At 41.9% G+C, this 72,089-nt stretch overlaps 2 protein-coding genes and 1 long non-coding RNA gene across 3 annotated transcripts; all 3 read left to right on the top strand.

The window, feature by feature from the left end:
• Positions 1 to 27,030: 27,030 nt before the first annotated feature.
• On the top strand, positions 27,031 to 33,306 carry LOC308293407. The gene is made up of 5 exons (XR_013962461.1): positions 27,031 to 27,122; positions 27,211 to 27,310; positions 27,485 to 27,619; positions 30,182 to 30,250; positions 33,153 to 33,306. It is a non-coding gene; the product is annotated as an uncharacterized lncRNA (long non-coding RNA).
• Positions 33,307 to 39,559: 6,253 nt separating this feature from the next.
• Positions 39,560 to 47,555, top strand: LOC308292801 (protein NLRC3-like; the record flags this gene model as incomplete). The annotated part of the gene is made up of 3 exons (XM_080735228.1): positions 39,560 to 41,277; positions 42,771 to 42,947; positions 47,537 to 47,555. Coding segments are annotated over 3 exons (1,914 nt in total), but the record flags the coding sequence as incomplete, so codon positions are not given.
• Positions 47,556 to 48,977: 1,422 nt separating this feature from the next.
• Positions 48,978 to 51,912, top strand: LOC308292800 (stonustoxin subunit beta-like; the record flags this gene model as incomplete). The annotated part of the gene is made up of 2 exons (XM_080735227.1): positions 48,978 to 48,990; positions 51,365 to 51,912. 2 exons carry the CDS (start codon positions 48,978 to 48,980, stop codon positions 51,910 to 51,912), a joined length of 561 nt encoding a protein of 186 aa, XP_080591353.1.
• Positions 51,913 to 72,089: the final 20,177 nt, after the last annotated feature.

Here is a 72,089-nt window from a genome sequence, read left to right as displayed (position 1 = left end):
GGTCAGGTTCTGTGTACAGAGGGTCTGACTGGACGCTGTTACTGGGAGGTAGAGTGCAGTGGAGATGTTAGGATAGCAGTGACTTATAGAGGAATCAGCAGGAAAGGAGGTGGTGATGACTGTAGGCTTGGAGACAATAACATGTCCTGGAGTCTGCACTGTTATGGTCACAGTGGTAACAGTTACAGTGTCAGACACAATAGTAAGCAGACTGTCCTCCCTGTCAGGGCCTCTAGGGGGGGCTCCAACAGAGTAGCAGTGTTTGTGGACTGTCCTGCTGGGACTCTGTCCTTCTACACAGTGTCATCTGACTCACTAGCACACCTGTACACCGTCCAAACCACATTCACTGAACCTCTCTATGCTGGGTTCTGGTTATACCACCCCCCCTCCTCAGTGTGTCTGTGTGAGCAGAGATAGAGTCTCTATGTGAGGGTGACATCAGATCGCCATGGTTACTCAACATGTTTGAGTGAGTGCAGGTTGTCATGGTTACCACGTCATGGACTCCATATTTGGGCATGAGTGACTCGTGGTGACATCACTGTGACATCATCATGATGATGTAATCAGCAGCACAGTGACATCACACATTACAGCTCCTGTAGTTTCAGTGTTTCTCTGACGTTGTCATGACAACACCCCATGTGTTTGACCTTTGACCCCGGACCCCCATGAGACAAGATTTGTGTCCAAAATGTTACAAATTATATAAAAGAAACCCAAACATTTTCCCTAAAATAGCAGATCTATACAAGCTCGCAGCGTGGCACTGAGTGCCGCGCTGCGAGCTTGTAGATCTGTTATTTTTTTTAAATCGTGAACATTTGTGCAGGTCTTTGAATGTTTTTTTTTACCAGATTCTATTCCAAACCGTTCTTTTAAATCAGTGGCCTAAAAACTTTATCATGTCAAGGACCCCCAAAATTACATGTAATTGGTCGCGGACCCCCATCTCAAAATGTGTTGTTCCAGGGACCCCCAGAAGCAAAGTTTGCTTTTAAAAATATACATTCAAAGGTTTGCACAAATGTTCATGGTTTAAAAAAAATCTACAAAGAGCTACAAACTCATAGCACGTATTTTGGTCGTTTCGTGCCAGAGTGGTGTTCGGTGACCTCCATGCGTCTGGGGACCCCACAAGGGTTGTGGACTGCGTACCAGGGGGTCCCCAGGAAAAGTAGTTAACATAGCATCACAATCATTTGAAACACTTTATTCATTTGTATTTTGGCTATTCAAAAACAGCAGATCTACAAGCAAAAAAAAAGTTAAACTTTCTTTTAAATATACAAATGTTGTTTAGGGGTCCCTGGTACAAATATGTTCAGATGGGGGTCCCTGGTACAAATATGTTCAAATGGTGGTCCCTGGTCAAATCCATATTAATGTCAAACTCTATGGTATAAAATGAGTCATCACCACAGGGAGCTTTAGATCTTAGATTAGATCAGATAGAAGAGCACAAACCTCCACTCCACACATTTATAAATATGTATCATAAATACTGTCCATCAATGATGATGATGTAAATATCAGTGTTATACTTGTGTCTCTTATGTAGATACAAACTCATATTTTATGTATATTTTATTTTTGATATTTGTATACAATAGACAGAAATAAACTGTATATTTGATCATGTAATTGTCACAGTATCAATAATGTTTCTTGTATATAAACCTTTATACTGCATGAACCACTTGAACCCCATATACTTTATTGACTGGGGTTCCCCAGGGTTCTGTAATTGGTCCCCTGCTTTTCCCCCACCTCTACACCAGATCTCTTGTGGGTGAAAATAGCAGATCTACAAGCCATTAGGGCTGTAATCTAGCCCTGTTTTAGGGATTCGAACTTCGGGGGGATTTTCCGAACGGACCATCGAACCTTAGATGGTTCGTTCAATTGAATAAAAACCGAACGTTCGAACGTTCGAACCATCGAACGTACTGTACCTTTAACCAGCTAAAACAGTGTAGGAAATGTTTTAAATGCGCTTTTATCCATTGAAAACGCGTGGATGCGTGGCCGCATTAACACCTAGGCTAACACTTGGAAAATCCAACCCAATCGGAGAAAATGTTGCGCAGTTTGTTGACGAACAGGCTCAATGTATAGCGGAGTTGCACGGATGATGATTAGACTTGGTGACTGCGTCGGAGCGCGCCGCGTTCGGGCTAAACTGGTCTCGATGTAACAACCCCAGAAATCGCATTATAGATCCTTTAGGGGGTTGCAATGAAATCCATCTTTGCTCATGCTTAGGAGAAAGGCTGTTTAATCTTTGGGTGCGTGGATGGCTGGGTGTTCGCTGTTCAGAGCACACACACGTCTGTCTCTGCCCAGCTCAGCTGCTCTCACTCTACTCAGTCTACTGTCAACAAGCGTGTGTCAGCGAGGCGCTGTAATGGTTCGCGGCCCCAAACAGGAGCGGAATTGGAGCGGAGGACGGTCCTTGATCGCTCCAAGCTGTTCTGGTGCATTTTATAACTACTATAACGGTCACTAACTGTTAGTGTTTACCGGTAGGCCTAAATTATTTCGTATTTGGCTATCTCTACTACTGTGATATTCTGAATAGGCCTATCACATTCTGATAATTATTTTTCGTGTAAAAAAAAAGAAGAAAAAAGAAAGAAAAAAACCTGAACCCATTAATTTCGAACTTCGATTGCCAACGTAACGAACGAACGTTCGAATCCCCGAAGGTTCGCTTGCAGCCCTACAAGCCATATAATAGCTAAGATCTACGTCACAAAGTGACACATTGTGAGCAGTGTTCATTTTGAGAGCAAATTATTGTGTCATATTTTAATCATACTGTTTTTCTTATTATTTGTTTTTGTCTAGTTTAAGTTGACTAAATGTCATTGCATTTTAGTTGACTAAATGTCATTGCATTTTAGTTGACTAAATGTCATAGCATTTTAGTTGACTAAATGTCATTGCATTTTAGTTGACTAAATGTCATAGCATTTTAGTTGACTAAATGTCATAGCATTTTAGTTGACTAAATGTCATAGCATTTTAGTTGACTAAATGTCATAGCATTTTAGTTGACCAGATCAACCGTTTATTTAGTCGACTAAAATGAAAATGTAAATTCTTGGAGGGCTGTGATGGCATCTTAATGCCTGATTTATACTTACTGTAGCTCTGTGCCAAAAAAATGTTGATCTACAAGCTCACAGCATGTCTGTGACACGTTGTGAACTTGTAGATCAGCTATTTTCAGAGAGAGCTACACCCGAGTGCAACCAAACATAAAATGACTTGTCTTTTAGTTCTACTTGATCTCTTCTCCACTTGTCCCTCCCTGACATTTTAGTCTAGTTTTTATTTGTTAAGGTCATTGTTAATATATTTTGTCAGAATTTTGTTAATCACTCTGTATTCAAACATCTACTGAATGTGTTGTTAATGAACTCAAATCAATCATTGTTTATTCATTGATTCATTATCAGATCATTATTTCCTCACTCATTCCATTATTGTGCTTTCATTGAATATTAATGTGATGCTGTTCTCATTGTTCACATGTTATTTTGTGATCATGTGTAGAAGTAATAATTGTTTAATAAATTGATCGTTGACAGTCTGTCGTTGTTCCTGCGTATTGATATGCATAGTGTTGTCATGACAACATGGCCACAGCTCATTGGTCATGTATAATAACTAGGTTGGATCTCATTGGTCATGTATAATAACTAGGTTGGATCTCATTGGTCATGTATAATAACTAGGTTGGATTTCATTGGTCATGTATAATAACTAGGTTGGATCAAAGGTTATTTTATTTTTACATTTCATGAAAAGACAACACTGCTGATGACCTGCATTACACCTGCACTATCCTACTAGGGAGGAAGTGGACTCATATTGAATGAAGCAGCACACAGAGGAAAACTCAGTGGCGCCGCCCTGTAGGCGGGCCAAGAATGAGGTGAAAAAACATCTGAAAGCCCAAATGAGACACAACTTTATTTTATATCCATCTACCATCTGTACTGACACCTATGAGTAGCTATTCATGTACCTTTATGTACATGGTACCTATCTACCATCTGACACCTATGAGTAGCTATTCATGTACCTTTATGTACATGGTACCTATCTATACCATCTGACACCTATGTGTAGCTATTCATGTACCTTTATGTACATGGTACCTATCTACCATCTGACACCTATGAGTAGCTATTCATGTACCTTTATGTACATGGTACCTATCTATACCTTCTGACACCTATGAGTAGCTATTCATGTACCTTTATGTACATGGCACCCATCTACCATCTGACACCTATGAGTAGCTATTCATGTACCTTTATGTACATGGTACCAATCTACCATCTGACACCTATGAGTAGCTATTCATGTACCTTTATGTACATGGTACCAATCTACCATCTGACACCTATGAGTAGCTATTCATGTACCTTTATGTACATGGTACTGCAGTAGATTAGAGTTTATCATGATTGATTATGTATGACGTTATAGAGTAGATCATGTATTCATTGATTATATTAATATCTAGGTCTGTACAGTATGATGATACTAATACTTGATAGTTAGGAGTCGAGAGGTCTTCAGAAGGCCTCAGTAACTATTGTTTTGATAAAGCCTATCTTGTTATGGTACAGCTTGTTCCAGAGGCCTTGAAGCCACAGTATAACTCTAGTGTTTGACCATTCTTCTGGGCAGAACTCTTTTACCACTGTCCAGAGTGATAATTGTACTTCTGTCCATGATATCATGTTATATATAAACTTGACCACACACCACCTAATATAATTGTCTTGTCTCCTCATTTTCTCATGATTATTGATTGATCTGAATTCCACCACAGTACCTATCTACCATCTGACACCTATGAGTAGCTATTCATGTACCTTTATGTACATGGTACCTATCTACCATCTACACCTATGTGTAGCTATTCATGTACCTTTATGTACATGGTACCTATCTACCATCTACACCTATGAGTAGCTATTCATGTACCTTTATATACATGGTACCTATCCACCATCTACACCTATGAGTAGCTATTCATGTACCTTTATATACATGGTACCTATCTACCATCTACACCTATGAGTAGCTATTCATGTACCTTTATGTACATGGTACCTATCTACCAGCTGACACCTATGTGTAGCTATTCATGTACCTATAGAGCATCGCAGCAGAAGTGGTTTACTGGTGTCACTTAAAATCTCCCATTCATTTTCCCCATAGACTTTTACAAAAATATTTATAACAATTATGTTAAGCCTAGAACCAAGCCATCCAGGATGGCAGTGAATCATGACCATACGAACTTTGATCCTATGTGAAAACATGTTTTAATATTACATTATTTGATATACTACATTTAATAAATAGCCTTTGTTTAGCGATTTTCAAAACATTCTTTTCATAGAAACAAAGGTGTCATGTTCATGATTCACTGCCATCCTGGATGGCTTGGTTCGAGGCTTAACATAATTGTTATAAAATCTTTTGTAAAAGTCTATGGGGAAAATGAATGACGATTTTTATGTGGCACCAGTAAACCACTTCCGCTGCGATGCTCTATATGTACATGGTACGTAACGAATACCAGTAGAGTCGCCGAAATGAAGGTCGCCCGGAATGGTCGCCGACAAGTGTCGCCGACGTGTTTGGAATAGTCGCCTGGCGTTATAGAAAACTCATCCAGGCAGTGAGAAATCTCATCGAGAATGGTCGCCGACGTGTTTGGAATAGTCGCCTATATTTATAAACCATTATAGACAACAAAGGTATAAAGGGAGTGAGTGAGTGAGTGAGTGAGTGAGTGGGGTATATATTTATAAACCATTATAGCCTACTTAGCATTTAAAACTCTGATGCCCAAAATAGACAACAAAGGGAGCGAGTGTAGGCTACCCTACCCATATGTCACCCATTCACACGTTACAGTAGTATACTACTACATGTTTTGTACCGGTGCTATTTAGAGAAACTATAGGGTCTAAGCTTTATAACTGTACAAGCTGGCTGCTGGCAACTTTGTCTCTGACCAACGACTACAACGTATTGGATGCACAGATCGCTTCGTTGGGATTAAAACCGCTCGTAGTCCTACCATAGTGGTGCGGTGGTACGTGGCTTTGGAAATAAACGTCATGAAACTTTACCTTTTTCTATGCAAACTTCTAATAAAGTCTTCAATCAATCCATTTCATCCTCCATGACACAAACTACTTTAACCGAGCCTATGCTCGCGCCTCCGACCAAGACGACACGAGGAAAACAGTGTGCATGCACTAGTCCGTGCAGCTGTCAGTGTGTGCCAGGGACGTGCAGAGAATGTTAGAGAGGCAGGGGCTGACACTTCTAAAAGAGGTCAATTCTTTCAACATACTTGCATTCAAGTTCAGGAGCTGCATTCAGGTATATGGCACGGAAAAGGGCGTTTGCATTTCTTTCACCATAGTAAAAAAAACGCATTCATGGTCTAGACTGGAGAGCAGTAATGGCGAGTGCCAATGTGCGGCCGGAGGGCACTTTTTACCAGTGGATAAAAGGGCAGGGGCTCAAGCCCCTTTGATGTCTAATGTGTGCACGTGCCACTATGTGCTGAGTCGCGGCTCGCAACATGATGCTGTCAGACAGTAAAATAAAACTTTGTGGATATAGTTTGATATAATTAGGCCTACATTTCTGTTGATGTTTCAACCAAGGGACGAGTTTATTTTATTTGTGATTCCCCCAAAACACTCATGATAGCTGATACAACAGAAGTAAATGACATTTCACAGAAGATCTTTTTAATTAAAATGGTCGGATATTTTCACTACTTCATAATTATATTTTTTTATTTATGGAATTTCTTGTGATGTGTTTGCTTGACTGAAAATAATAATAGGCCTACATAATCAAGCGGTCGATCGGTGAACTGATGCACAGAGGAGGCATATAGCCTACACACTGGACCCATTGTACTATAGGCCTAGCTATAGCCTAGCTTTTGTCTTGAAATAAAAGATAATTTGACAGACAACAGCCTGCATACTGACCATAATGGAATGTTATTGCAGTCGGGGTTAGGCTATATTTCTTGCAAAAGATTTTAAGACAACGGGTGTGTCCGCATAACCTTATATAACGAAGTTGCTTTCATACTAGCTTTTTATTAGTGAACTAAAACAATATTTGACAGATATGACTAGCTTATACATTTTAGTTATGAATTGGAATGTTATATTATAGCAATTGATGCAACAATGATGTGTGGAACACTAATGGAGAGACATGGCACGCATTACGCGTCGTGCGTAATGCCATCCAGCCCATTTAATTGCGTTTTGCCATTGCCATATGGACAGAGAGATTTCTCACACGGGGCCATGTAGAAGTAATCAAAGCCATCAGCTGTAGCCTGTAAATGATCAGTCAATCAATTAAAAGGGTACCCACGTCCGTTTAGTTTGGCAGGTCCTGTGCAGGGCTGCAGGCTGAGTTTCAATTGTTTTTTACCGTCATATCAGACAGCGATTTATCTCCGACACAAATTGCCTATTATAGGCCTATTGTAATAGCCTACAATAATTGGCTGGGATGTAGGCCTAATATTACAATTAGTGTGATGATGTGAACTCTAAACGTTCCCCTAATCCCTAACTCTTGACGCAAAGCTATAAGATTCATGTGATATCCTACTCTATAATGTCAGGTCTAAGTTGTGGCATTTAGTACATTATTTCTATTTGATACCAGTGACATGCAGTGACATGCATTCTGAGACTCTCTCAGAATGCATTGATTTAATCAAATCTTAGAAAAAAGAAAGAAAAAAATTCTGCGCCTATTCTCATTTAATACTATTTCATACTGGCCTGGGATTGTTTTCATAGTGGCATCGTTTGTGTCATGGAGGATGAAATGGATTGATTGAAGACTTTATAGTTTGCATAGAAAAAGGTAAAGTGTCATGACGTTTATTTCCAAAGCCACGTCGTTGCGAGCCGCGACTCAGCACATAGTGGCATCGTTTGTGTCATGGAGGATGAAATGGATTGATTGAAGACTTTATAGTTTGCATAGAAAAAGGTAAAGTGTCATGACGTTTATTTCCAAAGCCACGTCGTTGCGAGCCGCGACTCAGCACATAGTGGCATCGTTTGTGTCATGGAGGATGAAATGGATTGATTGAAGACTTTATAGTTTGCATAGAAAAAGGTAAAGTGTCATGACGTTTATTTCCAAAGCCACGTCCTACCACCGCACCACTGTGGTAGGACTACGAGCGGTTTTAATCCCAACGAAGCGATCTGTGCAGTCAGACGTGCTGCTATTAAATCTGCAGATCCAATACGTTTGTTTCTCTCGCAAATGACAATCTGGCAACACCACTGGCTGGCTGCTGCTGCGTCTCTGATTTCCTCTATCCCAACATAACCGCAATTTAGCTCATGTGTTTAAAGCAACAGTTGAGGGGCCAGGATGTTTAACAGAAGACAGGTACAGCTACAGTTATAAGCTTATGTAACGTGTGAATGGGTGACATATGAACACTCACTTGAATACTGGGCATCAGAGTTTTAAATGCTAAGTAGGCTACACTCACTTGAATACCCCTCACTCACTCACTCACTCACTCACTCACTCACTCCCTTCCTTTATACCTTGTTGTCTATAATGGTATAAATATAGGCGACTAAGTAGGCTACACTCACTTGAATACCCCTCACTCACTCACTCACTCACTCACTCACTCCCTTTATACCTTGTTGTCTATAATGGTATAAAAATAGGCGACTATTCCAAAAACGTCGGCGACACTGTCGGCGACATGTAAAAGCTGTCGGCGACAATTCCAAATCAGGCAGGCGAGAATTCCACCGAAATTGGTGAGCCTTCCTCGGCGACTCTTCCACGTTTTCCGGCGACCTTCATTTCGGCGAGATTACCTGTTACCTACGTAACATACCTATAGTAGGCTACTGCAGGGGTCTTCAACGTTTCAGGCCAAGGACCCCTTATCTGGGACAGAGAGAAAGCAGGGACCCCCACTACGTATTGTATAAAACTGTGTTGCAGATTAAACATGTTCATAGATTTCGGAGACAGCTTAGACTTGTTTGACAGCAATATCATCAGTGTAGGTTGTTGGTTTAATGTGTATTTTTAGACATTGAATCGACTTGAACGACTTGAACCGTCAATACTTAATCTGCTTTTCTTTTCACTCTACACCAAACTTCTTTGCGAAGAATAGCCGATCTACAAGCTCACAACGCCTCGCAGCGTTGTGAGCTTGTAGATCGGCTATTCTTGGCTAATGTTCCACACAGAATAGGGATACTAGGGTTCAAGTGGTTAGTGTAGAGTAGACAAAATAAAGTTCTTGTCACACAAAGATTTGGAGGACCCCCTGTAGTAACTATGAGGACCCCCTAGGGGTCCCGGACCCCCTGTTGAAGACCCCTGGGCTACTGTATCTACAGTAGCCTGGGTCATAGCAGGTCACAGGTCACTCGATACAAAGCTTACTACCAACTGTAAAGTGGTCAAACTCTTAACTTATCCACTGATGGATACAGAAGCACACATAGATAAGAGTTGTCTAAGTGGTGACTTATATTCAGAAATCCTTACTCTGTGCTGTTTAGAATAGATGCCTCATTAAAATGATACGCTGTGCACAATGATCAGAAAACATGTTTTTCTGCTCAGAATCATTCAAAGATATTATGTTTATTCATAAACTAAAGCCAGCTCTCATTCCACGTCAGTGCATTCTATGGAACCAGACCAATGTCATAATGGTAAGATATTTTATATTCATGTCATATCCCATCATCATCCTTACTTACCATGTAGAAGTTAACCACGCCCCCTGTACTGTATCCCACTGCTACACTGCAGTTCTCCTCTCACAGACCCACAGCCCAATTCCCCCAACATTTCACCCACAGCTCTGTCATTACTGTCACTTTAGCGTCATCGATATCTCATTGATCCATATTCATTCTTTTTGGTTGTTTGTCCCCATTGCTGCCTCAGCTGTGAACGCTGCTACGTCACAAATCCTTCTTCCTGAGACGTCACTAACTTGTCCTTTTTACACGTCTCCTTCTTCCCAGTCGCTCTGGATTAAGAGCGTCTGTCAAATTGTAAGGTATAAAATAAACTTGACATTTAAGTTATTCTTATTCTTATTATTTATTGAGTTATTCAGTATTTTATATTTTCACATACATTTTTTTGTATTTATTTCTTGTCTGGTATGGAGTTAGTATGATTTAGGAGTGGGATGATAAGTGATATTATCGTTTATCGTGATAAAAATCACTCATGATAATCGTATCGTGAAGATCTAGTTTGCATATCCGGTACCACTTAAACCCTCTATAATTGGTAAAAGGTACGAGTACTTATAATATACGTACTTGATACAGTCTTTTTTTTCAATCAATTGTCTTATGCGGCGCGTTGTGAGCTTGTAGATCTGCTATTTTTGGCAAATGTTCTGCCCCAGGATAATGGATTTTGATTATCGCGATAATAACGTAAATCATGATTTATTTTGTCACAATAATCGTGATATGAAATGTTCATATCGTCCCATCCCTAGTATGATTACAGGCATAGCATTTCAGTCATTAATAATTTATGTGCCCTGATGAAGACCATGTGGTCAAAACATGTCAGATTTTAACTATTTTGCAATGCAATAAAGTTTTTACACCCGTCCTCCTCTGCTGCCTCCTTTGAGCTCCTAGTTTGCCTTTGTTATCATTTCAGTCAATTTGTGTTGCAGCTTCAGTGCTTTTATTTTGAAGGTGTTGGGCATACAGGTTGTAACGCTCTTTTAGATCAGTGGTTCTCAACATACAGACCCCCCCCCCCCCCCCCCACACACACACACACACACACACACACACCACCACCATGATGAGCACTAAGAGTTGAGACATTACATTTTGTGTAACAAATATTGTGAAAATAGCAGATCTACTGCGAGGCGTTGTGAGCATGTAGATCGGCTATTTTCACAATTTCTGCCTCTAATATTTGACAATTTGGCCAAAGTTTAATTTGTCATTTTAGAGGTATTAAAAAAGGGGAGCGTGTTCATATTGTGACATAGCATCTGTTGGACGGTTCATTCTTTCGACACAAGTGAAGGTTAACCTGGTGAAATGCTAACCTGCCGCAGGTGAGTAGCTACCCTGCTGACGTGGGTGAATGTTAACCTCTATGCCTAAACCTAAACCTAACCCAAACCCTAACCTCAGTAACCGTGACACGAGTGAGTAGCTAACCTGCTGATGTTCATAGTCGAAAGAGTGACTTGTTGAAAGAGCGAGATTTCCCCTTAAATGCCCATATATGGAGATCCCTGATGTCATCAATATTAAGCCCATATCTGTGAATATCTATGGGTACCAGGGGTCTCCATATATGGGTAACTGGTCCGATATACATCACTGGCCAGATGGCCAAGACATGGTGCTTTTCACCCTTAGGCGTCTTACGGTTACAAGTAGTTGTTTTTACTTTGAGGATATACTTGAGGAATTTAAGATGTAATTCTACTGTATATGTTTTCAAACCTACAGACTTTATACCAGAGAGCATCCCTCCAGAGCAGACTGTATCAAATGCCTCGATGTAATCTATAAAGGAACACAATAATCTCCTCAGCAGAACAATTCAACAATATGTTTCAGGACAACAATATGGTGGTCACTATAGTAGAATAATCCTTCTAAATCTGCACTGTCAACTGGCTGCTGTTATACAGATGCCTAGGCCTACTTTTCAAACAGACTGGTTAATTGGTCTTATTTTGTTTTAACTTTAAGGAGTGCATTTCTACTTGTGTGACACTCAACACAGGATTTAAGAATCCCAGGGCTAAATTATTAGTGCCACAACCAATAATAATTATAATAATGTTGGTATAAGAGCAGCAAAAACACTGTCATATCTGGACTGTCGCTGGAGTAGCGGGAACGCCGCCGCCGCCGCCGCCTCCTGCAATGTTGTGGCCCTCGGCTTGGTACCCTAGACATAATTCTGCCCTTGGGGAAAACTAATTGGGGAAACCTGCTCTACAGTAGGTGTATATAGAGGTGCAAAAAGCTTTCTCAACCACTGTCTTTCTCTTGCAAACAGCACATTATGTGGACCATCACATGGCAGAGTTGATTCAAAAGGTTCCCACGGCTATAGTGGACAGTATATGTTCCATGTATAATAAGGTCCATGATGAGATCTATGCAGAGATTCATGTGGAGAAGAAAAGCATGGAACAAATGAGGATACTGTATTCAAACGTGCTACGACCAGGTGGACCAGCCATCAAAGCAGCATTTTACCATGCACTTAAACAACACCAACCCCACCTGTTGGAGACACCTGGTAAGTTCAGATGTACAGTAGGCCTACTTCTCATTTATATATTTTTCCCATCCTAATTGTTCTAGAGGCTCACATCTAGGGGTGGGCAACTTTGATGATGGAGAGGCCACTACATTTTCACACTCACTCCTCCAGAGGGCCACATTGCATATACAGTTAAACATAGCGAAAATAGCCAATCTACAAGCTCAAAACGCGTCACAGTGCGACGCATTTTGAGCTTGTAGGTCTGCTATTTTTAATTGGAATCTTGAATAGTTTTGAGCTATTTTAATAATATAAATAAAATATTTTTTTTCCGAACTTTTTTTTCGATATCGATATTTTTCTATATTAATAAATTGTATGAATATCGAATTTGATAATCGCCCGTTTTGATAATCAGTCTATCCCTAGTTTAATTCATCAGCATAATACCACAAAGTCATACAACATTATACTGCATCATCACATTTAAAGAAATGTACATCATGAAACACATGTTCATTAACAGCCAGTGGAAGTGGAGCTGCTGCAGGTCCTTCATCATCTACTGATGATGTTAGTGAGAACCAGAGACAAGGTGAGTTCATAAGATGATGTTTAAAACGGTGTAAACATAGCCTCTCACAGAGTTTAAAGCTATAGGGACTGTCGGTTATGACATCACCGCAAGATTCGGGGCTTAACTCCGCCCACTTTGGCGGCCATTGCCATTGCTAGGTCTTGGATGCATCAAGATCAGTCTGTACTAGTTCTACTTGTTGAGCAAGCAACGATACTTTTACTTCAATTGCTCTAGGCTTTGATTGCATTTCAATAAAACCATATTTGATCAACATAACGATCACACACATTTTACTGTTTATAGGGAATGTTATATTATTATAAACCGATCTTTATTTCCAAAGCAATAGATGAATGTGATGGCTGTTCTGATCTGCTTGTGCTCTTTCTGCGCTCATGCATGGACAGCCGAAGTCGTGATTTTAGCGTGATATCTTTTTATTGGGAGACAATAATGAGCACCAGCAAATGAAAGCAGACATTCCAGTGAATATGGACACGTTTAAATTTAATTTTTTTGATGAAAATTGACCGAGTAATGGCCGGGTCAAATTGCAAGTGGTCTTGGCAGTGGCCCAATAACTGGCTTTAGGCACGCTATGTGGTGTAAAGTAATTAAGTATATTTACTTAAGTACTGTACTTAAGTACACTTTTGAGTTATATGTACTTTGCCAATATTTTTACTTCTTCTCCACTACATCTCTGATCCAAACATTGTAACATTTTAGGCCTACTGTTTATAGGGAATGTTATATTATTATAAACCGATCTTTATTTCCAAAGCAATGGATGAATGTGATGGCTGTTCTGATCTGCTTGTGCTCTTTCTGCGCTCATGCATGGACAGATTTTAGCGTGATATCTTTTTATTGGGAGACAATAATGAGCACCAGCAAATGAAAGCAGACATTCCAGTGAATATGGACACGTTTAAATTTAATTTTTTTGAAAAATTGACCGAGTAATGGCCGAGTCAAATTGCAAGTGGTCTTGGCAGTGGCCCAATAACTGGCTGTAGGCACGCTATGTGGTGTAAAGTAATTAAGTATATTTACTTAAGTACTGTACTTAAGTAGGCCTACACTTTTGAGTTATATGTACTATCCCAATATTTTTACTTCTTCTCCACTACATCTCTGATCCAAATATTGTAGGCCTGCTTTTACTCCACTCCATTTATTTAAAAACTTTAGTTAGTAATGCTAGGCCTACTATACTTTTGATTATTATTACAAAACATCATTAACCACTTCAGTATTACATATATTTTGACCATTTGAAAATAGCCGATCTACAAGCTTACAATGTTAGATCCATGCTATTTTCAAAAGATGTTTTGATAACTTGAAAGGGACATTCTGCACAATGAGTAGGCCTACTTTTACTGTTGGTACTTTAAGTACATTTTGATACCATTACCAATACTTTTATACTTTTACTCATGTAAATTTTGAATAGGCCTACTGGACTTCGACTTGTAATAGAGTACACTTGCATTGACCAGTCCATCTTATCTACAACCAGCGAACTGTCAATGCTGTTCTCCGGTCATTGCTTCCTTTTATCCAAGAGTCTTACAAGAAAGATAGCAACGAACATGGCGGGCGGAAGTGGCCGATTTTTGCAAGGCCCCGCCCAGTCCTCACCCCCTATACTGTGTAAGATGCCCAACTAGTGGTCATTAGCCCTATAGCAAACCGCGGTCGCGTCCGCGTCTTTCGGCCGTTTTTCGTACCTTCAGACCCCCGCGTCTGCCTCCACCTCGCTGAGATCTATCTTTAGAGGGGTCCCTTGTTCCTGTGCGTTCAGTAATTCCAGAGATACGGACTCCTTCACCCTGCCTGGTAGGCGAAATTACCTAGAGACGGGATGGTACAAACGGGTGACAACAAATATGGCAGCCATAGCGACCCCACTTCAAGATGCGCTGTGATTGGCCGGCAGTTGTATAACCCTCGCTGTGATTGGCCGGTAGTGTGATGACGCAATTTTGGCGCGAGATCCGGTCCCCGGCAAGGATCACAGTTTACATAGAGAAGGCTTTACAGGCTGAAATTCACGGCGCGGATCTTCTAAAACTTTTGTGATTTAATAGTTAGGAGAATTTTAAGATTTGTTTTATAAAAAAGTTACATAGTACAACTTTAAATGTGCTACAGTAAAGTTCTTTCTACTGATGATGTTAGTGAGAACCAGAGACAAGGTGAGTTCATAAGATGATGTTTAAAACGGTGTAAACATAGCCTCTCACAGAGTTTAAATGTGCTACAGTAAAGTTCTTTTCAGACATTTAGGTTAAAAACCTCTTTTACAAGTGAGACCTGGCCAGAACCCTATATAACCACTGCAGATTATGTTTAGAACATCAGACACTACTGATAAGAGCTATCTGGCCTCACCAGTTGTCAGACTTTCTGGTCACTATGGATGTTGAGTCTCTCTATACGAATATAGATCATAATGATGTCCTCCATGCCTTAATACAGGGGTCTCTAACAGGGGGTCCGGGACCCCTAGGGGGTCCTCAGAGTTACTACAGGGGGGCCTCCAAATCTTTGTGTGATAGAATCTTTTGTTTCTCCTTTTTTATATTAACCACTTGAACCCTAGCATCCATATTCTGAGGACTTTAGCCAAAAATAGCAGATCTACAAGCTCACAACGCAAAGAGGTTTGGTAAGAGGGGAAAAAGAGCAGACTAAGTACAGAGTGAAAGGTCAGGATTATTATGTTTTGACGGTTCAAGTGGTTAAATATCTGAAAACACAAATTGAATCCAAAATATGCTTATGATTGTGCCGTCAAACGATGAAACTATATATCTATGGGTTGTGGGGGTCCCTGCTTCATCTCTCCTTCGACTAAGGGGTCCTTGGCCTGAAAACGTTGAAGAACCCTGCCTTAACACATTTCCTTTCTTATAGACGCTTCACCTTCCACTGACCTTATTATTTATTTAACTGGTCATAACAACGTGTTCATGTTTACAGATGAAATGTATAAACAACAGATTGGCATACTCATGGGCTCGTGTTTTCCCCTAACTATACTTGCCTGCCTCTATTTGGGCTACTGGGAAAGGATCTTTGTTTTTAATCCTTGGTATCACTGGATCACTATCTTTGGCAGGTATATTGACTTGTTGCTGCCATTCAGTTGTTCGGAGACTCAACTTCTTCAGTTCCACAGGTAGGCTACTTAAACTCTCTAAATGATATTAAATTATTCCCAGGACTTAACGATGTTTAAAGATGAATCGGGTATTCTCCACACGACATCGTAGGAAGGAAACCTTGAGAAAAGCTGCCGACATGACAAGTAGATTTAGTGAGAGAGACGACAAGCCGGGTAATGTGGCACAGGTGTGCAATAGAGCACTGGACATTAATCACCCAGATTTGCTAAACTAAAAAGAAACAGAGGCCTGCGCTAATACTTCTCAATCCCGGCCCTTTTTTGTCAGTCAATAAAGTACTATGGCTTCACATTCCACACATGTCCAACACATCATCAATATGATCCTGCCCTCAGAAGAGTGTTTCCTGAACCTCCCATGTTCTCCTTCAGAATAGATCCCACATAAAGGATAATGAATGGAGCATTTTGTGCAAGATGTAATTTGCTATAAATTAACTGACCACGTTTAAAAATATATATTTGTTTTTAAAATAAAAATCCTCTTTCACATTTCTGCCTGTGTGCTGGTGATCAGCCTCCCCTGTGCCAATGTTGGCACCGTGCCTAAGGTTGCCCACCCCTGGATTAGAGAATAATGGAATACAGTTCAGAGTTTGGTTATTGTGCCAGAACGTTCTAGTTAACAGGAAAGAAAACTGTACTGTACTGGGTCAGGTTGACCTCAAATGGAGTAACTTATCATGAGATTTCCTGTGCCAAGATGTAGGGCCACAAGAAGTATAAAAACACGCCCACAATCCTAATTCATCAGTCCTGTCTGCAGTTACGTTGATATATTAACGTGTGTTAACACTTAAAACACATTGAGTAAATGAAGAGCTACGGAGGCCTCTGTTGACAGGATCAGTATGAATATCCATAATATTTCTGCTTTTCAATCCACCTCCCTACCAACATACAGGTGTTTCATTTGATCCTCCCAGGGAGCTGTTTTATAGTAGAATGTTGGTTTCCCTTGGTGTGAATAAACCGCTTTATTTTTAAATGACTACAACTGGAACTGAAACTCTACACTGCAAAGTTTTTTTCTCCTCCAGTGTGCCTTCAGACTACTTGACACACTGAAACACTTGTTACACTGGTGTGTGAACTTTGTTTGAATCGTTTCAAGTGCTGCGTGGATTGGATATTCGTTAAACCCCCCCCCGTGCTCATTGGAGGAGCCGCAATTTTGGTTTGCTAAACTGCCGATTCATTTACTCAGCTCCAGACCAGAGAAACAGTCCACTCTGAGAGTAGAACTTTTAACTAACCACAGCAAACGTGGTGGAACTCACTGAAGTGTGGCTGATCTTCAGGTTCCTCCTGTTTAATAGAAACGGCCCTGGCTGAGTCTGGAGAGTTCATCTTCACCTGCAGTCTGGACTCCACACACTGCTCTGAAATGAAGCAATTCAACAAGGACTTTAATGACTTCACACCTAGAGGGGTCAAGAATATACAAATGACGATCTAAAGTGAATGAGGTTTGTGTAAATAAATGTACCCAGTTGCCATGTGGTGTTAAGAAACCTTGTGTATAGATGTATGTGCAGGTTACCACACTCTGTGAACAGTATCATTGTAAACCTTATGTATAGATGTATGTACAGGTTAACACACTCTGTGAACAGTATCATTGTAAACCTTATGTATGTGCAGGTTAACACACTCTGTGAACAGTATCATTGTAAACCTTATGTATAGATGTATGTGCAGGTTAACACACTCTGTGAACAGTATCATTGTAAACCTTATGTATAGATGTATGTGCAGGTTAACACACTCTGTGAACAGTATCATTGTAAACCTTATGTATAGATGTATGTACAGGTTAACACACTCTGTGAACAGTATCATTGTAAACCTTATGTATAGATGTATGTGCAGGTTAACACACTCTGTGAACAGTATCATTGTAAACCTTATGTATAGATGTATGTGCAGGTTAACACACTCTGTGAACAGTATCACTGAAGCACTTTCTAATCCTGCTAGGAGCTCTGGTAGGCTGTCATCTAAGCCAGGGGTTTTCAAAGTGGGTGACGGGGCACCCTGGGGTGCCGTGACGGCAGTCCAGGGCGACGCAAGATAATTTGATAATATTTGGAATTTATTTGGACACTTGAAAATATATTTAGTATCATTTTAAACACAAAGTTATTTTCAGTCAGTTCTAACCAAAATGGCTATTATCTTAACGTTTTCCTCGCAACATAATCACTAAAATATCGTCACTGTCGGGCAGAAACCTTGTATCTCCATGTTTCAAATGTGTATGTCTTTTGGTAAAGCAAAGCCCTGCTTCATCATACAAGACTGTCGCACAAAACTAGTGAAAACAGCCGATCTACAAGCACACAACGCCTCGCAATGCGAGGCGTTGTGTGCTTGTAGATCTGCTGTTTTAACTAGTTTAGTACATTTTATAGATGATAAATACAAAGCGAACGGTGTTGAACATACAAGGTTTCCACCCGACAACGACGATATGCTATAAATTTAAGGTGCTGGGAGTGAAAATTATAATGTAGGGGTGCCTCGGATTAAAAAAGATATTTATGGGGTGCCCTGAGACCAAAAGGTTTGGGAACCCCTGATCTAAGCTATGGAGCCACTGGAGCTCTAGCCTGTATGTGCAGAGACAAGGATGAATGTCCTGCCTTTTATGTCCTCCTTGTTTGTTCATGCTTTGTTTATTTGGTGTGTTTTTTCTTCTTTTTTTGCTTCTATGAATTATGAATGACCCCATATGAGTGTCTTGAATAAAGTTTGAATTGAAAGTGAATAAGGTGAAAGTAGCCAATCTGCTTTTAATGTTTCTACAAACATGCTTCCTTCTATGCCAACCTCACCTCACCAACAATTATATTATACTCCCCACCCTTTACTATAGACAGTACTTTGATGTGTCATGTGTTTTACAAAGGGTTTAATGTAAAACAGAGGAAGCATAGGATACAACCAATTGTAGTTCAAAAACTGGGCTGTGATCCAAAATATATCCCCAAACTAACAAGTGGGTATGAGAGATGGTATTTGGTTCATTAGTCCGAATCTGTTAAGAATACTATGCCTAACCATAACCCCAACCCTAACCCTAACCTCATTAACCCTAACTAAATGAATCTGTTAAGAATACTATGCCTAACCATAACCCCAACCCTAACCCTAACCTCATTAACCCTAACTACATGAATCTGTTAAGAATACTATGCCTAACCATAACCCCAACCCTAACCCTAACCTCATTAACCCTAACTAAATTCGGACTAATGAACCTTCGGACTTATGGGCAGTCCCCTGTAAGCAGCCTTTGGTGATCTGTGTTGTGAGCTTGTAGATCAGTTATTTGAGCAATTTAAAAATGTTTTTTTTTTTTTTCTTTTTTTTTTTCAAAATTGTAAAACTAAAAAAAGTCAAAGAATTTTAGGCCCTGTATCTCCTCTGTTCTCCTCTACCATTTTCTACAGACATGCTATATTCAACAGCCCATGGTGAATAGTACAAGCAACATAGGGCTTAGTTGGCACCGCTTGAGTCAACACCACGCCATATTTAACTCTCCCCACGCTTTGAACGATAACGCTCGCCCCATTTTTTACAGAACGTCGATGCCAATACGGCGCTCGTTCGGTTCGTTCGTCTGATGACTGTAAGCTGATGAGGGGTCGCGCGGCCGTTTACTGTAAACACATTTTCCGCTGTGATGGTGTAAAAAATCCATTATGCGTTAGATCAACGGAGAACAATTCACTTCCTTGTTGATTTCCTCTGGCCAAGAGGCTCTGTAGCCAGTGACTGCTCTGAATGTACGGCAACACATAGCAGGACAATTCACATTCATTCTCGCATGACGCCGCCCTCTGCTGCCTGGCAGACCAAAGTGCACTATTGCACAACCAAAAAAAATAAAAATAAATAAATAAATGTCTGGCTGTCTATCTACTATAACGTCGCAAAGGTAAGCCGCTTTTTGATGGCGCCAGACCCAATAAATAAATAAATAATCTGGCAGTAGGAGAGTTAAGAATGATTTTTAAACTAAATACAAGTAATGTTGTTACACAGTCTCAATGGGTTCACTTCATCATGAAGTTATGAAACAATATTAAAAACATAATACTCAACAAGTTGTGAGCTTGTAGATGGACTACTTTCAGCACATGTTCCCCCTGCATAGCGATGCTAGGGTTCAAGTGGTTAAACTTACTGAAGTGTGGCTGATCTTCAGGTTCCTCCTGTTTAATAGAAACGGCCCTGGCTGAGTCTGGAGAGTTCATCTTCACCTGCAGTCTGGACTCCACACACTGCTCTGAAATGAAGCAATTCAACAAGGACTTTAATTACTTCACACCTAGTGGTGTCAAGAATATGGAAATAATGTGAATAAGGTGAAAGTAGCCAATCTGCTTTTAATGTTTTTGCAACCAAGCTTCCTAATTAGCCTACCTCACCTCACCAACAATTATATTATAACCCCCACCCTTTACTGTAGGGCCGTACAGACTTTGATGTGTCATGTGTTAACAAAATCACCAAACTAACAAGTGTGGATGAGAGATGGTATTTGATCACATACTGTAAGCAGCCTTTGTTGACCTTGGTGAGGGGAGTGGTCAAAGTAGGGCTGAAAAGATAATTATTTTACATAAAAAAACTAAAAAGCCAAACTCAATCTCAGTCAGACTGTGAGATGTTTAGTTCTGATCTGAGCCAAGATGATGGAAAGAGAGCCTTTTGGTCGACAAGAAAGATATAAAACCACTCCATGTGTTTGTTAACACTTTGGTTTCAAGGAGTAAATATATTGACCAATTTTAATTGTGTCTTTTTTTGCCATAATCAAGCAGCTCTTCATTATTTTCACCTGATGGTGGCGCTAGAGGATCAAGGTCATTGGAACACTTGGTTATGGTTAATAGGGTTAATCTCCCAGGAAGCATGAATGCACTGATCAAGTTCCATGACAATCTGTCCATTACATTTTGACACATCTTGTGTCCAAGTGGAGAGTTTGGCCAAAATATGGCGCCAGCATAAAGGCCATTTAATCTAGGATTAATCTCTTAAAGTATTTTGTATTAATATCTCTCTAATCAGATATCAATTGCCTTGATGTCTGACATCTTCCTCCAGAAACACATTGCTACAGGAAGGAAAAGGACCATATAAGGTTGTGTTTGCTGTTACTTAATTAGTTCCCAGTGTGAGTGGGGTTGTTTTTAAGGACAGGATGGTCCCCAGACTCTGCCTGGGTTTTGGGCTGGTGTCGCCTGGGACACTGGGACAGTGACCACACTCTGTTAGTGTGGTTGTTGTCCTGGGACAGTCCTGGGACAGTGACCACGCTCTGTTAGTGTGGTTGTTGTCCTGGGACAGTGACCACACTCTGTTAGTGTGGTTGTTGTCCTGGGACAGTGACCACACTCTGTTAGTGTGGTTGTTGTCCTGGGACAGTGACCACACTCTGTTAGTGTGGTTGTTGTCCTGGGACAGTGACCACACTCTGTTAGTGTGGTTGTTGTCCTGGGACAGTGACCACACCCTGTTAGTGTGGTCGCTTTGACCACACTCTGTTAGTGTGGTTGTTGTCCTGGGACAGTGACCACACTCTGTTAGTGTGGTTGTTGTCCTGTGGTTGTTGTCCTGGGACAGTGACCACACCCTGTTAGTGTGGTCGCTTTGACCACACTCTGTTAGTGTGGTTGCTGTCCTGGGACAGTGACCACACTCTGTTAGTGTGTAGAGAAATTAGACGCTTGCCCGTAGCCGGTGTTATAGTTTAGCTCGAGACCAGTTTAACTTGAGAAAGCATACTTTATTTATTTATTTATTAACATAGCCCATGGACGGCCGGTGAGGCCGTTTGATCCCCTTACTGCTCCAAAACATGCACAAATGCAAAATATAAGGTGCTCCATTCTTGCTCCAAAAGTGTAATATATCCACCAGGAAGCTCTTCGAAATGTCTAAGTACATATTTTTGAGAGGTGGCACGGTCTCCTTAGCTTGTTACCAGGACGCCGACTGACGCCGTCTCGAGTTAAACTGGTCTCGAGATAATCCCAAAATAGTGAAAATAGCCGATCTACAAGCTCACAAAGTTGCAAGAAGCATGGCCTAGTGACATTCATAACGTTGATTGATTGATGAAAGACTTCATTAGAAGTTTGCATAAGAAAAGGTACAGTTTCATGACAGTACAGTACACTGGTACAAGCTCAACTAAAAGGATACACCTTTTAAAAAGCCTATGGCTTGTTTCAATTAGGATCCTTTTCTTTTTAAACTCATATTAGCCTAGAAAGGTTTGTGGAGGTAAAGATAGGCTTTGTCTTCATTCAGCAGTTTCGAGCAGCAGCCTCCTCTAAGTGTCTTTTCAGTGCTGATATAATATTATATTGTCAGTGCATAATTATACGACAACAACAAAAAGGAAAATAAAACAACAAAAACAACATTACCTTCTCCCAGAATGTCTCCGGGTAGAAAACACACTTTCACTCTCTTTCCACAGACTATTGTGCAACGACTCTCTCTCCTCCACAAAGCTTTGTGAGTGAAAAGCTCTATTATTGTATTTATAACACAGTGAAAAGCTCTATTATTGTATTTATAACACAGTGAAAAGCTCTATTATTGTATTTATAACACAGTGAAAAGCTCTATTATTGTATTTATAACGCAGTGAAAAGCTCTATTATTGTATTTATAACGCAGTGTTCGTTCACTCTCTGCTCTGTTTAAGCTGTGTTGCCACCCGGACGAGAGAGAGGGACGGAAACGCTTCCCGTCCTCCCCTCTATCTTGTCCGGGTTGAAACACACTGCCCCGGAGTTCCCCGCAGAAGTAGACCTAGCAGAAATGCTGCTTTAGATCATAAACAAACTGGAAACATTATTTTAACCAAACAAAAACAAACTCCCAATGAATTATAATATAGTAGACGTAGACCTGAATATCACACTGTATGTAAACTAATATACAGTGAATTATAATGTAGTAGACCTGCTACCTGTATGAATATCACACTTTATGTAAACTAATAGCCTTGGATCAAGAAAGGCTATGATTGATTGATTGATTGATTGATTGATTGATTGATTGGTTGATTGAGGAATTTATTAGAAGTTTGCAAAAAAGTACAGTTTCATAACAGCACAAACCACTGGTACAAGGTCAACTAAAAGGAGATCCTGGTAAGCTTTACGGCTTATTTACACAGGAACCACTTTTTTGTATCTCATATAACATCGAGTGTCTAATGGACCCTTACAGGTCCTTGAGGGTCCTCTCAACAAAATTAAATGGTTTTAATATTGTATTAATAATTAATTTAAATGATTATTTTACTGTCTTTAAGTCAATGGTTCTCACACAGGACCCCCACCTGAACGTACGTAGGCCTACTGTACAGGACCTGTAGTGACTGTCAATAATACCCTGTAAAAGTTCATTTTCTTCTGTAATTAATCATAATATTCCTGGAAACGTAAAGAAAGGATCGGTTTCCTTTTTAGTAAACCTATGGAAAGAGCTCAGATTGAGCTCAAACTGGGGTCCAGCCCTCCGGGGATCCCCAGGGTTCCTCCAGTGGGTTCTAAATGGACCCTTACAGGTCCATGTGTTTCCATTTATTCATTCTCCAGAACCAACCGGCTCAGTTCAGTCAGTGTGTTGGTGTTTGCATGACTTTTATTATTGACATATTATCATTGTGGTCACTTAAGTGCAGTTACCAAACTTGACCAACAGGTGGCATCTCAGTGCAACATCACGTGGCAAGAGGCATATTTAGATAGATAGATACCTTTATTATCCCAAGGGGGAAATTTAGTTGTCCAGTAGTAGCACAGCAGTATACAGTTATTTACAAAGTTACAGAGACGTAAGAAAGATAGATAAGAGGGAAAAAAACAAAACAAAGACAAGAGCAGTACAGTACCAATAAGGAGAAGGTGCATCAATAGAGGGGGCGAATAATATATAAGTATATATACATAAAGTGTCTTGCAAAAGAGACCATAGCAGTCAATGCTAGTTAGTGCAAACAAGTATCTCACTGTCATTGTTAAACAAAGCAAAAATACTCAGAAACTACCAACACTAACAACCTAATAGTGCAGTGTCAAAAAATCAGTGCGAAAAAAGAAGAAACTAGGAAGCGTGTCACCGCAAGGCGCACATGAGCACTCTTCCTGGAAGGTCCTTAGAGGTCAAAGTCAATACAGCAATTGTTCCTTAGAGGTCAAAGTCAATACAGCAATGGTTCCGTAAGTCTAAGTTAGGAAGGGAGACCTTTTCAAGCGTCCGTTATGTGTCTCGTTGTACAGCTTAAGGGCAGCCGGTACAAAAGATTTTCCTAATCTCTCACATCTCCGTACTGGGTAGGTAAAGCGGTCGTTTCCTCTCTTACTCCAGTAACGGGTGATCTCTAGATGGAGGGGGTGGGAGGAGTTCTCCAAGATGGAATCTAGCTTCTTCGCAGTGCGCACCCTGGTTACTTCCTCCACCCCCTGCAGAGAGGACCCAACGACAGAGCCTGCTTTCTTCACCAGTCTGTTTAGGTTAAACGTGTCACCTGCTCTGTTGTTGCCACCCCAGCATGTTATGCCAAAAAAGAGGACACTTGCCATGACAGACTGATAGAACATCTGTAGCATCCTATTGCACACCCCAAACGATCTCAGTCTTCTCAGGAGGAACAGCCTGCTTTTCCCCTTGCTGTGAATCGCCTGCGCGTTGTCCGACCAGTCCAGTGAACTATTCAGGTGTACTCCGAGGAATTTGTAGTTATCCACAAGCTCAACCACCTCACCGTTAATGGTGCTTGGCACCGGGGGGACTCTCTTGGAGGTGCGGAAGTCCACCACCATCTCCTTAGTCTTGCTTGCGTTGAGCTTGAGATGGTTGTCCTCGCTCCACTGCACAAAGTCCCTAACCACACCATCGTGCTCAGCCGTGTTGTCACCCGAGATCTTGCTGATCACTACGGTATCATCTGAGAACTTCTGCAGATGACAGGTCTTGGAGTTGAAGCGGAAGTCCGATGTATAGAGAGTGAACAGGAAGGGTGAGAGCACAGTTCCTTGAGGGGCCCCCGTGTTGCTCACCAGGTTCAGGTTCAGGTTCAGGTTTATTAGTCACATGCATATCCATACAGGTACAGACATACAATGAAATGCTTGTGCCAGGAGCACTCTCAGCCTTAGTACACACAAAAACATCAACCCACAACAACAAGACAACAACAAGTCACCCAAGACAACCCAAAAACAACAAAAACCATACAGTGTAACAGTGTACAGTTTAAAAACTGCGTACAGTGCACATGACTACCTACGTCTCGCATTCATCTCTTCGTTAAGCAACCTGATTGCTTGAGCATAAAAACTGTTACTGAGACGGGTGGTGTGCGATGAGATGCTCTGGTAACGTTTTTTGGATGGGAGGAGATAGAACAGGGAATGGGCGGGATGACTGCTGTCCTTTAAGATGTTCTCTGTCTTTTTCTTACAGCGTGTGTTATAGATTGTGTGTAGCTGTGGTAATTCTGTGCCAATGATTTTGGCAGCTCTCTTCACAATTCTCTGTAACTGTTTACTGTCTTGAACAGTCACGTTACCAAACCACACTGTGATGCATCCTGTCAAAACACTTTCTATGGTACAGCGATAGAAATTTACAAGAGCCTTGGTGCTCAGGCCAAATCTCCTGAGGCACCTCAGAAAGTACAATCGCTGCTGCGCTTTCTTAAGGACCAGCACATCGGACCGACAGCCCTGCAGTCTCACAGACTGTGGTCTTTCTGAAAGGTAGTCTGTGATCCATGCCACAAAGCCCTTGTCCACCCCCATCAGCGTAAGCTTCTCCGCAAGCAGAGACGGTTGGATAGTGTTGAAAGCACTGGAGAAGTCAAAAAACATAATTCTGACTGTGCTGCCCAGATCTTCCAGATGGGTGAGAGACTTATGGAGCATGTAGGTGATGGCGTCATCAACCCCAATATCAGCCTGGTAGGCAAACTGAAGGGGGTCCAGGTGATCACTGACCGCCGGTCTCAGTAGGTTCAGAACCAGCCGTTCAAAGACCTTCATGACCTGTGATGTCAGGGCGACTGGTCTGTAAATATTGAGAACCGAGGGACGGGTCTTCTTAGGCACTGGGACAATGCAGGAGGACTTCCACAGCTGTGGTACCTTCCCCGTCCTCAGGGAAATGTTGAAGAGATGCGTGAGGGGGACAGCAAGCTGCTCCGCGCAAGCCTTAAGCACCTTAGAGTTGATGTTATCAGGTCCCGCTGCTTTCCTGGTGTTGACTTTTCCGAGTTGGCGCCTCACTTTGTCATTAGTAATACTGTGGTGCCATAGGTTTGTGTTTTCTTCTGTATTGTGTCTATGGAGTTAACATTACTCTAATAGACCCCCAGGTGTGGTTATAATATGTTTTGTATGTGTCTGTGGAGTTAACATTACTCTAACAGACCCCCAGGTGTGGTTATAATACACAAATATGTCTTCTCTGTGTATTTTATTTTTGTTTTCTCCCTGATAGCTAAAAGCCTCGGTCAGGTAATTAATGTTAATATCTTGTTCAATAGTGAGCGTATAGATTTGTCCTGATTGACTCTAGTGTAGTGTAACACTCTGCTAAAGCTGTTTGGTACCAATGCACTCTGTGTTTAACTGGGGCCTGCAGAGAGATGTGTGTGTGTGTGTGTGTGTGTGTGTGTGTGTGTGTGTGTGTGTGTGTGTGTGTGTGTGTGTGTGTGTGTGTGTGTGTGTGTGTGTGTGTGTGTGTGTGTGTGTGTGTGTGAGATATGGCTGCAGGTCAATGTACCACATTGTTTCATAAGGGGGCGGGGCAGTCCTAGGTATATCATAACTCTATGGTTGAGAACTGTTAGTGAATTGATTCACCTTCACCTGAAGAGACTGGACTCCATTTTGTTTTGCCACGTCAAACGGATCAAAGCATAAATATTGCAGCGTAAGTGATTTTAAACACTACACTATGTCTGGTGTTAAAGGAATAGTTAACTCACAAAATGACATTGATTGCTATGTTTTTGTCGCAGGGTTTTTGTGTCTCCATAGGGAACCACTGCTGGTCATCAAAGTATTGTCTTTGGAATGCAACAAAAACAAGACAAATGAATGAATTAAAGTCTCCATGAGGTGAGTAATCTAAATATTGTGTTGGGGTGAACTGTCCCTTTAATAATGTTAATAAAGACCCCATTCTGGAGAGTAAATGTGTGGCATTGTGACCCATTGTGAACTTGTAGATCGGCTATTTTTGGCAAAGAGATTTAGAATCATTTTTTTCCCATCTTTATTGATACTTTTCAGACAGGAAAGAGGGAGAGTGAGAGAGACGGAGAGAGACACACAGCAAAGGTTGTCGGGAACAGGACTCAAACACACGACACGCTGTCAGGCTACATTAGAGCCTACGTGACTCAGACCCTTCGTGAATCCGGCCAGGTGAGTAATGCCTGGATCCCGAGGCTAACATGGTGTCATATCTTACCAGCCAGCAGCCACACAATGTGATTGAACATTGACCTGGGGTGTGTGTGTGTGTGTGTGTGTGTGTGTGTGTGTGTGTGTGTGTGTGTGTGTGTGTGTGTGTGTGTGTGTGTGTGTGTGTGTGTGTGTGTGTGTGTGTGTGTGTGTGTGTGTGTGTGTGTGTGTGTGTGTGTGTGTGCGTGCGTGCGTGCGCTCGTGCGTGCGTGCGTGCGTGCGAGAGAGAGAGAGAGAGAGAGAGAGAGAGAGAGAGAGAGAGAGAGAGGTAATAAGTAACTGTATTAGAGACACCTTTGACCCTAGCTTTAGAGGAAGCTTTTATGACCACGGTCATTAAATACCAACCACTTCTACATACCATCTCAGAGCTGCAGACTATTTGTTTTTATATTTGGCAGCCTTGGACATTACACCCACATGCTGGTTGTTAGAGGGTTTCAATAACTTGGGATGGCCCAAAAATGAGTAAAAAATAAGTATTGTGCTGTCTCTAATTGGCAGCTGTTACTTATATAGGCCTACTTATGATAACATGGTATAACGTATGTATTGTATACCCAAAGAGTACTGAATGACATGCCTATTGTATCATGAAGACATATGCCATTATTTTGCAGTTGTGGACATTGCTCAAGTACATTTACTTATACTGAACTTATAAGTAGGCCTACAGATTCTCTTACTCTTACACAAGTACATTTCTAGGAAGGCTGAAAAGTACTGAGAACTTTTAGGTTGTCTGTTTGTTTGTTTTTTTGAATAATCTTTCCCCCTTTAATGCAATTGACAGAAGGGGGCATGGTGGTGCAGTTGGTTGCGCTGTTACCTCACAGATAACCTTGCGTCACTCGCGTATTCGTTAAATACGCAGGTCAGGTCAGTTGATCCGGTCTAGACTGGATGGCATATCCTTGTCAAAACGGACTACACTTTGGCAGGAACCAAACCGGCCAAAGTGTAAACCGTTTTTACTACAAAATGACGCAGGACGCCATCCACTCCCGACCGGATCAAAAGCCAGAAATTGGAAGGTCCTGGGTTTGAGTCCCACTGGGGGTGAAGGAAAGAAGGAAGGAAGGAAGGAAGGAAGGAAGGAAGGAAGGAAGGAAGGAAGGAAGGAATTACTTCTGTAATTAAAAAATATTTATAAAAAAACATATATTCCTGGAAACATAAAGAAAGCATACTTCCACTTTTACTAAACCTATGAAATGAGCTCAGTGCGGTGCTTCTCAAACTGGGGTCCAGGGACCCCCAGGGTTCCTCCAGTGGGTTCTAAATGGACCCTTACAGGTCCATGTGTTCCATTTATTCATTCTCCAGAACCAACCGGCTCAGTTCAGTCAGTGTGTTGGTGTTTGCATGACTTTTATTATTGACATATTATCATTGTGGTCACTGAAGTGCAGTTACCCAACTTGACCAACAGGTGGCATCTCAGTGCAGCATCATGTGGCAGAAAAAACAGAGTTATTGTAGAAGAGGCATAGTAATAGGTGGTGCCATAGGTTTGTCTTTTTTTCTTCTTTTATTTTGTATATGTCTATGGAGTTAAGATTACCCTATTAGACCCATAGAGTATATATAAAATAGAGAGCGGACGAGCCCCGCCCCCACTATCATTTCAATGCAAGTGCTCAGTGGCGTTTTGAAGCAACGGCTACGTGCTAGCATGTAGCTAATCCAGGTGCATTCTGGGGAATTTGGAACCACCGTGGTTCCAAAATGACGTCACGCTGCTCTCCTCTCCTGTCTGGAGTGGAGGGGGCGGGCCCAAAATGCGCGTTTAGGCTGCAGTTCCAACTTTGGCCACCATCGGGGCTGCTTCAAATCTAGCCCTGGGTTCTGGGGGCTTGATTAGACCCCCAGGTGTGGTCATAATGTTTTGCATGTGTCTATGGAGTTAACATTACTCTAACAGACCCCCAGGTGTGGTTATAATATGTTTTGTATGTGTCTATGGAGTTAACATTACTCTAACAGACCCCCAGGTGTGGTTATAATATGTTTTGTATGTGTCTATGGAGTTAACATTACTCTAATAGACCCCCAGGTGGTTATAATATGTTTTGTATGTGTCTATGGAGTTAACATCACTCTAACAGACCCCCAGGTGTGGTTATAATATGTTTTGTATGTGTCTATGGAGTTAACATTACTCTAATAGACCCCCAGGTGTGGTTATAATATGTTTTGTAAGTGTCTATGGAGTTAACATTACTCTAACAGACCCCCAGGTGTGGTCATAATATGTTTTGTGTCTATGGAGTTAACATTACTGTAATAGACACCCAGGTGTGGTTATAATATATTTTGTATGTGTCTATGGAGTTAACATTACTCTAATAGACCTCCAGGTGTGGTTATAATATGTTTTGTATGTGTCTATGGAGTCATCATTACTCTAACAGACCCCCAGGTGTGGATATATTGTTTTGTGTGTATCTATGGAGTTAACATTACTGTGGTTATAATATGCAAATATGTCTTCTCTGTGCTTTTTTGGTTTCTTCCTGAAAGCTGAACTTAACACCTGGACAACATAGTGGGATTACACAACAAAACAGAAGGGCTAAAACGTAACGTAAAGTAAGTGTTGTTTTAAATATCACTATCTAGCCTAATATACAACCATTTAGTTTTACACAGAACGAGAAGCAGTTTCTAAAAACAGTTTCTAGTCTACCATCGTTTCTACTACAAAATAATAATACCTCTCTCTGTGTAGTTTAATTGTCTTTAGTTTATTTGCTCTCTCTCTAGGATTATGATTCATCTTGTCACCAACATAGACAGAGCAGAACATAAGAACAGAGCATTCCAAAAATAATGATCTCTATATTGTAATGCTAAATGACACGTGGATTTGGTATAAAGATGACATTGACATTTTATGGCGGTTATGGTAAATTAATCCGCGGCAGATTTCCACTATTAACAGCGATCTTTCTTAACGGCTGAAACCTGGTTGGTTTCCATTGTGAGTTAACAGTGTGATCCGGTCTAGAGCCCGCCTACTGTATCCAGTCATTTGCACACACACATGCATACATGCAGTGTTTCCGTTCCATACCGGATCTACAACATGCAAAGAGACTTTATCCCCTCCTTTATGGTGGAACTGCGACCGAGTATTTCCCGGTGAATCTGTGCGCAAAGGTGGGGGCTTGGGAGTGTGGGGGACACGCACCACCACTACTATTGCTGATGATGATGAGGTTATATAGCTTAGCTTTTATGTATTGAAAATGAGAGGCACTCTTGCCGATTTAGTAAGAGACTCGTCTCCAATTGCAAGATATTTAAAAGTTATTTGGGGCCATGATGATGATGATATCCTTTTCTTCCCACAACTAGACTAAGGATTTTATATTGTCTGTGTTATTGTTTACAACCACTGAACCACAATTATTCACGTGTGGCAAGATTCACTCGTTTTTAGTAGGCTATATAGTGTAGGCTTAGAAGAAGCCTTTTCAGAAGTTAATTTAATGATTTCCATTTAATGATTTCCTTTATCCTCATCTAATGCACCGTATGCACGCTGTTTAAAGGCCGTGTAGGCTTTTCAGAAGTTAATTGAATGTTTTCCATTTGCGCTAATGTACGCAACTGTTTTCGCCAGGTTTTAAGGTCTTATTTTAGTTGTTTCTCATAAGCTCGCAACCCTCCTTGCCCATCGGCCCCCACCTTTGCGCACAGATTCACCGGGAAATACTCGGTCGCGGTGGAACTACTTCACCAGTTTACTGTAAACCACGTGATTTAGGAGGAGATGTGTCGTTGTCAGTAGGGTGTGGTTTACTTTGAGTATTTACTGTTTGTGAATGTAGTATATTACAAAGAAAAGTTTTAGGCTACAATCTAACTAATCCGACCATAAAAATAATTAATAAGCCTATATTAAAGAAATTAAACTGCTGAACCATTCGACATCTCAAAGCTTGATTGATTGATTGATTGATTGATTGAAGACTTTATTAGGAGTTTGCATAGGAAAAGGTACAGTTTCATGACGGTACAGTTCACTGGTACAAGGTCTACTAAAAGGAGATCCATGAAAAGACTAAGCTTATTTCCACTGGAAACCATTTAAGTATCTCATATAACATTGAATGACAGACAAATAGAACACAGTACTATGCAGTAGATATGTAAAGAAAAACAAAAAAGAAGACAGTAAGTCTAAAACAAACAGTATACAAAGAAGGGGCAGGGGAGGGTAGGGTTGGGCTAGGTTCATTTTTTACCAGTTGCGAACGGCTGCTGCCTGTAAGTGGTTTTTCAGGGCAATTTTAAAAGATGCTAGTGATCAACACTCCTTTATGGCCTTCGGTAAGGCTTTCCACATTTTGGTGGTATAGCAGAAAAAAGAGTTTGACCCTTTGTTGGTTTTGACTCTGGGTTGAAAGTGATCTGTGGTGCTGCCTCTGGTGTTGTAATTATGGACATCCTTAATGTTTATAAAGTATTTTGATAGGTACTTGGGTATCATAGTGGTGTAGTGTATCTTGTACACCAGGCCCATTGCAAGTTGCTGTACTCTGTCATCTACTCTGAGCCACCCCACTCTTAGCTGGTGAGTAGCGGTGAGGTGAGTCTGATAGGGAAGGCCAAGCAGGACCCTAATTAGTTTATTTTGGGCTGTTTGGAGTTTAGTTTTCAGGGCTTGTGGTGCGTCACAATACCATACGTGGACTCCGTAGTCAAAGAGGGACTGGATTATTGCACCAGCTATGGTCTTCAGTGTGTTGAAATTGACCATCGGGGCGATCCTCTGTAGGAAACGAGTTTGTTGGTTGATTTTATTTATTACTTTAGAAGTCATCTTTTCACTGGAAAGATTAGCTTCAAGGATGCATCCTAAGTAAGAGATTTCGTTTTTTCGTGTTATGACCTTGTCACCCACTTTGATTGTGAAGTTCTCTACTTTTTTGAGGTTATGATTTGATCCAAAGAGGATGGACTCCGTTTTTCCCAGGTGAATTGATAATTTGTTGTCATTAAGCCATGTGCAGATCTTACTTAGTTCAGAGTTAAGAGTCTTCTCAACCTGCAAGTGGTCCTTGCCCGAGACTAGGAGAGCCGAGTCATCCGCGAACAGGAACAGGTTGCAGCTGCAGTCCATAACTTTGTTTAATAGAATAAAACGTTATTTTAACCATGGTAGAGTATGTTAATTAATAGTAGGCCTATTATTAACACGATAGAACTATTCCCTCAGTGGTGCACCCATGGGTGCACCCGACCACGGCGTTCTGTTGTTGTAACAGCTGTGTCTCCCTGCTCTTCTAGTTCTACTCTGTGGTCTAGTAGGACTCCTGCTGGTTGACAAGAGCTACTGCGTGCATCTGCATCTACTGTAGTCTCAGCATTATTATATATGTTGGTGATATTGTTGTCTCATAGCGCGCGAAATGGCTGAAAGGCTACACTAAAGGATGCTGATGGTTAATAGCATGTTGTGTTTTCTGATCTATTTTATTGACAGGTTTAATAAAGAGCAACATGGAGAGCAAGAAGGAGGAAGCTGACAAACATCACATCCACAGAGCAGAGTCTCCAACACCCAGCTGTGTGTCTATGAAGAGTGACGCGTCTAAAGGAGAAGCTCCTCTCTTCAGTGATCAACCTGGACCTCCACACACACAGTATGTCAATCCTCCTGTACAATATATGGGTGCATCTCTCCATTCCGACATGTCTCCTTTCCGACAGACACTAACCCTATCTCTAACCCTAACCTTAAAGGGATATTCAAAAACACCCATTATTTTTTTCTGGTGACTCATATTACCCTCCTAATACGTGAGCTGGCCGTGTTTTTCTGATAAAAAAAATCATTTATTTTTAATAATTTTGTTTTGTATTAAATTGTTCTTATTTTCCCAAAGAATTATTAAAAATAAATGAAAAAGGTTATTGAGAACACATGGCCTGCTCACGTATTAGGAGGGTAGTATGAGTCACCAGGAAAAAAAATGTGTTTTTAATGAATCTATCATGGTTAAAATTAAGTTTGAAGTTACAATGGGTGTGTGTGGGGAGAGGCCCTGGGCCTGGGGGGACAGATAACATTTACATCGAATATCTAAATATTGAATGAAGTAAATTAAAAAAACTGTTCAGGGTGTTCATAAAAGCCTGATTAGATGATAAAGTGACCAAAAGTTTTTTTGAAAGTGGAATATCCCTTTAACCTCTATGGAAGTGTTGCCACTCCGACAATAAGGCGCTCTACAGACGGACAGCGGTTGCCGCCGGGGCTCCCGCTTGGATCTGCGAGGACCGCGCCGCGGTGATACACAAACACACTCGCTCTTTGAGTAAACGCTGCGCGGTATTTCACAAAGATGAACACAATCCATCTCTCACCGCCCGCGTACGCATGCACAAACGAGCACGCTCGCGGGGATTTTCACGGGACTGCGCTCGCTCGCCTCGCCGCCTCTAAACTTCGCTGCACGGACGAAATACCCGCCCGCCTCTCATTGAAAATGAATTACTAGCAGGCGGTGACCGCGTACCGTCTGGAATCCCCTTAAGAAGTCACTGTCGGAGTGGTGACATGTCGGAATGGAGAGCGCCCCCCACAATATACCACTGTGTGTGCAGTTTGTGAATGAAGTTGTACAATGTGGTGGTGAAGCTGCACTATACAGACTGACTGCTTGTGTACACAACCTATCTACAGTTTGTTATCTATATTTATTACCCGGCTCGTTTGAATGCTTGATTCTGATTGGTCAATCACTGAAATCAGAGGTCTGATATTCCCTGATAACAAACCGCTCCACACTATAACAGACTGCTGCTAATCATAGACTCAGAACACCTGCTGCAGTCAAGCTGCACTGCATGAATCTTGTGTTGTATCCAACATGTCAGCCATGTAAACAAACACACAGCTACATTTACAACTAAACGTTGCTCTCAAGAATGTTTAAAAAAATATTTTAAGTGAGAAATAGACAACGTAGTATCAGAAAATGGATTCTATCTAATGAGCACTTCCTTGTTTTCCAAGGTGAATGAATGAATGAATGAACTTTATTTATATAGCACAACTTCACAGCACGAGTGCACAGAGTGCTTTACAGATACACAATACTCAATAAAATAAAAATAAAAAGTAAGTAAGCTCTACAGTTGCAGAGATACAAAGATAAAAAATAAAAAATAAGCTCTACAGTTGCAGAGAAGACACCAATAAATTAAGAACACCTACAGTAACATAGAAAACAAAAGAACAGTGAAAACAGGGACGCCTATAAGTGACCAAAGGCCTGTCTGAACATGTGTGTGTTTTCAGATGCCTCTTAAAGGAGTCCTCTGAGGGGGCCGTTTTTAGTTCCAGGGGGAGGGCGTTCCAGAGTTTAGGGGCTATGGCCTCAAAGGCTCGGTCGCCCTTGGTTACAAGGTTTGTCCGAGGGACATCAAGCAGGTGTTTATCTGCGGATCTGTGTGAACGGGTGGTGGGGGTGGGACGGATAATTTCTGAGATGTACATAGGGGCTGGGCCATGAATTGCTCTGTAGGTAAATGTGAGGACTTTGAAGTGGATCCTGTAGTGTACCGGGAGCCAGTGCAGAGAGGCTAGAATGGGGGTGATGTGACATGACTTTCTTGACCTAGTGAGTAACCTGGCAGCAGCCAGGTGACCGTGTCGCACTCACATCACATTGTTGTGACATCACATTGTGATCACATTCCGTCCTTGTCCCTTGTATGCCCATATATGGAGATCCCTGATATCCATATACGGTACTTGTATGTCTATAGCTGACCTATGCATGACGTCACATTGTTGTGACATCACATTCTGTCTGTGTCCCTTGTATGGGAACCCTAACCCATATATGGAGATCCCTGATGTCATCAATATTAAGCCCATAGCTTGGAATGCCCATATATGAACATATTGTGAGTCTCGTGTGGTCTACAACATAAGACAATCTATGATGTCAGATGTCAGTCATATCCATATTTGGGGAAATATTTTGTCCACATTTTCTCCAACTTAAAAAAACAACCACAACTTGAATCACACTTGCAAATGAATTCTGTCCTGTGTGAATTCCATCCTTTTCGCCCTTAGGGGTCTTACTGGTATCTATCATGTAACAAACCATGTTATATCTATCTGGAATATATCTATGTAATAAACTATGTTACATAGGTCATGTACACAAGCAAAACCACCAAAATGACTTTTTCATTCACATGATAAATGTATAAACATTTATATGATTCCAGAAGTCACAGAGCAGAGTCTCCAACACACAGCTGTGTGTCTATGAAGAGTGACCGCTCTAAAGGAGAACCTCCTCTCTTCAGTGATCAACCTGGACCTCCACACACACAGTATGTCAATCCTCCTATACAATATATAACACTATAACATGACAAAGTGATCTGTCTGTCTGGATGGATGGATGTGTCTAATCTAAGAGCCACATTTCTTGTGCATACTGCCAATAGGCCAAGAAAGCCAATCCTTGCATTATGTTTATATTTTTCATGGTGGCGCTATACCAGCACACTTTACATTTTGGCCTATACGTCTTGAACCACTGGTCTAAAACAGAAACTGTAGCCAACCCGGCCTGGTGGAGATATGCTCTCAGTTATACTTATTCTCATGTCATTTTGGACAGTCATGGTGTCACATGTCATTTCCATGGGTTCTGTTCCCAGTCTGGTTCTGTACAAACATTATGGACACAAGACATTAACTATCAGCATCCTTTATTGTAAACATTTCCTCGCACGCACGCACGCACGCACGCACGCACGCACGCACGCACGCACGCACACACACACACACACACACACACACACACACACACACACACACACACACACACACACACACACACACACAGCAAATATAGACAAACATTAGATGAAATGTGAGCTTGTAGATAGGCTAGACTCATTATGGAAGCAAATTAGAACATTTTGATGAGGTTGCAGCTGATGTTGCATGTTGACATTGCATAACTGGAATGTGTTTATTAGCTGGGGAGGAATTGGTAAAGTTTGTGCACTTGGTGAGTAGTTAGGTATGGGCATAAGGTTTTCAAAAACCATCAAAAACAAGTTGGGCTCGCCCCCTAGTGGTCTGTTTGCAATGAATCAAATAGTAGATAGATCAGTATATGGTTGAAACCCCAAATGTTTCAATGGATTCTGTTAGTATTGGGTATGCAAAATAATCAATCACGATTGACTGATGATAATTTCATAAACATTTGTGTGATTCCAGAAGTCTTCACCACAGAGCAGAGTCTCCAACACCCAGCTGTGTGTCTATGAAGAGTGACCGGTCTATGGGTTTCCCTATGAACTTCAGTAATGAACCTGGACCTTCAAACACAAAGTAAGATCACTGATCTATGTATGTGATCTTGAAACTGGAAAGACACAAATAATTAATCTACATGGAATTATTTAAAAAAGAGTTCTGCATTGTTTTCCTATTTTTATTTGATGTTAAAACATTTTATGAGAGATTACACTGAATAGAGCCATATTTATTCTAGCAGCATCTACATGGTGAGGTCTGCATAATGTACAGTAATGTACAGTATAAATACAGTCACATGTACAGTATAAATATACAGTAGTAAAGTAGCTGCCCACCACCACCACCACCACAGAGTCTGGGGGTTTGAATTCAACAGGGAGTTTCACTTTAATTTCACAAGGTATTTCACTATTTCAAAAGTAGCCACACTGTAATCCTTTACTAGGAGTATCTGTGCAGCAAACTGTATTTCAACTCAAATGATAATTTCATAAACATTTGTGTGATTCCAGAAGATACTGGTCTTGCCTTTCAGCGAGCCCACAATAATAATAATAATTTGTATGATTCCAGAAGTGTTGACCACAGAGCAGAGTCTCCAACACCCAGCTGTGTGTCTATGAAGAGTGATCAGTCTATGGGGTTCCCTATGAACTTCAGTAATGAACCTGGACCTTCAAACACAAAGTAAGATCACTGAACTCTGTTAACTTTAAGTGGAAAAACAAAATAATTAATCCACAAGGAAATAATGAAATATATAAACTAGTTTAACTTTGGCTGTACTAATAAAAGGGGAGAAAATAACTTAAAACATGTGAACATGAACGATCACCAAAAGCAGCACAATGTGGCGCAAATCAGCTACAAGCAGTTAGGCTATGCATTAGCTGATGAAACCTGCGACAGAAACAAGTTCATTTTACTTGGAAAAACCTCTAAAATGACTGTTCAAGCCTATCCTATCTATGTTCAACAACAACCTCATGTATACTGTCCATCCTTCCTTCATTACAAGCAGTGTTGTATTGGTGATTGTTTAGCCTCGGGATAAGGCTTTTAGTGATTGTTTGATGGGATGCACGTTATGTTAATGACTTCACATGCATGTCGTTAACACCTATGCTACTTAACAGATCACAAGACTTTCAATGTTAATGAAAGCTGGTGTGATTCAGCCGATATACAACAGACAAGGCTAAGATGCATTATGATTACATGCTATGCAGTATAATTATGTAACACAAAAGCTTTAAAAGATCATCAATTCCACTCCAATCCGTGTCATGAAATCATAAATAAAACGCTGGACGCGTCACGCGTGTACCTTTGGATAAGATAAGACAAAGTTGAATATGAAGCATGACATCAACACAAGTTGCAGTGATGCGCTGTCCGCAAGAGCTACTACTGTAACGTGAAGAGTGTCCTCTAAACTGTAAGTATCACACACTTTTGTCAGCAATGAGCATTGAGCTTGACTTTTCTGGAGCTCTGGAGTGCCCCTCCCCTCCTACACTCACTGAGTGACTGTGCCACATCTATGGTGATGGGCCGGCCGTGTATATGACGGCACATCATTACATAGGCTACAGTGTGATATGATTGACAACAATCAACCATGAATGGATTAGGAGAAATACAAACACCAGAGCTCACGGCTGCATGTCTGCTGTAGAAATATTGTCACGGCTTAGAGAGAGAAAAAAAAAAGGAAAGCAAAAATAATATAAAAACGTATTTTGGCGAATACTCGACTTTGATGTACGGTACTCGAATAGTGATTTGGTATTCAAATACTCAAATACTTGAGTATTCTGTGAATGCCCTAGTGTGAACATATCAATGATGTTATGTCATATTATAATATTAACATATTAAATACTATTATACAGTAATATAATGTTGTAATGTCTCCACAGAGAGAGGAAGGGGATTGGTTGTGTTATGACAGAGCAGGCTTCCAAGGAATCCAGAACCACACCTGGACTGAAGACACCCAGTCACACCAGCAGTGGACAAAGTAAGACTGGACACAATGTACATTAATTAACACAGTTAATAACTGAAATGTTGAAATGACAGAAGACATTGTCAGACTAAATGTCCACAATGTGTCATCAGTATCCATGTTTAAATAATGATGCTAAACATGTATCAACTCTGTATGAAAACCAGTGATCCAATGTTTCTTTAGCCTGTTTTTCCTAGTTTTATTAAACACTTAAACCCCTTATGTTGTTTAGACCCTCAGGCCTCTATACTAGTGTATTTTCTGCTTTCACACAACATGAAATATATTCGCTGAAAATAGCAGATCTACAAGCTTACAGATCAGCTTGTAAGCTTGTAGATCTGCTATTTTTTTGTAAAGGATTTTCCCAGAATACGGAAGCTGCTGTTTAAGTGGTTAAATTAATAATGTGCATACACATATATAAGGATGTAAAGTTATAAATTCAACTGAATGTTTAAAATGTCTTCATTGTCTTCTCATAGCAGGTGTCAGTCCGCAGGAGGTTCTAAAGGTTTATAAGGTCGGCTTGAACCGTCTTGATCGTGTGACATACGTCACTGAAGTGCCCTCCCTCAGCAGCATCTACACAGAGCTCTACATCTCAGCGGGAGAGAGTGAAGGGGTTAATACCCAACATGAGGTCTGGCAGCTTGAGACAGCTTCTAAGAAGAAGACTCTCCATGATGATCCAATCAAATGCTGTGACATCTTTAAGCCCCTCCTCCTTGGCAGAGACAAACCAATCAGAAGAGTTCTGACCAAAGGCATCGCTGGCATTGGAAAAACATTCACTGTGCGTAAGTTCACTCTGGACTGGGCAAAGGGTTTGGAAAATCAAGATATCATTCTCCTGATTCCCTTCTCATTCCGGGAGCTGAACCTGGTAAGAAATGAGCAGCAGAGTCTTCTCTCTCTGATCCATCGTTTCCACCCAGAATTAAAGAAGGTCACAGCAGAGCAGCTTGCTGTCTGGAAGGTTGGCTTCATCTTTGATGGTCTGGATGAAAGCAGGTTTCCACTGAAATTCAAGAACATTCGCATTGGTTCTCGTGTCTTCCAAGAGAATGACATTGTTTCTGATGTCACAGTGACATCATCAGTGGACTTGCTGTTAACAAACCTCATTGAGGGGAATCTGCTCCCCTCAGCCCTCCTCTGGATAACTACCAGACCTGCAGCGGCCAATCAGATCCCTCCTGATTGTGTTGACATGGAGACAGAAGTACGAGGCTTCACAGACCCCCAGAAGGAGGAGTTCTTCAGGAAGAGATTCAGTGATGATGAGAAGCTGGCCAGCAAAATCATCTCACACATGAAGACATCAAAGAGCCTCCACATCATGTGTCACATTCCAGTCTTCTGTTCCATCACCGCTACCGTCCTGGAGGACATGTTGAAGACAGACAAGAGAAAAAAGCTGCCCACGACCCAGACTCAGATGTACAGCCACTTCCTGTCGGTCCAGACAAAGAGGAAGTGGAAAAAGTATGATGACAGTCATGATGTGAATCAACAGCAGCTCATGGAGAAGGACAATGAGGTTCTTCTGAAGCTGGGTAGGCTGGCGTTTGAACATCTGAAGAAAGGCAGTGTCATGTTTTACCAAGAAGACCTGGAAGAGTGTGGCCTTGATGTGAAAGCAGCCTCGCTGTACTCAGGAGTGTGCACAGAGATCTTCAAAGAAGAGACTGTTCAATCTGAGAGAAAGGTCTACAGCTTTGTTCATCTGAGCATCCAGGAGTTTATGGCTGCAGTCTACCTGTTCCACTGTTTCACACAGAAGAACACAAAGGTACTGGAGATGTTCCTGGGAGGAGGAGGATACTCGCTGACCCTGGAAGACTTCCTGAAGAAAGTCATGGTAAAATCCCAGAAGAGTAAAAATGGCCACCTGGACCTCTTTGTCCGCTTCCTTCATGGCCTCTTACTGGTGTCCAACCAGAGTCTGTTAGGAGGTCTACTGGGTCAGAAAAAGTACAGCCCAGAGAGCATCCAGATAGTCATTAACAACCTGAAGAAGATGACCACTGAAGATCATCCTATCTCTCCTGAGAGAATGATCAACATCTTCCACTGTTTAATGGAGATGAACGACCACTCAGTACTTCAGGAGATCCAAAAGTACCTGAAGTCAGGGGACAGTCTGTCTCCATCCCAGTGTTCAGCTCTGGCCGCCATGCTGCTGATGTCAGAGGAGGTTCTGGATGAGTTGGACCTGGACAAATACAAAGCATCAGAGGAGGGGCGATGGAGACTGATCCCAGCTGTGAGGAACTGCAGAAAGGCTCGGTTAGTAGTCATGTGAATAGAAATACCCTAGAGTCAATCTGTACAGTACACTATAATTAGAAACTAAGGTTGACACAAAAGTTAGAAACTAAGGTTGACACAAAGGCTCCAATAATACTGTCTGTGTAATAGGGACTGGTGGTATTTTGTGCAAAGTCCACAATAAAGCAGGGTAAAAACCAGAAAGATTCAATTCAAGGAAATTGCAAGTGTGGTTGCCGTGACACAAGTGACGAGGAATCAACTGGGAAATAAATTCCATCTTAGTATTTATATTAGATAATGTGATGTCATTTATATTAAATACTCTGATGTCTGTGATGTCATTTATATTAGATACTGTGATGTCAAGTGAAGCACGACCAAAAGCTTCACTTTTTTGTTGTACAGCCTCCCAACCCAGATAACATCACTAAAAAGTTTACAAAACACAGGTTCACTTTGATGGGTAAAAAAAAACTCTCTGACCGAATATACAATAGTGTGTTTCCTATACACTAACTAAACTAAGAGTCTAAAATCCCTGCTGGTTGAACCCACCAGACCAGTGGTTTGAACCCACTGACACTCAGTAGTGTCACATCGGATGCCCATGTGGTGTCTACAAGTCAATTTCTTTGATGTCGCTGGAGGCCCACGACGCGTTTGACGCGTTGTACAGTAAACTATACTGTACTGTAGCTACTGCACTTGGCTACCGCGGTGATGAAACAAACTCCATTTCCCAACATGCAGCGCGCAATTACGTCACCCGGACGTGCTGTGTGTCTCGATGACTTCCTGTTTAGCGGCTGCACAAAAATGCTGTTTTCACCGGATTCTCTTCCTTTTTTCATTTTTTTCTCAAAACGGCAGCCTCTTCTACATGCCGTAACACAAACACTGTGGCTTAGAAATGATAAAAAACGGTCCTTACTGAAAGAAAAGATTTTCACGAAATAAACAGGACATACTCGGATTACATTTACTCTGATTACTTTTCTCGCCAGTACTCTCGCCGGTAGGTAAAATGACGCGTTGCCATGGGCACCAGCAAATTAAGACTTCAAAACCACGTGGGCGTCCGATGTGTTAAAATAAAAATCATACCAGTGTGAAGTGAGCAGTGCCTTTCATGAGTTACAATGTCTGTCTTGATGGACACACACACAAAGCCAAATGTATCTATGGACAACTTATAAACAATGTATGTATGTCGTTGCTCCACCTCGAAGCCAGATCAAAGCCTGCAGCTGTGGCCCAGCTTGAGGAGACAGGGATGAGTAATAGAGAGACTGAATGCTGGTCTCTAGCAGCTTGTTTGTAAAGATTTTACACAGTTTTTTAGACAGTAAATATGCAATGTAGTTCAGTCTTCATTTCACACCTTTAACAGCTGGGTGAAAGCTTTGTTATCAAAATTGCTCTTCCTGTGTGGTGTTGTCTATTCCACACTCTGCTGTTAAATATGTATAATTTGTTTTGATAATCTCTGATTTAATCTGCATTTACAGACTTGTTGGCTGTAACCTCAGAAAGACAGATGTTGAAGTTGTGGCTTCAGCTCTCAGCTCTAATCCTTCCCATTTGAGAGAATTGGACCTCAGTGAAAACAACCTGAACGACTCAGGACTAGTGGAGCTGCTCTGTAAAGGACTGAAGAGTCTGCACTGTAGGCTGGAGATTCTACGGTAAGATACATTTACCCAATTTATTTTGGTCACTTCTGTATTATTATGTACTGTATTATGTGAATATAATATGAATGCTGTGGTGAGAATGTATTAATATGCTTGATATCATGATAACCCAAGCGTATGTGCTTGAGTAGACGTTAAAATTACCGCAAACATATATGTTTGAAAGTGTAATATCCCTTTAACACAAATTTATAGGCTACTTTGTCATACCACAGGATTGCACATCCAAAATAGCTGATACATTACAAGCTCACAACGCGTTGAGGACGCAACGATTGTGAGCTTGTAGATCGTCTATTTTTGACGTGTGACCCCAAGGGGGTCCCCATATTATTTTGTGGGGTCCCCAGATGATTAATTAATTCATTTAATGACTTTTGAAATTGTAAAATATTACGGAAGAGGAAAACATTGTGAAAATAGCCGATCTACAAGCTCACTGCAAAGTTCCAAGTGCTTGTCAGGTTTGGGGTTCCCAGTTCAAATATGATTATCAAGCAATCAATCTGGTGTTTCATTCTTCATTCAGACTGGCTCACTGCAACTTGTCAGAGAGATGCTGTGAACTTCTGGTCTCAGCTGTAAGCTCTCATCCCTCCCTAAGAGAGCTGGACCTGAGCTCCAGCATGGTGAATGTTCCAGTCCTGGAGAACTGCAAGTGAGTAGACTTGAGCTGTGTCCATGTTAGTGCACTGAATGTGCACTGTTTCCCTCATGTGTATTTAGTATAGGGCTGTCAGTAGTTCACCTCCAAAATGTTTTTTCTTTTTTTTTTTGCTATTGATTACTCACCCCATGGAGACAGCAATATTTGTTTTGCCACATTCCTAAGACAAAACATGTATGACAATAAATGTACCCCCATTGATTCTGAATGGGGAACCAAATACATTCGGGTCCCCATCCGGAATCAATGGAAGTAAATTTACTAAATTCAAATTGTCTTAGAAATGCGACACAACACAAAAATATATTATTGAACTCAAGTCTCCATGGCATGAGTAATCAATAGAAAAAAAGTCATTTTGGGGGTGAACTACTCTTTTAAGACGATAATAACGAGTCAACGCACATTCCTTTTAACTGCACTTTTTTGGGACGTGCGATTAATGTTTGAACCATGGTTCACTCCAGGTGCTGAGGTAAACGTGTTGTAGTTTGATGAAACATAACATGAGGTAAACGTGTTGTTGTAGTTTGATTAAACATAACATGCCACCGAAAAAAGATCACAGCTTATTATCTCCCAAGTAAAGCCTGTCCATAGTGTCTCCGACCACCAAACTTTTCGTCGGAAAGTTCCTACTTTTCGACGTGCAGCCAAAACGCGTCCGTTGTTGCTACCTGCTCTGCAGCATACCATGCCAACTTATGTAGAAAAATAAAAACGCCTTTATAATGGATAGACCTGTGACTGCTGGTCTTTGAGTTGTTATTGTAAACATAACCATAACCGTAAACCTAACACTAAAACAATGGATAACAAAGCTTGACACTACATTTCCAATAGGTTTAAACATGGTTTAAAACCAGCCTAAACCTGCATCAAGCTTATTCGACACCCATTGATTAAATAGCTGACAGACAGGAGGGGGGCCATAAAGGCAGGGGTCACAACTGACCCCCGGGTCCCAGGTGAAAAAAACACTAAATGGCCCACAGAGACGTGGGTCAAACCAGAGCCCTGAACAAAATAAAATTTCACCAGCAACTAAGGCAGTTAAAAACAAACTAAATTCAAAACATAATTGTATGCGGTCAGAGGGAAACAAATCCCTGGGACAAAAGTAGAGATAAAAGGAGAGTGGAGTTCTCTAGAGCAGGGGTTTCCAAAGTGGCTGACGGGGCACCCTGGGGTGCCGTGACGGGGCACCCTGGGGTGCCGTGACGGGGCACCCTGGGGTGCCGTGACGGGGCACCCTGGGGTGCCGTGACGGCAGTCCAGGGGTGCTGCGAGATAATTTGATAGTATTTGGACTATGGATATTTTATTTGGACACTTGAAAAAATATTTAGTATCATTTTAAACTTGAAGTACAAAGTTATTTTCAGTCAGTTCTAACAAAAATATTTTAGGGGTCTCAACGTTTTCCTCACAACATAATCACTACAATATTGTCGCTGTCGGGCAGAAACCTCGCATCTCCCAAGTTTCAGATGTGTACGTCTTTTGGTAAAGCAAAGCCCTGCTTCATCAAACAAGACAGTCGAACAAAACTAGTGAAAACAGCCGATCTACAAGCACACAACGCCTCGCATCGGCGTTGTGTGCTTGTAGATCTGCTGTTTTCACTAGTTTAGTATATTTTATAGATGATAAATACAAAATGAACGGTTTTGGACATACAAGGTTTCCACCCGACAACGACGATATGCTATAAATATAAGGTGCTGGGAGTGAAAATTATAATGTAGGGGTGCCTCGGATTACAAAAATATTTATGGGGTGCCCTGAGACAAAAAAGTTTGGGAACCCCTGCTCTAAAGGTTAAGGTGGAGTCTGAGGAGGAGATGAGATCCAAACTGGGCAGCAGTGAGTACTGTACAGTATGTCTGGATGGGCTGCAGGACCAAGTTAATGATAGGAGAAACACTGTAGTGTCAGCAAGTGGAGACGTTGTGTTAGACAGTGAGACATTGATGCATTGTTGTTCTACTTCCTACAGAGTGAAACATGGAGGAGAAGTTTGGCTTAATCCTCAACTCATTACCAGATGTGAGTATCTGTCTGTCTGTCTGTCTGTCTGTCTGTCTGTCTGTCTGTCTGTCTGTCTGTGTCAATATCACACATTAACATTTTATACACAGTTGTATGCTTGGTTGGCTCCTCCCCAGATGCTGTTCTGAAAACTCTTCAGGAGAGCTTCCAGGGAATTCAGGTTTCTCTGCTCTTGGCCTGGTCCTTAACACCAGCAAGACTACATTTAAACACACCACCAAATAACAGGCCAATAAAACATGTTTTCTAATAAGAATGCTCACATTTGACTGAGTTGACATGTTGATGCTGGAATCCAGGATGGCAGAGATTCCATTATATGGACCAGAGGGCTTGTAGATTGGCTATATTTCCAAAAACAACCGATCTAAAGCTCACCATGCATTGTGAGCTTTTAGATCATCTATATTTGAAAATTAGACAAAAGTCGCAGATCTACAAGCTTAAAATGTGTAACATCCTGATGGGTTCTGAATTTGTAAAGTATGTTTGAAATGTACAAAAACAGATAATTTACAAGTAGGGTTGCCACACGTCCCATAAAATATGGATTTGTCCCTTATTTGAGAATTAAATGTTCATATGAAATCAATACGGAATGTGGTTTTGTCCGTATTTTCCCAAATGCCCCATAAAGGACTGTCACACAAACCTCGAAAATGTTCTGGTGGGGGAGGGGGTCCCCAGATGATTAACTTAATGTGGAACATTGTTTTCTAAACAGTAAACAAACCAACATACAGTATACGTGTATACAGTTAAAATTATTGATTGATTATTTTGGGGGGTCCCCAGTTTAATAATTATTATGTTTGGGGGTCCCAAGTGTGTATTTTCCACATTGATGTCATTTCACATAAACTTCATGTAAACATATTTTCTCACAGAATGTCACTTCTCAACCTGGAGGCTTTAAGACATCTTACTGTGTTGTCATCAGACACAGACCTGGTTGTGAGCTTGTAGATCTTACTGTGTTGTCATCAGACACAGACCTGGTTGTGAGCTTGTAGATCTTACTGTGTTGTCATCAGACACAGACCTGGTTGTGAGCTTGTAGATCTTACTGTGTTGTCATCAGACACAGACCTGGTTGCGAGCTTGTAGATCTTAATGTGTTGTCATCAGACACAGACCTGGTTGTGAGCTTGTAGATCAGTTATTTTCACTATTTTAAATGTTTAGAGTTTCAACCCGACAGCGACGAAGCATTTTAATTATTTAGAGTGAAAACAAACAAACAGGTTGTGAGCTTGTTGATCTGCAATATAAAAAAGATCGACTGATAGTGTGTGTGTGTGTGTGTGTGTGTGTGTGTGTGTGTGTGCGCGTGTGTGCGTGTGTGTGTGTGTGTGTGTGTGTGTGTGTGCGTGCGTGCGTGCGTGTTTAACTCCACATTAAAACAAAGCCATCGTAACTGCAGGGAAGAAAGTAGTGTTGATATTGACAGCAGATTTCATTTAATTTCAGTCATAGTGGTTTGAATAAAACTCCATTTAGTATTAGTCATATTTTAGTCATCTGAAATGTTTTAGTTTTGGTCTAGTTTTAGTCGACTAAATATCAAATGATTTATTTGACTAAATATTCATTGATTTAGTCGACTAAAATGTATTTTGATGGACCTTGATGATATCATAATGGATGATTTTACACTTGGCTGCATGCTGGAAATAGCAGATCTACAAGCTCACAACATACCACAGTGTGACACGTTGTGAGCTTGTAGATCTGCCATTTTCATTTTTATATATATTTATTTATTTGGGTACAACAGGTTACATGTACATGCATTGATTTAGGGTTTCAATATATAATTTAGTCCCTAGCTGTGTCCCCATTTTTTTCTCTTTTTTCCTAGAAACACCATCTACACATAAGACAGAGCCGAACACAACATAAAACAAATGCAACAAGATATACATGCAATAAAAACAAATCCTAAAATAAATGACGCAAAACAAAACAAAAAGAGGTCACAGAAAAAAAGAAAGAAAGGGGTCACATCAGCTACAACAGTCCACAGACATGTCTAGTTTTCCCTCTATTGGTGTGGCAGTGAATCACTGCCACAGCCAACATAGGTTGTCAGACATGTCACTACAGTCATTATCTGTCGGGAGGGGGGCAACCGTATCAGATGTAAGTGATCAAGTAGTGGTTTACATATTTTGGTAAAGATGTTCTCATTGCCTTTAGATCTAGCACTCATTCTTTCCATGGGTAAAATATTATATATAGATCTGCCATTTTCAGCAACATTTATTTTATTTCTACTGCATCTCTTTTTAGTCTAGTTTTTATTTGTTGACTAAATTGTCAATATATTTAGTTTTAGTTTTTAGCGAGTCGACGAACATTTAGTCATAGTTTGTTATTAATCCACGCAATTCCATACAGGATGGCGTTACGCTGTACATTTCAATAGGTTTTAGAAGTCTAAATAACAATAGACATCTTTAAGCGTATATTTGCAACAACTCTGAAATCTAACTACATCCATCTCTCAGTCCCTCCTAATTTCAACATCAGAAACCTCTGCCTATGACCCAATGCATTGGTCCTCCTCTGTAACCTGAGATTAACTGTAGCTCGCTGCTGGATCTGACTGTTGGTTGTATTATCAGAGTAGTTATTTTGAATCTAGGATAATTAGATCCAAGGAGGTGTTTTTGAATATAAACTAAACCTTCGAATCAATATCCCAACAAGTTAGGCCACACTTAGATTATAGGTTCAACACACCCTATTTAAGCAGATCTCTATGGTTATACATTTCATAATGCTGCTTATAAAAATCTGATTTTGAATGATATATTTTGCAGGTAAATTTATTAAAGAAATAAAAGCTTTTACAGAAATAGAAAAAGGCAAAAGCATTCAAAGTACATTTCAATGTTCCCAATTTAGTCTAAATCATTGTTTCCATTTTTACACTATAATGATAATAATCATCATAGTAAGAAAGCAGAATACATTCTTATTACCCTTTCAAAGGTTAGAGATGCACCAACCGGTTGATCATTTCCATTCCATACTTTCTTTTACAGAATTAAAATTGTTAATCCTGGGGGCTCTCTCTCTGTCAGATTGGTGCAAGAGGTCTTTTGGCATGCAACCTCTCGCTGGGGTAGAGAGCCCAATGTTCCTTCTGAAGGGGACAGTATACTGTATATACACCTCTGCCAGACTTTGTCTGGATTCACTTCCCCACTTCCCCATAAGTGTGCCCCAAGTCGCTTCTGCATTTGTTGTTTTCCATTTCAACCAAATTTCCCCCATGTGTGTCTCTACATAACAGGATGCAGGTGTGTGGTAATCCGTCTGTACATTTCTCTTCACATTTAGCCTCATTTAGCCTTCAACAACCCACAAATAATATTTTGCATCCAGCATTTAAGCAGTACAAAGATGCTTATCTTCGGCTTGATCTAAAATTAAGGGGAAACAGGGTTGAAACGCTGATCTAAAAGCCCAGTCTTTTAGACAAGTTTTAGTCAACAAAATCAACACTAAAAGAAATGTTACTAATACGAGTGTGAGAGTGTGTGAGAGAGTGCGTGCGTACATGTGTGAAAAATAGCAGATTAACAAGCTCGCGGTGCCGTGCTGCAAGCTTGTAGATCTGCTATTTTTGAAAAATCGTGAACATTTGTGCAGGTCTTTGAATATGTTTGACCCGATTCCATTCCAAACCGTTCTTCTAGATTAGTGGTCCTCGAACCTTTTCATGTCACGGACCCCCAAAATTACATGGATTTGGTCGCGGACCCCCATCTCAAAATGTGTTGTTGCAGGGACCCCCGGAAGCAAAGTTGGCTTTGAAAAATACACCATTCAAAGATTTGCACAAATGTTCATGCTTTAAAAAAAATAGCAGATCTACAAGCTCACAGCACGTTATTTGGTCACTGGGTGCCAGAGTAGTGGGCGGCGACCTCCACCTGTCCGGGGACCCCACAGGGGTCCTTGGGGGCTTACCAGGTGGTCCCCACTAAACTAGTTCACACAACATTTTATGTATTAATGCATATTGCTCTCTGTTGGCTATTCAAAAATACAGATCTACAAGCTCAGAGGGCGTCATTTGGTCATTTGGTGCCAGAGTAGTTGGCGGGGATCCCCCCCTGGTCCGCGGACCCCCAGGGGTCACAGATTGTGCACCAGGGGGTCCCCAATAAACTGGTCACTGGGTGCCAGACTAGAGGGCGGTGACCTCCACCCGTCCGGGGACTCCACAGGGGTCCTTGGGGGCTTACCAGGGGGTCCCCAGTAAACTAGTTCACACCACATTGTATGCACTTTAACCATACCGCTCTCTATTGACTATTCAAAAATACAGATCTACAAGCCCATAGGGCATCATTAATTGGTCATTAATGATTGGTCATCATCATTTGGTCATTTGGTGCCAGATTAGTTGGCGGGGATCCCCCCCTGGTCCGCGGACCCCCAGGGGTCACGGATTGTGCACCAGGGGGTCCCCAGTAAACTACTTTGTGCCACATTTTATACTTCGAGCATTTTGTTCTCTATTGGCTATTCTGAAAATAGCAGATCTACAAGTTCATAGAACGTCATTTGGTCACTGGGTGCCAGAATAGTGGGCGGAAACTTCCACCCGTCCGGGGACCCCATAGGGGTCCTTGGGGGCTTACCAGGGGGTCCCCATTAAACTAGTTCACGCCACATTTTATGTACTCTATCCATATTGCTCTGTATTGGCTATTCAAAAATACAGATCTACAAGCTCATAGGGTAATATTTGGTCATTTGGTGCCAGAGTAGTTGGCGGGGATACCCCCCTGGTCCGCGTGCACCAGGGGGTCCCCAGTAAACTAGTTTGTGCCACATTTTATACTTTAAGCATTTTCTCTGTTGGCTATTCAAAAATACAGATCTACAAGCCCATAGGTTGTCATTTGGTCGTTTGGTGCCAGACTAGTGGGCGGCGACTTCCACCTGTCCGGGGACCCCACAGGGGTCCTTGGGGGCTTACCAGGGGGTCCCCCAGTAAACTAGTTCACGCCACATTTTATGCACTTTATCCATATTGCTATGTATTGGCTATTTAAAAATAGCAGATCTACAAGCACATCATTTGGACACTGGGTGTCACACTAGGGTGCGAGGACCCCCATCCGTCCGCTTCACCCACAGGGGTCAAAATAGCAGACGTACAACCTCAGGGCATGCTGCGAGTTTGTAGATCTGCTTTTTTTGAAAAATCCTGAAAAGGTGTGAATATTTTCACCCCATTCTATAAATATCTTCCAAATCAGTGCTTCTCAAACTTTTTCATGTCAAGGACCCCCAAAATGACACACGTTTGGCCGCGGGCGCGGACCCCCATCTCAAAATATCTTGATCCAGTCACAAATGTTCGCTTTTAAAAAAAATATTCAAAGGGAAAATACATACAAATAAGAAATAGCAGACCTACAAGCTCGCAGCGCGGCACTCGGTGCCGCGCTGTGAGCTTGTAGATCTGCTATTTTTCAATAGTTAAAGCATAAAATAATTAATAAAGTGGTTCCATGTCTTATTTCGTGTGTGTGTGTGTGTGTGTGTGTGTGTGTGTGTGTGTGTGTGTGTGTGTGTGTGTGTGTGTGTGTGTGTGTGTGTGTGTGTGTGTGTGTGTCAGTCAGTGAATGATGTATTTAATGTTTACTGTGTGTTTTCTCATCAGGTTTCCAGCGTCTCACTCTGGACACAAACACAGCATACAGAGAACTCTCTCTGTCTGAGAACAACAGGAAGGTGACACGTGAGGGACAGGATCAATCATATCCTGAACATCCTGACAGGTTTGATAACTATGCTCAGGTTCTGTGTACAGAGGGTCTGACTGGACGCTGTTACTGGGAGGTAGAGTGCAGTGGAAGGGTTGAGATAGCAGTGACTTATAGAGGAATCAGCAGGAAAGGAAGTGGTGATGACTGTATGCTTGGACTCAATAACATATCCTGGAGGCTGGACTGTGATGGTCACAGTGGTAACAGTTACAGTGTCAGACACAATAGTAAGCAGACTGTCCTCCCTGTCAGGGCCTCTAGGGGGGGCTCCAACAGAGTAGCAGTGTTTGTGGACTGTCCTGCTGGTACTCTGTCCTTCTACACAGTGTCATCTGACTCACTCACACACCTGTACACCGTTCAAACCACATTCACTGAACCTCTCTATGCTGGGTTCTATGTGTGGTCTGACTCCTCAGTGTGTCTGTGTGAGCAGAGATAGAGTCTCTATGTGAGGGTGACATCAGGTCGCCATGGTTACTCAACATGTTTGAGTGAGTGCAGGTTGTCAAGGTTACCACATCATGGACTCCATTTTTGGGCATGAGTGACTCGTGGTGACATCACAGTGACATCATCATGATGATGTAATCAGCAGCACAGTGACATCACACATTACAGCTCCTGTAGATTCAATGTTTCTCTGACGTTGTCATGACAACAACCCCGGTTTGAAAAACCATGAACATTTGTGCAGGTCTTTGAATATTTTTTTACCAGATTCTTCTAAATCAGTGGTCCTCAAACCTTTTCATGTCAAGGACCCCCAAAATTACATGTAATTGGTCGTGGACCCCCATCTCAAAATGTGTTGTTCCAGGGACCCCCAGAAGCAAAGTTTGCGTTGAAAAATATACATTCAAAGGTTTGCACAAATGTTCATGGTTTAAAAAAAATACAGATCTACAAGCTCACAGCACATCATTTGGTCCTTTCGTGCTAGAGTGGTGATCGGTGACCTCCATGCGTCTGGGGACCCCACAAGGGTCATGGACTGTGTACCATGGGGTCCCCAGGAAAAACAACATTTTAACCACTTTAAGATTATCATTCGGGGGTGGGTGGGGCCTGGTGGCTGGCTATTAAAAAATACAAATCTATGTGCGTCTGGGGACCCCACAAGGGCTGTGGACTGCGTACCAGGGGGTCCCCAGGAAAAGTAGTTAACATAGCATCACAATCATTTGAACCACTTTATCCATTTGTATGTTGGCTATTTGAAAACAGCAGATCTACAAGCTCAAAAAAAGTTAAACTTTCTTTTGAATATACAAATGTTGTTTGGGGGTCCCTGATACAAATATGTTCAAATGGGGGTCCCTGGCACAAATATGATCAAATGGGGGTCCCTGGCACATTATGATCAAATGGTGGTCCCTGGTCAAATCCATAGTAAAGTCAAACGCTATGGTATAAAATGAGTCATCACCACAGGGAGCTTTAGATCTTAGATCAGATAGAAGTGCACAAACCTCCACTCCACACATTTATAAATATGTATCATAAATACTGTCCATCAATGATGATGATGATGTAAATATCAGTGTCATACTTGTGTCTCTTATGTTGATACAAACTCATATTTTATGTATATTTTATTTTTGATATTTTTTAACAGACAGAGATAAACTGTATATTTGATCATGTAATTGTCACAGTATCAATATTGTTTCTTGCATATAAACCTTTATACTGAACCACTTGAACCCCATATACTTTATTGACTGGGGTTCCCCAGGGTTCTGTAATTGGTCCCCTGCTTTTCCCCCACCTCTACACCAGATCTCTTGGGTGAAAATAGCAGATCTACAAGCTATCTAATATCTAAGATCTACATCACAAAGTGACACATTGTGAGCAGTGTTAATTTTGATACCAATTATTGTGTCATATTTTAATCATACTGTTTTTCTTATTATTTGTTTTTGTCTAGTTTTAGTTGACTAAATGTCATAGCATTTTAGTTGACTAAATGTCATAGCATTTTAATTGACTAAATGTCATAGCATTTTAGTTGACTAAATGTCATAGCATTTTAGTTGACTAAATGTCATAGCATTTTAGTTGACTAAATGTCATAGCATTTTAGTTGACTAAATGTCATAGCATTTTAGTTGACTAAATGTCATAGCATTTTAGTTGACTAAATGTCATAGCATTTTAGTTGACTAAATGTCATAGCATTTTAGTTGACTAAATGTCATAGCATTTTAGTTGACTAAATGTCATAGCATTTTAGTTGACCAGATCAACCGTTTATTTAGTCGACTAAAATGAAAATGAAAATTCTTGGAGGGCTGTGATGGCATCTTAATGCCTGATTTATACTTACTGTAGCTCTGTGCCAAAGAAATGTTGATCTACAAGCTCACAGCGTGTCTGTGACGTGTTGTGAACTTGTAGATCGGCTATTTTCAGAGAGAGCAACACCCGAGTGCAACCAAACATAAAATGACTTGTCTTTTAGTTCTACTGGATCTCTTCTCCACTTGTCCCTCCCTGACATTTTAGTCTAGTTTTTATTTGTTGATAAAATGTTCAATATGTTTTGTCAGAATTTTGTTAATCACTCTGTATTCAAACATCTACTGAATGTGTTGTTAATGAACTCAAATCAATCATTGTTTATTCATTGATTCATTATCAGATCATTATTTCCTCACTCATTCCATTATTGTGCTTTCATTTAATATTAATGTGATGCTGTTCTCATTGTTCACATGTTATTTTATGATCATGTGTAGAAGTAATAATTGTTTAATAAATTGATTGTTGACAGTCTGTCGTTGTTCCTGCGTATTAATATTCATAGTGTTGTCATGACAACATGGCCACAGCTCATTGGTCATGTATAATAACTAGGTTGGAAACAAAGGTCTCATGTTCATGATTCACTGCAATCCAGGATGGCTTGGTTCGAGGCTTAACATAATTGTTATAAATATTTTTGTAAATGTCTATGGGGAAAATGAAAGGGAGATTTTAAGTGGCACCAGTAAACCACTTCCGCTGTGATGCTCTATATGTACATGGTACGTAACGTACCGATAGTAGGCTACTGTATCTACCATCTGTACTGAGAAGAACACAGTAGCCTGGGTCATAGCAGGTCACAGGTCACTCGATACAAAGCTTACAACCAACTGTAAAGTGGTCAAACTGTTAACTTATTCACTAGGCAAATTAGACCCAAAAAATAATAACGTTTTGACTTAAAGGCCTTTGCAGAGAGGGTCTGATTTCCCACACGGGGGAAAAAATGACAATATTGTCAGAATTTGTCACAAATTGGGACCCGGTGTGCATGGTGTCATAGAGAAACCTTGTGTTCATTAATGAGTACCTGAGACCAAAAAGTCCATATTTTAACATTTTGAATATAGATATTGTTTTGATTTACCAGACTGTAAACCACAAACTAGAAGTTTTTAATCTGTTACATTCTTAATGCACTCCCATCTCATTGTGTTGAATTAGATTTTTTTTTACTTAACTCATATATATTAGGAATTATATAAAGACATAATACTTATGGAAAGTGGAAAAACTCTAACATCTCTAACAGTTTGTGGAACAACAGTATAATATTGATATATGATCTCACTCTCTAATTGACAGACAAACAGATAGGGGAAACGGATGACATCACAATATCAAGGAATTTTGATGTCTGATTGTCTGACATGCTTACATCAGTTGATGAGTACCTCGGACAAGTACTTCAATGGGAAAACCCTTAGAGAAAAGATTACACCAGATGATGATGAGTAAAAAACACCAAGAAGTGTGTTGCCCTGTGGGGAAACCACACTTATCAATAAGTAGTGAAAATAGATCTGTGTTGTGAGCTTGTAGATCTGCTATTTTCACTAGTTTGGGTCCCGGGCAAACGTCTAATCTCTCTTTCGGGTCTCGACCTGAAAAGTTTGGCTGATACCGATACGTGGCTGATATTATTATTATTAGGTAATTTAAGGAGCCTGTTTCTACTACCGCAACGTGAGGCGGGACTACGGCTGCAAAGATCTACAAACTCATTGCACGTATTTTGGTTGTTTCGTGTCAGAATGGTGTTCGGTGACCTCCATGCGTCTGGGGACCCCACAAGGGTCATGGACTGCGTACCAGGGGGTCCCCAGTAAAAAACACCGTTGTCCTGAAGTTGGAGGTGTACCGCTCCGGGTGGTGCTCGTACTCCAGCGGGTCGTAGATGCCGTCGCTCTTCCTCACGAGGTGGTGATGGCGACTCAGGACCGTGGCGTACACTTTGGTCGTGTCTCCGGTTTCAGGGACGTCTTTCAACTCGTGAGGTTCGACGTATTCCACCGGGAGCTCGTTGAAGATGTCCTGAACGCCTTTGGAGACGTTCCCTGTGCCGGTGAAACAGAACGTGACGGGGCCGATGGATTTGGGCATGAGTCCTGTGGAGATCTCGTAGCCGCAATCCCTCACCGCTTGGATGGCCTGGTAGACGTTCCTGTAGTTATGAGCCATGCCGATATGCATAAAAGGGGTGTGGTGGCCGAGAGCGAGGAAGCGCAGTCCTAAACCGTGCAGGACGTTGATCATTCCTGCAACGCCGGCCCACTGTCCAAACGCCACCAGGCGGAACCCGTTAGCGTCGACCATCTTCTCGTAGTCGATCTATTCGGCTCTTGCTTTTTTAGTGGTCAGCTTAGCAGATAGCTAACATGATATGATCCCTTGTAGAAGAAAGACCCAGGAGACCGGAGTGTAGTATAGGCCTTTTAGTTAAAGCACCATATCTTTTTTGTAAAACTGTGAACATAAAACATAAACATACATTCAGAATACTGTAAACTACATACTGTACATCATCATACAATCTGCACTTAGTTGCTACAGTACATAAGACAAAATGAGAAAATGAGTAGCCTGATATGTGGCTTACAGGCCTACTTAGTATCCAAGCTTAGTTAGTGATACAATGCCACTAATTAACATCCAACAATGAACAGAAACCTCACACTAAAGCAGTCTTAAACTGAAAATGCACTCTTATATCAAAGTATACATTTGCATGTTACATTCAAAACAAACTTACAGGTTTAGACCTTCAAAGTCCACAAAGTTGAAAAGTGGCAAGCTTGGAGCCTGCAGTGAGTATTGTTTGTTTGTCATGTGCTCTCATACTGTTTGACATGGCTGTCTGGAAACACTGAGCTGAACTGACTACGGCAAGACCGGAGGGTCAAAAAGAACAGTACAGAAAAGGCAAAAACATTAAATGCAATACAACATTCCACCACTAGGTGTCATCGAAAATAAACATGCTGGGGCAGAACACGATCAGACGCACTTCCTTTCTCAGAATGTCATCCAGGAGTCCCATGTTTGGGTTAGGGTTAGGGTTAGGGTTAGGGTTAGGGTTCCTGCGCCTTGATGGTGTGGGAGAAAAAAACGTAGGTTTTCCTGGGGTAGACCTTTTCCTCCGGGGGTCTTTTCACGCCGATGATCAGCGACGCCTCGGAAATGTCCTCTTGAATGGCGGCCCCTGCCTTCTCGTAATACTTCTGGTGAATGGCCCTCCGGTTGGACGGCTGCACCAGGACCTTGTGCCCGGCCTGGGTCAGCTCCTGGACGTGGCGCGGTGCCAGCGGCGCCCTCCGCTCCCACGGGTTGATGTCCTCGCGGCGGATGGCGAGGACGCTCTTATGGTGCTCATAGCGCCGCTGGCTGCTGAGGCAGGCCCTCGTGGTTCTCCTGCTCTGGTGACTCAGGACTCTGAACATGGCGTCAATAAGTATTGAGTCTGACTCGTGCTTTATGAATTATCTAACTATTACGGTGAAACCTGCACACAGAACACCATATATGGGCATAAACGGGTGAAACAGTGCCCAAATTTGGAGATAACTGACATCAGTGATACCGCCGGGAAAGGCTCGATTTTTGATGTGTCATTAGTTTGACTAAGGGTTAGGGTTAGGTTTAGGCATAGTTTTACTGGGGCTAAGGTTTGGCATAGTTTCATTCACCAGGTTAGCATTCGCCAGCATCAAACTAATGGGACGTCGAACAAATGCTACGTCGCAATAACGACATACTCCCGATACCGCCGCCATGGTAACAGCCGCATGCTAAAACAGTGCCCAAATTTGGAGATGACTGACATCACTGATACGTCTGGGTTCTCCAGCATTACTTCTGAGACTCCTACATTCAATCCCTCATATACTGTGCTGTGTGCACAGCCTCAGGGCAAGGACCGATTAATAATTCATAAAGCCAATTTATAAAGCCAAGCCAAAGTCAGACTCAATAAAATATGATAGTCTTGATCCAAGGCTAGTAAAGTAAATAAAGTAATGGTTTATCCACCAAGCATTTTTGACGCTATTTAAGGATGTCTAAAATATGTCTAATGGCTAGGCTTGGGGTCCCTTCCCCTTGTTTGCACAACATACAAAATGAGCGGACAGAGATACTCCTGAGGTCTGTAACTGTGAGAGGGAACACATGGAACCATAGCAACGCTGCTCATTCCCATCCCTCTAATCCCACCCAAGGGGGGTGGTGTCGTACCTCTGACCTCACCAGGCCCTATATGGAGTTAAGGGGTGTGGTGTCATACCTCTGACCTCACCAGGCCCTATATGGAGTGAAGGGGTGTGGTGTAGTACCTCTGACCTCACCAGGCCCTTATATGGAGTGTGCATACAGTATGTCCTTGTATGGACCGTTCTGTCCGTGACATCAGCTGTGGTGACGTCGCTCTCAGTCTGCATGCTTTCTATCACGTCAGTCTGGGGTGACCTGCTGTAGGAGGAGCAGGTCTGGACTTGCCTCTTGTTCCATGGTCAGATCCTCCAACAAGCACGAATGTGTCATCATCAAACCCCACTGGTTATCTTCATGCTTTTTTGCTCTCGTGTACAAGTAAGACGCCTCAGGGTGACAAGCGACCTCGCCCTAAAGGGCAAGGTCACGCCATGTCTTGGCCGTCTGGCCAGTGACGTATATCGAGCCAGTTCCCCATATATGGATATGAAGTCCTGTTAGATATGGGCTTAATATTGATGACATCAGGGATCTCCATATATGGACATAAAGTGGTTCCCATGACATCACAACATACAATCCCTTTTATGCCCATACATCATGTATGATACATGGTGTGATACATCCCTGTCTGAACCAGTCACACCACTGTGATGCCACCTGTTTATGCCCATATATGGAGATTCCTGCTCCGAGTATCTGACATCACTGTGATGTCACAGTGATGTGGAACCACAGTGTCAGGCGTTACACATACATAAGGACAAGCTGTGCCGGTTCTGACAGTAAACTGTGACCTATGGTCGCAATAATCTTTTTATCCAACTCCATGTGAGAGCTTGGTATACTCATATACTCGATAGAATGTATCTTGAGTATACTTGACAACGGCCTTAGAGGATTAAACATATTCTTACCACTCTGTTAATCAATTATTTTGGGGGCATTAACTCTTATACTGCTTTGAACGTTCCTGTTCGCCCCAATTCTTGAGGTCGAGTAGGGCCAATACGGCCGTTCGTTCGTTTGATGTTTTTTATGGATTATGATAAAAGACGTCCTTGCGCAACTTTTGAATGCATAATTGGTCGTGGTGTCGTTTTGAGGACAGCCGGAAACCGTTCATAAAAAAAAAAAGTAAACAGACTGTCCTGGCTCCGCCTGCCCAGAGCGACTCTGCGCCTGCCTAGCTGCCTGCCAGGGGCGTCAATTGGGTATGGCAGGGGTATGCAGCTGCCATACGTTGACAGGGGGAAATAATAAAAATGTACTTTTCATCGTGCCTGTTGCTAAGGTATGGCAACATGACTGGTGTCTTCACCAGACACCAGTCATGTTGCCATACCTTAGCTTGTTCTGAACTGACGCCACTGCTAGCTGCTAGCAGCCTTGTTGAGGGACTATATTGTTTTATGCATCGGGCTGTTAGTAGAGAAAGAGAGAGAGAAACGTTGGTAAAAGCGATCATTTTGTCGGAAATCAGTTGTTTTATAGTATTAGTAGTATAGTAATTGTAGTAGGTAGTAGTATTTAGCAGTACTAGAATATTGAGATGTATTAGGCCAACTCAGCCTCAACTTGCTGGTATCATTCCGCCGAAGTGCGACCCTCCCCCCCTGGCCGGAGCAGCAGCCAGCAGCAGAGCAGATCCACGGATAGAAACAAACTTTGTTAGAATTAGGATTACAAACCTACCCGCGTTGGTGACTCAGGACCAGGCAGCGCCCACGAATGGTGGTGGTGGTCGTGATGATGATCATGATGATGATGATGATGAAGAAGAGAAAAAGATCACTGTAGCCGTTCGTATTGAAGATAAAAAGATTGAAGATGGTGCCAGTCGCGAAGAACCGGGGTCCAGAAGTGGATCAAGAGCCTCGTGATATTGTGGAAACCGATCCCGACGGAGCTCGACCCCCGTGTAGGATGGATCCCCCCGCCCGGGGGCTCACATCGCCGCAGCAGCAGAGACCCATGTACCGCCGCCACCGCCGCGAAGAGACAGACGAACTGGGCGATTTGGCCAATGAAGAATGGCTTCCGCGTAGAGACCCCTCGGAGAACAGAGGCCACGATTCTACTGTCCAAAGTAAGACTTCCAATCCAGTGCATGTATGTATTGTATAGTTGTATACTGTATATAGTTGTATACTGTGTGATAACAGAGCATCCGTGTGGAACTGGAAGCCTGGGATGGGGGGATGGTCAGTGATCAGTGAGATAGGGTAACGGTTTTCCATTGCGACGTGTTGCCACTCCGACATTGGGATCCGGTCTAGAGCCCGCCTACTGCATCCGGCTATTTACACGTACACATACATGCAAGAAATGTTTCCGTATCCGGACCGGATCAGTAACTTGATCCAAGCAGTTAGGATCCACGTGCTTGGTTTGTTTTTGTCGCTACTCAGGACACACGTGGAGTTCCTATCACGCGCGTGCACGTACCGCGTGTAGTGTACGTGCACTGCACAGCCTACTAGGATTATTTGATGGGAATTTAGGATTTATTGGCTTAGTTTGTGTGTGCGTGCGTACGATGCGTGTGTGTGTGAGAGAGAGGGAGAGGTTTCTTTTTATCGTCATCATCATCATCATCATCATCATCAGTAGCTGATGATGTAGCTTTTCAGTTCAATTCAAAGGAGCTTTATTGGCATGAGAAAACATACGTTTACATTGCCAAAGCAAGTGTTACAAATAACTAGACCAGGTCAACCTGGTTGTGCCAGACCCCCTGTCTGTCATCATCATTTATGACATCATGCCTTTTGTAGGCATGTCATCATCATGTCATCATCATGTATACCCTTTATATAGAAAACCCGGACAGACCGACATTTGCTTATGTAGGCCTACCCATTTCATGGGTCTGGCAAAAACTGTTGAAAATGGGGAACATATATACAGTTGGAGGGAGTACAGCTTTGTGTAAACAGAGCTATGTTGCATTGTGACATTTTATATAGGTATACAGGGTATAAAGGGAATTTCACTGTGACAGTAAATGCATGGTAACTATTTACTATAACTGCATTTTATGTTATATATGAACTTATTGTAAGTCATTTGCTAAATGTCAAAATTGTAAATTGATTTGTTTAGATATAAACTATTTGATATTTTCCTGGCTATGATTTTAGATGATGAGTCGACGATGATGATGAGCCTACTTCTTCATTTCCACATCGTGGAAAAACAAACTTTTTTCTGTAAATCAGACTTAGCACCATGCACATGCTCACATAGACATCAAAGGGGGCTTGAGCCCCTGCCCTTTTATCCATCTGTAAAAAGTGCCCTCTCCAGACCATGAATGCTGTTTTTACATAATTACTATATATATATATATATATATATATATTTGTGTGGTAAGCAGGAAGTGCATAGAATGTTAGAGAGGCAGGGGTTGACATTTCTAAAACGGCCTTTTGATGAAAATAGTAGGCCCCCAACCTCCACGCATTCTGCTGTGACGCGTTGTGAGCTTGAAGGTGTACTATTTTTCATGTATTTTATAGTAATTATGTATTTGTATAATTTACAGATCGACCATGGGCTCGTGTACGAGTTCAGCAGACCCGGTGGAGCCCTTCCGGAGGAGCCTGGCTGGAGTGAAACAGAATGGAGCCCCAGGCCCTGTGCAGGCTGAATGACACGCACGCACGCACGCACGCACGCACGCACACACACACATATACACTCTGTAGACATGTAGTGTCACAGTGAGATAAAGAGAACCCTGAAAGCTGAAGCAGGATTCAGGCTGAAGCTCATGTCACTGTGTCAATGTTCTGCACTGCTCTTACTACTGCTCTTACTTCTCTTACACACTAAAAGTGTGTAAAAAGACACTTTTTCTTGTTTTTATTTTTTTGAATTTGTTTGTAAACAACCACTGATCATAGGTGTGATGTTACTGAAGCCAACAATAAAAGGCTAAAGAGAGATTTCTGCCTGAAAATGTATTCTTCACAAAAATGCATTTTTCTCAGCTTTATGTTCTCAAAGAGCTGTTTTTAGGCCACATTCTGCAGCTTCTAGCTAATGAACAGAACAAGATAAAAACTCGAAATCTTTTTCTGTTGCAAAGTAGACATTCTATTCTTCGTTGCCATATAATTGTGGTCTTTATAGTCGAAACCAAATTTCTCCAGTAGGCCTTCAAAGATGAGCGACAATTCTCAATTTAGCTGGCAGTGGATTGAGCTTTTTGTTCAATTCTGTGGCAGTAAAAGAGTTAAGGTAGGGAGGAGTCAGTTTACTAGGCTAGCATTAAGACGGTCTTATAAAAACAACAGCGTCTCTGAGGAGACGGTTAAATAACCACTCCAAGCTTACGCTACACTTTTCAATTCTTTTTTTTATTTTTATTGTTTTATGTATTTACAGCATTGAGCACACATCAAACACTGCCTCCTTTTCTTATGGACTGATTGGGAATGTATCAAGTATAATCTGAGAAAGTGCAATTAACATTTCTGAACTTTTAATGGTCATTGGTGTATGGATTGTTGCAGTATATATACTGTATATACACTGTATATAAAAAAGAAAGGTTTGAGTACAAAATGACAGCAGAGCCCCGAACGGGTACACATTGTGTATCATTATTTTATGCTTTAACTATTGAAAAATAGCAGATATACAAGCTCACAGCGCGGCACCGAGTGCCGCGCTGCGAGCTTGTAGATCTGCTATTTTTGAAAAATCGTGAAAATTTGAATTAAGTGTCTTTTGAATCCTTCTATATGTCAGCAATCTGGCCAGCCATCATCAAAGAAAAGGTCCTTTTCACTTAACTGGAGCTCAGTTAGTCTGTTCTTGATAGACTATTATGTCAGTGGCTCTCAAACCTTTTCATGTGAAGGACCCCTGTAAAAAAAAAAAAATCACATCTCAAAATATGCAGTTCCAAGGACCACCCAGAAGCAAAATTTGAGTTACAAATGTTCCCTCTAAAAATAAATATATTCAAAAGATTTGCACACATTTTCACGACTTTAAAAAAAATAGCAGATCTACAAGCTCGCAGCGCGGCACCAAGTGCCGCGCTGTGAGCTTGTATATCTGCTATTTTTCAACAGTTAAAGCAGTCAATAATTCTAGGCCTAAATGGGTTAAAGCAATAACAGACACACTCAGAGTCCTCTACAACTTCTCAGACAGTATCCAACAGCGCTCAAACAAATGAACATGGGTGTGCAAAAAACAAAGACACCACTCAGACATCAGTGATTCAGTTGTGTCACCACAGATTACACCAACCAAATGATTCCACGTGATAAATAAAATCCAATACTCCAGCACTAGAGATGCATCCTCTTTTATCTTGGCATCGTCTTGCTGACCGGGTGTAAAACATAATAAAAATAAAATAAAAGTTCTTCTCAGACATCAGGAACAGCACCTTGCAGTTTGGTTTGGTGGAAATCACTGCATCTGCTCTCAAGGGATGGCGTTTGTTCCAACTACCTGAAATATTATTAATAAATAAGCCACACCCAGAACAAGATTACAATCTCACGGTGTATGGTACATGTACAGCTGTTTGTAGTTGACCACCTGTATTATTAGTATGTAGATGAGCTGTTTGAACTTGTCATATTTAAAATAAATTTATTTTGGCGGGTCTTGATGGCGTCATAATGGCTGATTTTACACTTGGCCGATACAAGATCTGTTATTTTCAGAGAGCTACACCCGAGCACAACCAAACATAAAATGACTTGTCTTTTAGTTCTACTGGATCTCCTCTCCTGAAAAAAGGTAGTCGACAAACATCTTTTGTCGTAGTTTTACCAAATCAACACCAGAACAAAGTGTGTCCTTCATCAGTTCAATAAGGTGACACAATAAGAACTTTTAGTCTCCAAATAAGGAACGGCAAACCCTGCTGTTTGCCGTTATATGTACATCACTGTGATGTCACAGTGATGTGTCAGGGGAACCACAGTGTCAGGCGTTACACATACATAAGGACAAGCTGTGCCGGTTCTGACAGTAAACTGTGACCTATGGTCGCAATAATCTTTGTATCCAACTCCATGTGAGAGCTTGGTATACTCATATACTCGATAGAATGTATCTTGAGTATACCTGACAACGGCCTTAGAGGATTAAACATATTCTTACCACTCTGTTAATCAATTATTTTGGGAGCATTAAGGCGGTCTTATAGTAAACAGCGTCTCTGAGGGGACTGTTAAATAACCACTCCAAGCTTACGCTACACTTTTCAATTCTTTTTTTTATTTTTATTGTTTTATTTATTTTATTGAGAGTAAACTTTGCACTGACACTTTCATTTACAGCATTGAGCACACATCAAACACTGCCTCCTTTTCTTATGGACTGATTGGGAATGTATCAAGTATAATCTGAGAAAGTGCAATTAACATTTCTGAACGTTTAATGGTCATTGGTGTATGGATTGTTGCAGTATATATACTGTATATACACTGTATATAAAAAAGAAAGGTTTGAGTACAAAATGACAGCAGAGCCCCATTGCAACCCATTCAGAACGGGTACACATTATTGTGTATCATTATTGTATGCTTTAACTATTGAAAAATAGCAGATATACAAGCTCACAACGCGGCACCGAGTGCCGCGCTGCAAGCTTGTAAAATCGTGAAAAAAACGTGAAAAAACGCGTTATAATTTTTACCCGATTCTATATTACCGGTAGTGTCTTTTGAATCCTTCTAAGGTTTTTTGAAAAACCCTGTTTCTATGTCAGCAATCTGGCCAGCCATCGTCAAAGAAAAGGTCCTTTTCACTGGAGCTCAGTTAGTCTGTTCTTGAGAGACTAGTGGCTCTCAAACCTTTTCACGTGAAGGACCCCTGTAAAAAAAAGATCATATCTCAAAATATCTAGTTCCAAGGACCACCCAGAAGCAAAATTTGAGTTACAAAAAAAATACATATATTCAAAGATTTTCACGACTTTTTCAAAAATAGCAGACCTACAAGCTCGCTGTGAGCTTGTATATCTGCTATTTTTCAACAGTTAAAGCAGTCAATAATTCTAGGCCTAAATGGGTTAAAGCAATAACAGACACACTCAGAGTCCTCTACAACTTCTCAGACAGTATCCAACAGCGCTCAAACAAATGAACATGGGTGTGCAAAAAACAAAGACACCACTCAGACATCAGTGATTCAGTTGTGCCACCACAGATTACACCAACCAAATGATTCCACGTGATAAATAAAATCCTATACTCCAGCACTCTTTTCTCTTGGCATCGTCTTGCTGACCGGGTGTAAAAAATAATAAAAATAAAAGTTCTTCTCAGACATCAGGGACAGCACCTTGCAGTTTGGTTTGGTGGAAATCACTCCATCTGCTCTCTAAGGGTTGGCGTTTGTTCCAACTACCTGAAATATTATTAATAAATAAGCCACACCCAGAACAAGATTACAATCTCACGGTGTATGGTACATGTACAGTTGTTTGTGGTTGACCACCTGTATAATTAGTATATGTATATGAGCTGTTTGAACTTGTCATATTTAAAAGAATATGTATTTTGGCGGGTCTTGATGGCGTCGCAATGGCTGATTTTACACTTGGTTGCATCTGCTATTTTCAGAGAGCAACCAAACATAAAATGACTTGTCTTTTAGTTCTACTGGATCTCCACTAGTCCCTCCCTGACATCTTAGTCTGGTTTTTATTCTTCGACAAAATCGTCAATATGTTTAGTCGAATTCCCTTTTCAAGATGGCCGCCAAGTACCAGGATGCCACGTTCCTAAATTTCTAGTGCACGGATCAATTTTTAGTGCACGGATCGTGCACGCCCATGCACCATATATGCACCATATGTGTAGTACTTTTTAACAGCTTTCAAACAAAAAAAATCCGCTTGGAAATCCGTTCAGGCATTCATGAGATAGAAGCCTTCAAAGTCAGACAAAACAGCAATTTTTGACATTTTGAAAGATGTGTTTGTTATGGGGCTAAACATATAATTTCGCAATTGCGATCATGCCTAATACATTTGAGGCATTTTTAGAAATGTTTTTATAAATGTTTTTTTTTTTTTTTTTTTTTTTCAAAATGGCTTCCAACTCGGGAAACTCGGGCTGTGGCAGCCTGGGACTACTGTAATAACTCGGGAAACTCAGGCCTTGGCAGTCAATGAGTTAAGTCACCATAGTTTTTATTACGTTTTCGTCGGTGGATCTTTCATCGTAGTATTACCGAATCAACACCTGAACAAAGTGTGTCCTTCATCAGTTCAATAAGGTGACGCAATAAGAACTTTTAGTCTCCAAATAAGGAACGGCAAACCCTGCCGCTCTCTCACACTGTTCCTCTTCCATGCTTTGAACATGGTTGTGTTTAACAGGGATAAGACTGTGGAACAGTAGCCTCGCGTAGCCTGGCTTACTCATCTGCGAAGAGAAAAGCCTGGTTACGACCATAGGCTGATACGGCATAGAACGGTGCTACTTCCGCCAGGAGAATTTCACCGGATGTTGACGCATGACGCAGCACTTCCGCCACTTCCGGTGTCTACAGGTTCATGCCATTCACATGGCATATTGTGGCCAGGGTGGTGGAATAGTTACTGCGTGTTTAACAGGGACAGCATAGGACAGTGTGTAGAACAGTTGCTGAATGATTAACAGGGACATGAGACATGATGTGTGGTGATGTGTCAGTGGAAAAGTTACTGAATCCATTTCACTTTCTCTGACTCGTGCAAATTCAACCCAAATGAAGAGAAAAAAAAGGAAAAGTGAACCGTTTCGATGGCATATCAAACTATAATATTGTGCTGCCGATTTGACCTAACTACAGAGGAGGCTCCAACACAAGGAGATGGCGACACCGAGTCAGTCACACCCAAGTGGGCGAGTTGTGTCCAGCTACTGATCATTCATCGTTAATTGGACCTCCATAAAACTTGGTACAAAAACATGTAACACAATCAATAATAAATATACTCAGCAATGATTGAAACAATAATAATAAAAAAGGCACACAGACCTAAAAATGTGTGATATCATCATCATCAACCATCACTGAAAACCCAACTCATCGTCATCCATCGTTCAATGAACAACACACTCTATCAGTAGTGGAATAGATATGATTAAAATAAAATATAAAATATAATAAAGAAAGTCCATTTAAATAAGTGTTAGTGTGGAAACATAATTGGCACAACAAAAGCCAGCCTGAATCAAGTCATTATTATCTAGAGCAGGGGTCAGCAACCTTTTTGAAATGAAATGCCATGTTTTTATTTTCTATCTAGATCATACATGGGCAACTGGCGGCCCGGGGGCCACATGCGGCCCCCAACTCCACTTAATGCGGCCGGCAGGAATACTGATATATTATCGGTTTCAGGTGTTATAATTGCAAACCAAACGTGCTAACATGACCAGCTTTAATTATTTTAGTCTACTGTATATTAGTATCTTGATGACTAGTAGCCTACTACTAGACTTTTTTTTTATGTCCAATGCATTTGTATTTTAGTTCATAAAGTAAGAAGTAACATAAGTACCTGTACATGCATTTGAAATGAAATGTAAAAAAAATACTGTTCAGGATTTTAGTGTGTGTGAAAATATAGTGGCCCTCTCCATCATCAAAGTTGCCCACCCCTGTTCTAGATAGTCAGTGTGCCATGTCAACATAAAATGTAATGACACCCCATCAAACATTCTGACATATTTTGATTGTCAGGACATTGTTATAACGATCACTAGACTCAAGAGGAAGAACCCACCTACGTATATCACAGACTCCTCCCCCAGCCAAAGTTCAGCATTTTAATGAATGTAGAATTATGTGCAGGATGTAATTTTAGGTGGCTTAATTTAATTGACCACGTTTAAATCAACATTTGATTTTAATATATAGATCCTCTCACACACTTCTGCCAGTGTGCCAGTCATAACCCTCCCCTGTGCTAAGGTTGCCAACCCCTGGTGTAGAGTGTTCATTCAATGGTAAACATTGACCCGTCATTATGGTCCAAATCACTGTTTAAGAATGAAATGAATAAAATCCTTAGTAATGTGTGTAACCATGTGACCTTTGACCTTCTACTCGCCGAGTGCCGCGCTACAAGCTTGTAGATCTTGATTTCTATTTTGCAAATCTTTGAATATATCTCAAATATTTGCTTCTGGGGGGGTCCCTGGATCAACATATTTTGAGATGAGAGGGGTCCGTGGCCAAATACATGTAATTTTGGGGGTCCTTGACATGAAAAAGTTTGAGCACCACTGATTTGGAAGAAGGATTTAGAAGACATTTATAGAATCGGGTCAAAAATATTCTTGCACAAATGTTTTTTTCAAGAATAGCAGATCTACAAACTCGCAGCAGGGGTTGTGCTCTACTTGTCTCTTTGTGGCAGCTTGGGATGTGGGTGAGATGGGATGCTGTGTCTAAAGGCAGCTCTCCACCAAACAGACTGCTGCAGATCACTACAGACTGACTGGCAGTCCAATGAAGTCGGGAGATCAGTTGGTCGGAAAGTGCGAAAAAAATTATTTAAGAGCCGACACCGACAAGACGGCTACGGTGGTGCTAAAAATAGCCTTTATGGCTTGATGTCTTTTTCAACAACTAGCCCGCTGCTATCCGACGAAGCCGGCCGAACGTGCTCGGTCGGCTTTCGACGCTTCCCTACGACTTGCGAGCCGACGCGGCAGTGCACCCACTGCCCGTTCAACGGCAGAATTTTGGCAACCGACGATTTCTGCCGCGTACCGCCGCCGGTGCTGTGAAGAGCTACCTTTAGACACTCCTATACACTGGACGTAACACTCCTTTTACACTTCACAGCTTCCCCCAACTGTATTGTAAGGGGATATCTTATAAAGTCCTGGAATAAATTCCTTACCAAAAACCTTCTTCACCAATGTGTTTTTAAAGGTCTCTAGTAACACATCTTACAAAGACTGAAATTCATTTTCCCTAGGAGAATCCTTGACTGCTGCTGAAAGTTGGGCTCCCATTAACTTAACTATACACAGGATAAAACACACCAAAATAAATATGCTTTAAGTAGCATGTGAGGGGTCAAAACTAGGGTTTTTTCATGATTCTGAATCCATTGCAAGCATTTGTTTTGCAAGAAAAACATTCCTCTGCCAAAAAAACGGCCAGACAAAACTATGGTTTAGTGATGAAACTAGTGAAACTAGGGATGTGTGGGAGCCGCCTTTAACCCAAGGAATGTTTTTTGAGATGTGTTACTAGACACCTTTACAAACACATTGGTGAAGAAAGTTTTTGGTAAGGATTTTTTTCCAGGATATGACACTATCTCTGAAGATATCCCCTTACTATGTAGGCCGGCTCACCGCGCGTCAAACACCCATGACGCACAGGGAGCCGCCGTGATTGTAACACAAACACCCTCAACCTCCAGGGCGTGGGCATATTTTGGCCACTTCAGAAGCCTTTTATTACCGCGTCACCACGACCGCGTCGGCGTGGTGGAGAAGCGTCCGGATCTGTTTGTGGACCACGACCCCCTTGTGGTCAAAAGGTGGCAAAGAAGAGGCGCGTTCCGGAAATCTGGGACGCGATCGGCACCAACGTGTTGCCACCTCAGTGGTCGAATACTCAAAACCACAGGAGGCCAGTGAATAAATATAAAAAAAAAACACTAAGTACAAATCAATCAATATCAAATGAAAGGTGATAAATATAAGGTGTGATAGCAGTAGTTGCGACCGTAGGTCGCAGTTACTTGCACACTATCCAAACCTCCACCGGCTGTCCCTCCGTCACTCCCTCCGTCACTCCCTCTGTCACACGTCACACGTCACACTTTTGCCCTGCTCATATCTCTGCAACCGTTGCCCCGATCCATGCCAGATTTTGCACACACACTCCTTGCCTGCCAAACTACAACCTCCAAGGACCCCCGGAGTTTCGGGGACCCCCAGGTCCCTGGGGGACCCCCAGGTGTAAAAAATTACCAAATGTGCAAAAATGACCAAATGACCACCCCAACGGGGCTGCTCACGGGGCATTCCCGGGGACCACCCACTCCTGGTGCTCCAGAACGGATGCAAAAGTGGTGGCGCCCCCAGTGGAGGACCCCCTGCCACTGCAGCTCACATAAAATGCCGTAACTCGGGCTAGGAGCGACCGGGAGAGCCGGGGCCGGTACCTATTCGTCCGCCTTGGCGGCGAGGAGACCCCACCCCTCATTTCTCACATGGCCCTCTAGCGCCACCATGAGGCCGATTCAGATTTTGCCCTAAAATCACGAAAATCACTACACAGTATGTCTACACTCATGTCAACAACATGGATCAGGAAGATTTTGGAAAAACACATTTTTGCTCTATTTATGGAGATAAGCGACCAACGGTCGCTTATCTCCCGATTAGGGAGTCTTACTGGTGTTCTAACGATGCACTCTCAGTTTTGACAACTCTTATGTTTTTGTTTTTAGTTTGTTGTTGTTTTTTTAATTCTTGTCAAAGCACTTATTTGTTTTTCTTCTTTTCAATACGCCGCTCATGACATCATCTTTAATGGACGAAGCGCCTTGCGGTCGCGAGGCGACCCTTTACGTACACTATGATACAAATAACCACAGTTTACTCTCATTCTCTCTCTCTCCCAACTCCCAGTCTTCCCACAAATATTTCCTTCTCCGTCGTTCTGCTCCATCCCCGCTCTCTCTCTCTCTCTGGTAGACTTGGCCAGTAGTTCTCAACCTTTTCAGGCCGCGAGCCCCAAAAGAAACATATTTTAACTGGGGACCCCCCCACTCTACGAGCACTAAGAGTTGAGGCACAACATTTTGTATAACACAGCAGATCTGCTATTTTCACAATTTCTGCCTCTAATATTTGACAATTTGGCCAATGTTTAATTTGTCATTTTAGAGGTATTAAAAAGTCCTTAAATTGTCACTTTAGAAATGAGCAGATTCCTTCTATACACCTAAACTTTATGTTGGTTTGTTTACTGTTGAGAGAGAAAACAATGTTGCACATTAAGTTAATCATCTGGGGGGACCCACAGGTTGAGAACCACTGGACTTTGGGCGATCACACCAAATGTACTTGCTCCACCCACTCCTCCTGCTCCAGCCACTCCTCCTCCTCTGGTGATTGGTCCTCGTCCGGCTGAGGGTGGTGCTGCTGGTGGTGGTGTGTGAGGTGTGTCTCGTCGCCCCGCTCGTCCCTTGCGTCGTCCCGTGCGTCGGCGTCGTCTCCCTGGCCGTGTGCGAGCGAGTGAGGAGAGTGTGGAGGCGGCGTGAGTCCAGTCGGCTGCATCCAGCGCCAGCTCCACCGCGCCGCCCGCCTCCGCGCAGCACTCCTCCACCTCCCCCTCCTCGTGAACCTCGTGCCCGGGCGCCAGCGGAGGCTCCGGGGCGGGCTGGGCGGGTTCAGCGGGCATCGTTCCAGAGTCGCCTTCCGGGGCCGCGGCGGAGGAGTCACAGCCCTGGCCCCCCTGGTCCCAGCACTCGTCGGGGGACTCCCGGTGGTGGTTGCTCTGGGGGATGAGGGCCAGGCTCTGGGGGCTGTTCTGGTGGGACGAGGGGGGGATGAGGGCCAGGCTCTGGGGGCTGTTCTGGTGGGACGAGGGGGGGATGAGGGCCAGGCTCTGGGGGCTGTTCTGGTGGGACGAGGGGGGGATGAGGGCCAGGCTCTTGGGGCTGTTCTGGTGGGACGAGGGGGGAATGAGGGCCAGGCTCTGGGGGCTGTTCTGGGCCGTGATGTTCTGGCTGAACCAGGCCATGATGTTGTCCAGCAGCTGTGCCGAGGCCTCGGGGTCCAGAGGCTCCAGGCTCTGGGGGTCGCTGGGCGTGAAGGCGCCGCCCGGCGGGATGACCGGAGACAGCGGCACCTCGTCCTCCTCCTCGTCCCCCTCCAGCTCCCGCTCCCGGGACGGGAGGCACAGCTGGGTGGGAGGGGGGCGAGGGGTGAGGTGGAGCGGGGAGGCTCCGGTGGCGCGAGGAGGAGCTGGAGGAGGCGTGTGTCGCGGGGCGTACGAGCCGGAGCCGCCGGCTCCCTCTTCTTCCAGCTTGGCAGCGACGCCAGAGCAGCCGTCGGGTTCGCGGGCGGTCGCCGCCGGGCGACCCGCGGA

The sequence above is a fragment of the Nannobrachium achirus genome, assembly GCF_963921795.1.
Source record: "Nannobrachium achirus genome assembly, chromosome: 10".
NCBI classification, from domain to species: domain Eukaryota; kingdom Metazoa; phylum Chordata; class Actinopteri; order Myctophiformes; family Myctophidae; genus Nannobrachium; species Nannobrachium achirus.
The sequence above is the reverse complement of the archived record's forward strand: the minus strand, read 5'-3'. Positions and strand labels throughout refer to the sequence as shown.